The sequence below is a fragment of the Uloborus diversus genome, chromosome 3, assembly GCF_026930045.1.
Source record: "Uloborus diversus isolate 005 chromosome 3, Udiv.v.3.1, whole genome shotgun sequence".
In the NCBI taxonomy this organism is placed as follows: domain Eukaryota; kingdom Metazoa; phylum Arthropoda; class Arachnida; order Araneae; family Uloboridae; genus Uloborus; species Uloborus diversus.
Window position 1 is genome coordinate 208,625,281 of NC_072733.1, and position 72,089 is coordinate 208,697,369.

At 33.7% G+C, this 72,089-nt stretch overlaps 1 protein-coding gene across 1 annotated transcript; it reads left to right on the top strand.

Annotated features, from left to right (window-relative positions):
• Positions 1–1,374: 1,374 nt before the first annotated feature.
• LOC129219409 (transmembrane 9 superfamily member 2-like) lies at positions 1,375–56,730 on the top strand. The gene is made up of 18 exons (XM_054853798.1): positions 1,375–1,595; positions 4,425–4,492; positions 13,506–13,599; positions 14,223–14,350; positions 18,588–18,717; positions 24,100–24,245; positions 26,843–26,960; positions 29,890–29,969; positions 36,786–36,894; positions 41,204–41,336; positions 41,421–41,482; positions 46,838–46,895; positions 47,000–47,057; positions 47,143–47,302; positions 49,630–49,781; positions 51,867–51,978; positions 53,028–53,199; positions 55,029–56,730. Exons 1-18 carry the CDS (start codon positions 1,458–1,460, stop codon positions 55,094–55,096), a joined length of 1,986 nt encoding a protein of 661 aa, XP_054709773.1. The 5' UTR covers positions 1,375–1,457; the 3' UTR covers positions 55,097–56,730.
• The last annotated feature ends 15,359 nt before the right edge of the window (positions 56,731–72,089 follow it).

The following is a 72,089-nucleotide window of genomic DNA, read 5'->3' on the forward strand; positions in this document are numbered from 1 at the left end:
CGCTACACTCCTATCCCTTCGTTTCGACTCCTTCGGAACCGGTTCTATTGTAACCCTGGGATTGAATCTTGACGTGGTGCATGCTCCTCCTCTTTTAGTGTCACGTGAGCTTCGTTCTGTTTGAAGCTAATTTTAAGTTGTAATTTTGAAGAATCCAGGTCAGTTTTTAAAAAGCTGAGTTCGATTTCTGGGAGTTTTAAGTAGAAGACTATTCAATCAATAAACGTTCGGCGATTACCCGACCCATGCAGGTTCCTCATTTTCTTATTGTTGGAATTTCGTGTGTTGAGGGTGAGTGATTCATGTGGAGGATATACACCTCTTCTGAAGATTAAAATAAGAGAACCTTTGTTTTCAATAAATAACGGCAAACCACGCTATACACTCCTATCCCTTCGTTTCGACTCCTTCGGAACCGGTTCTATTGTAACCCTGGGATTGAATCTTGACGTGGTGCATGCTCCTCCTCTTTTAGGGTCACGCGTGAGCTTCGTTCCGTTTTAAGCTAATTTTAAGTTGTAATTTTGAAGAATCCAGGTCAGTTTTTTAAAAACTGAGTCGATTTCTGGGAGTTTTAAGTAGAAGACTATTCAAATCAATCAACGATTCGCGACTACCCGACCCATGCAGTTTCCTCATTCCCACATTCCCACTACTACTACGCAGCCCTGACAGAGCTGTAGGCTGGAGGGAAAATGATACATTCCAAGTTCTAGAATTTTTAAGCTCCTTTAACCTAAAGTTGGTCCGACTCTGCAACTTATAAGTGAAGCCCCACCTCCGCATAAAAAATTTCTTGTTTTGCTATGGTACCCCCCCAAAAACATCTCGGCTGCGTTCGGAAACGATCCACCGGTTACACCGCGTGGTTAGTCCGGTGTGGTTATGACGTATTTGGAATTTCTCTAGGAATACCGGTAGAACAGCTGTGTTTCCGAACGCTCGTGGTTAAACCGCGGTAGTTCTAGTTCAGCAGCAAACGATACTCCAATCAAAGCGTAACTTTCATAATAGGCAAGTCACGTGCGTTACGATCAAAACATGAAACACGACCGGATTGGCCAACACAGGCTTTGTGACGTTTGTGACCTCGCTAACCGCTTCCAGACAGCGGTGCCACAGGTTGCTACCAAGTCGACCGCCAGAAAACAACCGCAGCGTTTCCGAACGCGGTTAAGTGACGTCACCGGTTCCACCGCAAGCGTTTCCGAATGCTTACGGTTGCACCGAGGCGACCGATCCGCGTTTCCGAATGCACCCCTCTTGTAAGCTGTGACGTTTCGCGAATCGAGTCCGTATCTCGATCCGTAATAGAATCGTTGGCGGATTCTAAACGAGCATAAGAATTTAACTGTAACTGTGCTTCTCAGTGTACTCTATGTCGTGTAATAATCTGTTTCTGCTGCGTTGAGCAGTGATGTTGATATTTGTTTAGTGAAAAAGTATAAAAAAAGGACATGTTTGAATTTTATAATCAATTTTTCATCACAAATATATTCTTATATTTTCAAATATGCTGTGTATTAGGTTTTTATCTTCCTGGCTTAGCTCCTGTAAATTATTGTGAAGAAGGGAAAGCCGCCGAAAGTTGTCAAGTTAGTAGATATGTTATAAAACCTATAACATCTGTAAATTTAGAGTAATTATTTTGTTGAGTTAATGTAATTTTTTACTCACTTTAATATCATTGAAATTTGATGAATTTTTCATTTGTGAACATTTGGGTTTTAAGTGCCTTTACCTTGGATTCTAGAAAATCCGAGTAACAAAAGACCGTGATTACTCTTAATTCGAGGTATCCAAACGTTCCACTTTGCTCGTCGTTGATAAGAATGCTGTTCTTTTCGATTTTTCTTGGAGCATCATCAGTTTTTAGAACGATACATATACAGGCTCATCATTTCGAATTTGCCGGGGGCGGGGGGGGGGGGAATCAATGCAAATTTCTTCGAAAAGTAACAAAAACTACGCCCACTTCCCTGGCCCCGCCATTTCTGAAAAGAGAAAGGCAGCAAAAATGTAAGTCTCTTTGCTCTATGAAGTTCTGTGGTCATTATTTGACTAAAGAAAAAAACATCTAATGATCTGACCATATTATTTTTTTGTAAGTCTATTAAATAAAAAATTTTAATAGCTGAAGGTGATTTCTGGTAAAATACAAAAATCAAACACTATCGTTCTTATAAAACTTCCTTAACTGAAGTGATGAAGAGAAATTGCAATGACTGTGCCATCGGCACGTATCAAGTAGTGTGAAACATTCATTCAACTTGAGACAAAAAAATGTCGCAACAAAGCTCATCGAAATAAACGAAGGGATGATTCGTGGAATCGCCCACTTATTCACCGAATGGCTATAGTGCACCAAATCTAGTGATTGGTTGAAATCGAGCTATTTTGGATTATGCCGTCTGAGGCGTGTGATTGGTTGAAACAGGCCCGTGTCCAGGATTTCATAAAGGGAGGGGTTGAAACTTTTTCCCTTTGCAACTTACGTTGTTAAAGGAAAACAAACTACGCGTGTTGCTAGTTTCGTTTTTTTTTTTCTTTTGTTTTTCCATCAAATAACATTGAACAGGAATTTAATGAAAATAAAAATTTTATTAAAAAAAATTGCTGTTTCGCATAGAAACATTTTTCTAGTGTGTGAAACGACTAGTTCATGCAACACTAAAGGCGTACCATAAGAAAACAGTAAGCAAAGTAACCATTTTCCCTGAACCTAATGCTTTTTTCGGGGGGGGGGGGGGAGGGGGCTACGTCATTGTCTAATATTCTTTTAAATAATTTTCTTCTGCATGCTTACAGCGTTGCCGGACTCTCCAACCATTCCATTTTTTCAAGCACTTAGAAGCGAAGGTGCTTGGATATCCTACAATTGAGGAAAATGCTAATTGTTAAACATGGGGAAATATTAAAGAGGGTGAATACTGTATCAGAGTTTAACTCTAAAATTAATTAAAACTTAAAATACGTTTTGGAAAATCGTTTAATGATTCATTCATTATTTTTTTTTTCAATGGGAGGGGTTTAACCCCTAAAACCCTTCCCTTGGACACGGCTCTGGGTTGAAATCGCGCCAACTCGTCATGTGCAGCGTGACGATTTGGCGATTTTTGGAAATTGCGCCACGCAGGGGGTGATTTCAGACTCGCACCTAAACGAAGATTGATAAAATATACTTTTTTTGGTTTCTCTTTGTTTGCAATACATAAATATGAATTAAACATCTCGGAACACCTCACATTAGTAGAATGCAAAGTCAGAGTCGCACTGATTTTAGGGTAAAAAAATCTGGAGTTGAAGGCTCTAATTACCAAGAATCCCAGTCAATCATTTTGTCTTTAACTCTGCCTGGGCTGCCGAGTTAGAATTGCAGTCGAATTGGGATAGAGTCCGACTCGAGGGCTCTAAAATTCCAAGAGTCTGAGCCAGAGTCGATCACCCCCTTCCCCCCACCGAACATGGCCCTGGTGGAATAAGGAGGTACGTACATTTGAACAGTTGCATATTTTGGAAGTGTTTTAATACACATTACACTCAAAGCTGACCCTTGTTATTCTAGTGCTTATAGTTGTAGCTAAATAGTCCTTGAAGTCCTTCATATGTGGTGTGTATTAAAGGGGGGATGAAGTGAACAACTTTGATAGTAGCTATTTTGTGATGTGCCCCTTTCATTTTGTGTGTGTTAATAGATTCATGGGTGTTGAAAATGAAAATTTAGAATGAAAACCTTTTATTGCTAACACCTATTACCTTTATGTCGTGCATAGAAGTATGAGTTATTGTCGTCTATATGGTATAAAAATGTTAATTGTTCAAAATTATTTGGGTTATCCGAGGTCGTGTTCATTCCAGTTACCACAAATTTCCGGGATTATACTGTACTTTAAAATTGTAAAATTCAGGTTTGAATTTTACTTAGTTTGCTTATCACTTGCCAAAACCACACGTTTTATCCATGAAGTGCAGCCGACTCTTATTAGTTCGAAACTCGAGGAATCTTAGATTGATTGGAGTTTGATTTAAATAGTTTTAAATTATGAGAGAGATTAAAAAATAGAAACAAATAAGAGTGCAAGAATGTTTAAAGATAGTAAGGCATTTGAGTTTATGATCTTTTAATTATTGACTAATAGATGACTAAATTTAATTTAGTGTCTATGAAATAGCTTTGCATTAAATTTTTCTATGAAATGTGTGAAACTCAACAAATTACCTTTAACACTTTTAATGTTTATAGTGAACTTGTAGCTTCGTTTTCTGTCTTTCAGTCACTACATAGTATAAAACTAGATCTTACAAAATTCTTTCACCTTAATTTACTCTTTCATTACATTGGCTTTTTTTCTAATTCCTTGAACTGCTTTTAATTTTGAATATTCTCATGTCATTCATCTGACTCATTATTTTTTGTTTTTCAGTCTCGTGTGATTTTATATGTAAATAGACTGAATTCTGAAGAAGCTGTAATACCATATGAGTACAATCAGTAAGTAGATTAGAATTTCTTTTAAACAATCATATTTTTATGTTAACATAAAATTATTTTCTATTTAATTGATCAGTAGTTGTATTCGTATACCTAGACCGATGACTAACCGCATCGTTCTATGAGAGCTAGCGGTTAACTGGTTGTTACTGTTGTCGTTCTATAGCTTCACTGGTTGATCAATCGGTCAGTCACAAATTAAGCTGGTTGATTGAACCACGTGACATTTTTGATCAATAATAATTATTTTTCATCTGCTCGTTTTTCATCTGCCCAAGTAACTGGTGATAAACCGAAAGCTTTCGATGAAGCGTTGTTTGATGAACAACCGGTTAATAACCGCCGACGCATTAGCTGTCATGTGAACAACCGTCCGGTTGTGGTACGCAAACACAACCAGTATGAAAATTTTAACTATAAGTTGCCTGCTTGAAGTATTTGTTTTTTGAACCCTGTTAATTATTAACTTATCCATTAATAACTTTCAAAGAAAATACATGATTAAATGCAAATATTTTAATTTAATTATTTATAAAATTATTTCATAAATAATGCTGAGAAAATTATTAAAATGTTATCACTATCTGACAAACTTCGCAGTATTACCACTTCACAGTGAATGACCCTAAAATTTAAATTTATTGCAAGAAGGTCATGTCATATATCAATTAAAAGCTCTATTTTTTAACAAAATATTTTTTTAATTTTAATTGTACTATAATTAGTCATAAGAACATACTTTTCTCTTTTTTTTGCATGTTTTGAGTTTTTTTACTTGCTTATATTTTGAACAATTTTCAAAATAGAAATCTAAAAACTGGTGGAATTACTTATCTTGTCATGTCCTTCATGCAAAATTTTATAGAAATCTGAAATGGTGAGGTCAAGAAGGTGATTTTTACGACATTGAATTGCCCATAGGCAACTAGCTGCACAACGGGGTAAGATTGCGAGGGATGATTTATCCCTATAAATACTATTTTCAGAAAAGTCCTGAAGTACGTTAACTTTAGTTTGTTCAGTTTCTTCAAACTGTCGATCATTATTTAAATTTTTGTTATTAAAATTTAAAACAAGAATAATATTGTACCCTCTAATTCCCAATTGTCCAATATTGAGGTGCAAATTTCGCCCTGTTAAAGGCGTTTGTTGCTGATAAAAAAAGAAACAAATATTGATTATTTTTAGGTGTTCTATCAGTGTGCCAAGTTTTATTCCAATTGGTGATTTACACTTGAATAAGGTTACTTGTTAGCAGCAGAACCACACCGACTCAATGTTGAACTCCAGAAACCGGCTCGACCATACTCGGCTTGTTGCAACGAGGGTGTGATAAAGAGGGCTAGTCTCTGCCCATACGTAAATAGCATATGTTAATCATGACGTCATTGCTCGGATGCATCGTAACGAACGCTAGCAACTTACGCACTTACCGTACATACGGTAAATGTCGTAGTCTCTGCCCAAAAATACCAGAAGTTCGTTAATATTCACTGGGATAACGAACTTACGGTAAGCATTAAACCACGCCTTTTTTCCTGTCCCTGTAAGTCAATGGAAAATTAGGATCGTTGGCATGAGAACGCTCAGAGACGAGGCTAGCCTCGGTTGTTTTGTTTTGATTCTCCTTCGGACGTCTGCTCCGAATCACGGAAACATGGAAAAAATGTTCTTATTGTTACTTACACCACTCGGGTACCCAAATCAGAAAAAAGGGGGCACAAAAGAAGAACCTTTTGACCTAAGAGCCATAATGATAATAAAAAAAGAGCATTTTTGTTTTAGTTTTTACCATTTTTTTGGAGCATTAAGTAACAAGTTCCTAAAAATTAAAATAGGAACTAGCAAAGAAAACAAAGCAATGGAAGGTTCTAATTAAATTCATTTCTAATATTTCTTCATTGATCTGTCAACATAATGAAATTACAAAATATTCCTAATGTAGCGAAATATCATTCTTTGAAACATTATTTTGAATAGTTTTGTACATTATCAAAATAGCTTTAACAATGTAATATTTTTTAAGAATTTGGCTCAAAATACTTTTGTGCCAGATCTCAAATGAAAAACAGGCACTTCTTGCCCCATGGACATATCCACCGGGGGGGGGGGGGGCATTTGTCACGGGGGGGGGGGGGGGGAGTTTGAAAGTGTGTACATCTTCTTCCGAGTCCATTAAAAAAAAATTATTGGTGTTGAGTTAATACTGCTGTCATTTTAGAATTACATTGCTTCTAAAATCTTGGGGGGAGGGGGGGGCTTACAGACCAGTCCCCAAATTGTCCAAATTATGGCCCTGCCCAGGAGGACCCTGAACTTGCCGAATGGAATGCTACAAATATTGTCGCTGATTGAGGATAATTTTGCCTAATAGAACTCCCAATTTTTGCTGAATCGGCAGAAAAATTTGTTGAATCGGGAAAATTTTGGGGGTCACAACGACTTCGCATTGGGGCTTTCCTGGGCCTGCCCTCCCCTTCCATGCTGAGATGGTGACACCCTTGTCTGGCCCTGATCAAGGATTGGGCCAACCAGGCTCTGATCTATAAATTTTGCCCCCCCCCCCCCTGTAAAAAATTAGCAGAGTTCCTAACTGCCTACTGGAGTTCTACGCCACTGAAAGTCAGGGGCCCCTTTAGTGTAGTGAAACCCATCTCTCTTCAAATATCCAATGAATGAAATTTAATTTATATTTATTAGGTTTTACATATGCAATTACGAAAAGAAAAATAATTGCTAAAATGTTTTTTCATGTATTTCTTTTTATTAGTAGTTTGAAAATTAAAACATCATTCAGAACAGTTTGCATAACAGATTATCTGATAGTCGATAATATTAATTTCTGTGACTGCCTGTCACTAACCGCATCTCCTCTGGACTGGAAATGTTTGCCAGGTCAATACTGGTACTGTTGAATACATTATACTTTAGGATTCCCCGTACCTACCCTTTTTTTCTAAACTGTTGGATGGAGACCTGAAGACAGCTGTTTTTTGATCCAGGCCAGAAGACGAGCAATCTCTGGTCCAGCACTCCCAGAGGTATTAATTCTTTGAAGGACTTTGACTGCGACATATTTAACTTGCCCCAGTCACCATTAACAAACACGGAAGATCTTTGACCGGCTGGCATCAGACTTGGGATCCTTCGGGTAAGCAGGGGTCCTCCTTCAAGGGCAAAAGCACCCTCCCTTCCCCAAAATACCTCTCAATTCCCCCCCCCTCCCTTAGAAATTCTATTGGCGCAATCTGCGCCATGAACTCTTCCAGGTGGGCACCCTGAGTTAAGAGTCTGACACCTTACCGGTCCCTCCAGCACACCCCACCGTCGGATACAGGTTGTTAATCTGCGTATTTATTGCACCCTGTCTTACCCCTCTAAACCTTGAGGGGCCGGATATCCAGTACTGATTATGCCTTGAGGATATTTGGATATCCAAGGATGTTATGATACCCTAAAAAGCATAAAATCTTTGAGGCGGATGGCAAGCGGGTTGGCGTGCAAAGCAAGCAGGGGTGTGGGGCCCCCTAGTCTGAATTATTTATCTGTGTCTGTAACTATCTTCTCCAGATTGGCCGTGTCTACCTGTAGCATTGGATAGAGGGCAAATAGGGGAAGCCATTTCCACTCTTTAACACCCCTCTAAACCTTTAGGGGCCTCCATTCCTGAGGATATCCAGGGATGTCTCGACACCCCTAAAATCATTAATAGTCGCCTGCTACAAGTGGCTTTGAGCCCCCACAGGTGGCAACCGGGGGTTTGCGAGCTAAACGAGCAGGGGGCAGAGCCAAATTCCATTACAACTATACTGCAGTTTGTGCAGAATATGTTTTAATATTCCTTTTTATAATAAAATGACAGTTTAATTAAAGAAATTTGTTTGAATTCAGCCGAAGGAATACAAATAAAGGGCATATTGAAGAAACAACAATGAACATTGATGTAAAAGTGCATTTATTGGTTCCGCAACTGTGTAAAATGTTGATGTGTATTATGGGAATGATGATATGTATAGTGAAGAACAATGAATTCCAGATTCATCAATTGGGTGGTAAGGGAACCTTCTGAATTTTAGAAACAATCAAGTTTGGCATTATTGTATGTACGCATTTTGTTTTCTTCCTATATAATCCATTGAGCACAAATCTTTAGACCCCCCACCCACGGAAAATTGTGAAATGAGACCCTACTGTAGCTTAAGGGAGTCCTACAGAAGTATACATGTGTACCTGAGCTTACAGCTATTATGTGCAAAGTCTATGATGGCTGCTGAGTGCTGAATTTGTTGCTTTGAGTGTTCAACAAGAAGATGCATAAATATTGTAATGCACCAAAAGACAAGTATTTTGGGAGTCTTATACAATGTGTTGAATAGTTTAGATGCAAAGTTTGTCAAACTTTTTTTTCTGACCAAAATATTCAGATTAACCTCACAGCTATGAAACATTGCTTTCCGTCAGCAGTATTACCAGCTCATTTGCTGCTTCATCATTATGGGATTACCAACTAATTTACCTCATCATGCAGCAAACACAACATCATTTTTAATTCCTGGCATTCATTCATATTTACTGATGGGAGTGAAGTAAAAGGTCTTGTAGCTTGGCCCTAGAAACATTGTTGTTTATTTTATTTGTACAAATTAATATTATTCGACACGCAAATGGATCATACCAAACCTATAAATAAATAAAATTCTCAACCTGACCGTCTCAAATTTTCATGAAAGTTTTAGAAGCCCTACTCTCTGACATCTTAAATGTAACAGTAAAACCCCTCCTAACGGTCACCCATCTGATGTGGACAATATTTTATTCTCCGATTTCAAGGAAAATAGCATTATTAAATCTGTCCTGCGGACACCCCTCTATTGCCGACAAAAATTTTGTCCCATTAGTGTCCGTATTAGAGGGGTTTTACTGTATATAATTTTTAAAAAACTTTCATACTTGATTAGTAATTAATTTCTGAAAGTTGTTAAAAAGCACAGCACTTCTTTTTAACTTTCTGGCAGTGCTTAAAATTTTATAATTCATGCTTTATGAGAGGTACAGAGCTGTATTATAGCTCACTTTGAAAAGAAAGACATGCACTTCAGTTGAATGTGAACTTAAATACCTTTCGGAAAAAAATTCTCTTTCCCAAAATTTTCAAATTAAAAAAAAATTGAGAATAGTGTCATTTTATAAAAAAGAGCATGATTTTTACTGTATTTTAGTGAATAGGGCCAAAAAATTTTCAGAGTGGGACTACAACAAAATTTTAAAAAGTACACTATTTTAAAATTATTGCAATAAAAAAATGTTTAACTTACAAATCAGCGATGAAAGATAATGAAATTATCTTTAAAATGCGCTATTGTACAGCTCTGTAGCTCAAAAAAAAAAAAAAAAAAAACTTTTAAGTTACAACTAGTGATGTGCTGGATCGTTAAAAGTTCAGATCTGCGGATAGGGATCACTAGTGTCTAGATCCGTGAGAACTTCTTGTGGGTCAGTACACGCCAGAAACTGAAAGCAGATAAATTTTAAATTGTGGAGCAACAAAGAAATTGCTATTACTCGCAAGCATAAAGGTTTAACATTGTACTCAAAATTTTGAACTGATGTAATATACCCCACCCTTGGCGACTTTTTCCTGTTGGCGCCAAGAAAGCATCGCCAAGAAAACGATGTATGACGACATATGTCATACATCGTTCTTAGCGATGCTTTTTTAGCGCCAACAGGAAAAAATCAGATAAAAAAACATGATCAAAGCCCTTCAGAACACAATAGATATAAAAACAACATAAAAGCACAACAAAAAACATCACGAATATATGCTTCAAAAATGTACAGGGCCGGGGTTTTTTGTAAACATATTAAAATACAATGAAATAAATTATTGTATTAATTACAGGTCGAAATTAATGCATTAATTTTTTTTTTCATCATTTCTCCGGGATACGAGCCCTCGGTCTCATAGTACTTTCGTAATGAGACCTCGACTCGCCGGCCCTGCCTCGGTCTCATTACGAAAGTACTATGAGCCTCTGTCTCGCCAGGACCTCGGTCCGTTATCCCTCCGACTGTTAATATACATTACAGTCGGAGTATGGTTACAGTTATGTGTATTTTCATGGAGACACCCAAGGGTGGCTCCTTCCGTTCAGTGTACAATAATGACAGTTTTAAGTGTGAAATATGCACCATTATTGTGCAGATTTATTAATAAAATTCAGCATTTTTAAGAGTACAACCGAAAGAACTTTCAATTGTTAACATAAAATTCAGTACCTAAAGGAGGCACGTTAATAGAATGTCTAAATAATTCATGGCATCGATAAGAATTAACTTTTAGAACAAAATAACCGTACTATTTCTGTAAAATTAATTTACATACAGTAAAAATAAAGTTAAAAACTACAAGAACCCCTCAAGGATTTGTAAAAACAAAGAATTTTGGAAGTGAGAGGTTTTTTTTGAATTCTAAAATAAAGAACTTGCCTTTTTATATGGTATAAATATTCACACTCAGTCTAAAACAATACATCATATGACAATGGCACGTTACAGATAAACACCACGTTGGAGTTAACTTTTAATTAACCTTCAAGTTTGAAGAAACTGGCATTTTCTAATGTTTTTACTTCAAAACACAACTACTGAATTTAAACTAACACAAAATAAGCATTCCTGTAAGGTATATTGCACGAAACAACACCACATATCTCTCCTGCCCAAACAACCCAAGTAAACAAGTTTGAACAGATCTGTAAGATTGCCTTCGGGTTGCTAAACACAGGTTAGTTTGGCCAGGGATGCCATGCATAAAAAATTATCGCCTCATTGGCGATAAAAATATTTTAATTTTGTGCAAAAAAATCGAATGTCGCCAAATGGGGGGGGGGGGGTATATCACATCTGGTACCCAAAATTTTCTTTTATGTAAACAAGATTATAACTCCTACTTGGAAATTCCTAACAAATATTAAATGCAGAAAATTTCATTCTTTCAACTAGTGCCAATATATAAACGCACATATATAAGATCTCACTGTTAAAATTACAAAAAACACTAAGTTGGTTTTGAATTAATATCTTCATTAATTCATAGGTGTCCACCAAGGGAAGGTCAGACTACAGCATTGAAAATTTTAGGAGGGTTTTCAGGGGTATTTTTCTTTGTTGTATTTGGGGAAGAGGTGGACACCCCTGGGTAATTAGTGTTACAAAGACCAAGCTAAGAACACATTCGATCAAGTCACCTTTTGAGTGTAAAAAAGAATGAACAAAATCGTTTCGTCTGTTTGGAAGCTACGATTCCACAAACACACACAAATATACATGTCAAACTTATTATCTCTTTCCTAATAGAGTCGGGATTTAAAAATTAACTTTTTTACTTTCCGAAATGATACCTTATTTAACTAAATGAAAACACCTAACTTACAGAGAATTTAAGAGTGTTTTATACCTGTCTATATTTAGAATTCAAATATGTGTTGAAATTTAAGAACATAAAAGATTTGTTTAAGATCCGTAAAAAACAAATAAGGATACAAATCTTTATCTTCCCTCGGATATCCGGCATAACACTAGTCAGGATTTTTTAAAGCCAATTTTTTGCAAAAATTATCCTACAATATTTGCTGTAACTGTTCTGAGCCCAATCTGAACATTTGGGATGCATTCATTAGAATACATTACAAAAAAAAAAACCCCTGAATTTTTGAGACACAATATCAAAATTTAAAATTGTGAAAAAATATTTTTACCTGAAATATTTGTGTTGTTACATATCAAAGTAAGGCACATGCAGTTTTCTTTAAAATGAGCTATAATGCAACTCTGAAGCTCCCATAGAACTTGAGTTAGGTATAACATTTCAAAACACTGCTGGGAAAATAGTGTTTAACAAACTCAGACATTAGTTACTGATCAATTGTGTAAGATAGATTTTTTCCTAAAATTTATATACATTTGAGGTGTCAGAGAGTAGTAGGATTTCGCAAAGTTTCTTGAAAATCTGACACAATCAGCTTGAGAATTTTGTTTATTTTATTGCTTGGTTTAAAATCGAATGACCCACTTACCTGTCGGAAAATAATTAATCTGTACAAGCAAAATCAACAGCAAATTTCGTAGGGCCATGGTGCAAGATCTTTTACTTCACTCTTATCAATAAATATAAATGAATGCTAAGAATTAAAAATGATGTTGTGTTTGTAGAATGACGAAGAATGTACTCGCTAATTAGCTGGTAATCCTCTATACAGGAGGGAAAGCAATGTTTCACTTCTGTGGCGTTAATCACTTAACTTTTGATCTATTTATAAAGTTTGACAAACCTTGCATCAAAAATATCCAACGCGTGTGATGATTCTTCAATACTTTTCCTTCGATAAGTTCCAATAGTTCAGTAAGTTTCACATAACTCAATGCGCTGCGAATACAGCAGCCATCTTTGTTTTGACTCTTAAACGTACGTACGAAAGGTTTACGCCAGAAAAATCATGGCGTTAATTTACCGTACGTTCGCGTTTTGGCAACTGCCTTTTGCGTCCGGTAAGAAAGGGCAGAGACTAGCGAGTTTTGTTGCGTACGTAAAAGTGACGTCACGGGTGGGCGTTGCATGCGTTAAATTTTTACGTATTGGGCAGAGACTAGGTCTCAAAGTGTGTCAGGGCCTTAACCAGAAAATAATTTTAGGGAGTGTTTAAAAACTTTCATCCTGAAGTTTGAGGAAGAATTTGGAATTTTAAAAATATAAACGATTATTTCAATGTCAAACCGAACTTTTCAGGGGGGGGGGAACCCTAAGGACCCCCCTGTATACGACTCTAAAGTGTGTTAAATGCTGTAAGTTCAAGGTATTTGTGAACTCTATTATTTCTGAAATGTATCGAGTATGAAAAGCTATATTTTTGCATAGTAGTTCACATGTCATTTTTTTCATTCTTTTCCTTCCTTATATTCAGAATTTAGCAAAAAAAAAGGAACTTTTTCAAGAAATAATTTTAAATTTCAGTTTTGATTTCTGCACTGCTGATGAATCCGACTCTCCAGTGGAAAATTTAGGTCAAGTTGTCTTTGGTGAAAGAATAAGGCCATCCCCATATAATGTAAGATTTGGTTTGTTTTTGAGCAACATTTAAAAATATATAGTAAACAAATATGTCAACTCTTTGTCAACCTTAAAAAAAATTATATTCTCCTTTATATTACCAGGAAAGCATTTCACAGTATCAAAATAGAAACAAAATCTATGTAAGCAGCAATCAAAATAACAATATGAAAGCGCTTTTTTAACTCATAAATATTCTTTTTTTTTATTTTGCATTCTTTAGATATATCCTTAATCTAGTGTTTCAAATGGGAAAAATTGATAAAATCCATGCTTCTTTAAAATAATATATTAATATTTTGGTTACACAACATATTTCGACTTCTCATCAATCGTCAACTAATTGTAAAACTAACTTTATTGATTTTGCCTTTCACGTCACTTAGTAGTGGATAAAAGCTTTGGTCTCTATGTAAAATGACCAAAAAAATAGTAATTAGAAAAGTTTTTATTCAAAATCTGTACCAAGAAGATAGCAAAATTTTTATTTGGATTTGATACAGTATTGAAACTTTTTCTACCAATTAAAAAGTCTTGAATTTTTAAGTTTGATCCTAAATAATAAATTCAGCCAGCTATGATAATCCTTTTCATTTAGTTATTTTGTTCATTATATTTTAGATAAGTTTCTTAAAAGATGTTACTTGTGCTACTGTCTGTCAGAAGACTTATCACTTAGATAATAAGGAAGATGTTGAAAAATTGAACAACTTGAAGAAAGGAATGGTAAAGAACTATCAGCATCACTGGTAATTCCTTGAAAAATTACTTTCATATTTTTATTTTCATTATTTTTTGAATAATGATTAGATCAGAAGTCATGTATGCCTATATAAGTTTCTAATGTGTCTGAAATTAAATGAGTAAAATGATATAAATTATGTGTGATCAAGGGTGAAAGTTTCCAAACTTATTTCAGTCTTTTTTTTTTTTTTAATTTTTGAAAATGGAGTGAGACAAAACCAAATCCAAGTTAAAAAGCAATAAATAATGAGTGAAAGAATCTGAAGGAACCTAGTTAAAAAGCAATAAATAATCTGCATTGTTAAAATAATGCAGACAATTGCTTTTACTCATACCAGGTATAAAGTTATGTACTTCTTACCCAAAAGAATTTTTTTTTTCGTCAAAGTAGTCATAATAAATCAATTTTTCAGATAGTGAGTGTACTTCAAATTATTTAGGTAACAACAAGGTCATTGCAAAACTTAATTTAATCTCTAAACTTATAATGATTTTGCCTTTACTGCTTGTACCTGGTACTGGTACAAGCAGTTTACGTTCCTTTCATAATGCAAGCAGCACAGTTTAAAATAGATCATAGTACACATCATTCTTCTAATGCTTTGAAAGTACCACAACACATCGCTTTTTTAGATTAAAAAACATTACCGTAAAATCCCGAAATGAACCCCCTATCGATTATAGCCCCCCTCCTTTTTTGTGGAAAGTGGATTTAAAATCCCAAATTCCCCCCCCCCCTCACTAAAAAATCATCTTCACTTTTCATTTTTCCGATCATCTTCATTTGCCAGTCCCTCCAAAAAAAAGGTAACATTTCTGCTTTACTGAGAAAGCCTTTACAGAGGTTTAGTTTCCCCCTCCATGTGCAGGTTTTCTTATCTAAAAAAAGAAAAAAAAGGAAAAGAAAACAATGATTTAAACAAAAAAAAAAGGCTCTGGTGTATTCGTTGGAAAATATGTAGACTCCTTTTGATGCAAGGGCATATTTTTTTTAAATTTTTTTGTTCATATGTATTGCAAAAGAAACTTGTGCCATTGTACTGCTTTTTGTTTATTTTCGAAGGAGCATTTTTGTTCTGACTTTTGAAAATAAACAATCTTCAACACGACACCATTTTGAAAACGAGACGCCATTTTGGAAAAGCATTGCTTGAAAAGTCCCGCGAAACTTAAAAATAACCTGATTTTAAGGAGAAATAAAGTACTGGAACGAGTTTAGGGTTGTCAGAAATGTATATTTTACTAAATCAAGTAAGATTTGTATGTTTTTATGTTCGCAAATTTTGTAATGCGCAGTTTTCGAAATTACGATTTTCGTAACAAATTTGAGGTCGTGATTGTGATTTTTGCTTCTATTTTGAAACAAGAACATTAAGATTTTGCTTCTTTTACTGTATCCTTATTGCATTCAGCACATAATTTATTTTCAAGCGATAAATTATAGGGGTTTTGCCAACTAAGGTGCAAAATCATTCGCTCTTATTTACTTATTTCTTTTCTGTACTCTAAAATTAATACTACAAAAAACTATTATTTTGGTTAATTTTTCAAAAAATCTCGATTATAACCCCCCTTCTGAAATCAAAGAGTTTTGTTTTGAAAATAGTGGGGGGGGGGTACTTTCGGGATTTTACAGTAAATGGAAAGCATGCTTATGCTGACAGTATTTATTTTCAAGATGTACTCTATATCTTAATTCAATTAAGTTATCTTACATTTTTTCTAAACTGCAGAACAACTTAGTTTAATTAAAATCTTTGTATTTGAGCTAATGTTCAAATACAAAGCCATCTCTTTAAAAAGATGGCAGAGGAACACACTTCCTTTGTGTCAAAAACCTAATAGTCTCTTTGGAATTTAAAACTATTTTCCAAAATGCATAAAAATATTAACAGTAGCTTTAAAACTCAAAATAATCCTTCAACTACATAGTTCATCGCTTAACGCGCCAAGTAACCATGCTACTGTAATCCTGCCCTGTAGTGAGTGAAGCGTTTTTTCCCCTGCAATTTAAATTGTTTCACCAAATAAACAATACTGTAATAAAAACGTTATAAAGAACAATTACAATATAATAATACAACAAACCAAATTATATACATAGATAAGTAACTATCTTCAACTATAAGAACAAATACAAACGTTGAAGAAATAAGTAAAACAAAACCCAATAGAAAAACCTACAAAATCAAATTATGTACCTTAACATAAAAAAAATAAAAATAAATAAACATTAAAAAATCTGCTTCCTGATCACAACAGCATAGCATGGGCATGGTTTCTCGCAGCTATAGACACTGTCCACCAACGCGCTCTAAAGGGGTAACTTACCCCGCCATCTATTTGGGATTCATAGAACTAAACAATTAATTAAACATTTACTTTGCAATTACAAATAATTTTGATCTATCTAATTTTAAAAAATAGCCTATAGCCTTCCTGAATAAATGGACTATTCAACACAAAAAGAATTTTTCAATTCAAACCAGTAGTTCCTGAGATAGCGCATTCAAATGAACAAACTCTTCAGATTTATATTATTAGTTAATAATTAATAGGGCAATGATATGGAAAAAATATTTTTTTTTTTTACATTGTTTAGGATTTTCTCTGAAAAGTACCCTCGAGATTTGCCTCATGGCTAACTCTAACATACGCTCACTGGATCACGAAGGTCACACTTTCAGGTAGAGCCACTGTGGCTACGCATATTCTGCGTTCCAAGCATTTTATAATATATTATAAATTTTCTCATTTTCATAATATTTTTTATTGCTGCTCCATTCTTATTGGTCATAGCGTGATGTTATGTAGCCTAAGTGTTATTATAGCCTTCCCCAATGAATGGACTATCAACACAAAAATAATTTTTCAATTCAAACCAGTAGCTCCTGAAATTAGCACGTTCAAACAAACAAATTCTACAGCTTTATATTACTAGTATAGATGTAAGAGGAGAAGATCATTGTCGAGTGTTACACAATCCAAACAAGTTCACATTAACTTTTTAATAGTGTGTTTTTTTTTTGTCTTTTAATGTCAAATAAAAAATGCAATATTAGGCCATTAGAAATGTTTTTTTTACTATTCTCCAAATTATTATTCTTAATATTTAGTATATTTTCAATCAAAAGGTTTTTTTTTTTTGTCAAGTCTGAAGTGGATGTTTTTGCGCAATACTTTCCAGAAGTGAGCAACTTTTTAATGATTCATCATTGATAAATCAATTTTTTATTCTTTGACATTCCTGTCTTAATTGTTCTGAAATCTTTTTGGGCTCTTTTAAGCTCAAAAAAGCTTTTAAGTTATAGAAAACTTGTATCTAAAGTAAATTTTCTGCAAAAGAAAGTATTTGTTTTTCAAAAGAGCAAAAAACACCCTTCTAATGTTTTGAACATAGGATGAACATGATTTATTTAGACTAAAAAAAAAGTGGTGCAGATGCTAGATGATACTCTCTGGGGATATGACTTATTAAATCTCCCGATTGAAAAAGCATAAAAACTGACTTTAGATGAGGAGTGGCTTCTCTCTGCTGTTTACACAGAGTACTTTCTCTATTTTATACTGAAAGAGAAATTTTTTATTTTCTTGAAATTGATACCTATTTCCGTTTAATTGGTTGAAAAATAAAGTAATTAGATTTTTCTAAATTCATATAGTAAAGGCAACTTTGAAAAGTGTTAAAAAATCGAATTTTTGAAGAAATTCTTCGAAGCTTAGTTTTTATTCAAAAAAAACCTTAAAAAAAAAAGAAAAGAGCAGATCTCGCGGATATCCATTAGTAAAAAAAATAATAGACCAAATTTGAGACATGACGGTACATGACATTAGGTGTTTCGGCGTGGATTGACCTGCCTGCAAATTAATTTTAAATTCATTTGCAGGCAGGTCAATCCATCCACATAAATTATTTTGAGTAATTGCACAATCTATGTGCAAATTGTGAATAATTGCACAATTCTGCATCCTAGTGCAAACCCTGACTACAGTAATTCACCTGATAAGTGAGTCGATTGTATTTGTATGTTAGGTGTAAGACATTTGACTTTAATTATTTTATAGAAGTTTTCTCTTTTGTTACGCTTATCAATTGACTGGGTCTTTGATTCACATATGGTTGGGATCAATCTATGCAGTTAAGCATTTTATTTATTCTTAAACTGATATATATTTTTATTTCTTAACTGGGAAGTGATTCAAAATTGAGTTTTTGTTTACATCAATGTTATGTTTGATCAGGATTGTGGATAACATGCCTATAACATGGTGCTACTTAGTGGAAGGAAATCAACATTTTTGCTCAACGGGATTTCCAATGGGATGCTATGTTAATTCTGCTGGACAACCCAAGGATGCTTGTGTAATGAATGTAAGTAAGCAATAAATCCCATTTTTCCCCTAGCAAATATTTAATTCACTATTTTTATAGATAAATAATAGGGTGGGTCATTTTATTTATTTTCTTAAATTTTTGGGGGCACCGGATAAAATAGGTGCTAAATGCTATTAAACTAATGTGTGAAATTTTATCACGTTATAACAAATCTTTTTGCCTAAACAGTCAGTTTGTAATTTCGATTCTTGTACTTAGTTATGTGCCATATATAATTGCAACAACAGTAAATGTTACTTTGTTTACACCTGAACAAGTTATCAAAAATCATCATCTTTATCTTCCTACCAGTCATTTCAGCCATCAGAATTCCTTGGATAAGAGTCGAGAAATAAATGTGAGCCCATGCGTGAGTTGTATGTAGCTTTAATCAGTGAATGTTTCTTTTGCCCAACTTTTTTTTTTTTTTGAATCGTGGATCACCTTTGTTCAGGGTGGAAATGACCATTGTTTGGTGATTCATGCAATAATCAAATGAAATATTTTGCCAAATTACAAAGGTATCAAATGGTATGATTGGAACTGTCGTAAATGGAAATGTGATGGTGAGATTAAGATAGGACCAATGCACAGAGAAATAGTTTACGTGGCTGTAATTAAATAGAAGAAATATGGTTTAAAGCTTCTATTCCTTTTGTTGAACATAAACAAGTGAAAGAAGTGTTTAAAAGTTACTTTTTGAAATGTATAAAAATCTTTTCTAATCTCGCCCTAAAATACCAGATTAAAAATTAAAGTCACAGTGCCAGACAACTATCATTTAACATTTCATTTTGCAAGTGCAATGTAATTGATTACTACATTGGTCCCAAGAAGAGGAAATTAAAAGAAAAAAAAAAAACGAGTGAGAAAACTTTCAAATTTATCAAAGTACTGCTTAAGGAGTGGTTATTGGAACCATGGCGCTACAGTGAATAAACCTAACGAGGTACTTTAAGGAGACAACTGCTCAGGGAGAAATTGCAGCTGCAGCCTATAAAGAACACTGCATATTGTATTATAGTTTTGACTTCATTTTCACTAAGTAAACTGGATACTGATGGCAGTGATGATCTCAGTCTCTTTCACAAGCCTCAACTTCCAATAATGCTTCTTCAATAAGTTAACTTTAAGAAAAAATACTCTTGGCTCTTGAATTGCGTTTGATTTCACAAACCATGACAGTTAAGAAATATCAGACAGAGTTGGAGTAGCTCTTGCTTTAGCGGTTCTAAAACACTGTTAAAGCTTGATAACTTCAGAAGTTATTAACCTAAATATTCTTCGTCAGAAGTGCAAGGTAGCACGAAAATATGTTCTTGCAACATACAAAGCCCTGCTAACACAAGCTTTATATTTCAATCAAAGGAAAGATAAAACTTAGATTCTATCAGAAAGAGCAGGTATTGCTGAAGCAAGAGTATTTGACTCATTATAGACCATCAGTCAAAGTTTTTGGTTTATGTTGAATTATTTTGTATTATGGCTAAATGTACAATAGCACGAGAAATTACAGATTTCTCCCTTGAAAGAGTCTAGTTGCAAGCAAGCATGCTGCATTTCAGAGTCAGATTTAAAGCTCTGATTCGGTTTAAAAAAAAAGTTTTAAACTTTTAAAATCTAGTCTATAGGTAAGTTTAAACTTTATTGTTTTTGTATTATTAAATGTTAAGGTCCAAGATACATCCTAATAACTATACTAACACATACAAAAAGCTTAATTTTTGTGTTCCGCATGTGACACAAAAGATGAATATTTGATGTTAGCATAAAGTTATTTATTTTGTCTATTTGTTATTTCTAAAGTAAATTATTTCAGGTATGCTTATTCTATGACAGTTTTAGAACTTTAAATAAACTTCAGTTGGAGAAAATTCTGAAAATAAAACTGTCCCGCACGTGCCATCATATACAAACAGCGTAAGATAAACAGTTACAACTTGAAAATATTGAATGACACTTTTTTCCACGTATTTAAAGATTTTACAATATATTATTCTGGAGTAAGAACTAATTTTATTTTACATATGTATAACTATTTTTATGCAATCATATCAATCGTTCCTGAGAAACATATTTTTAGTCTTTAAAGTGTTTATTTTCATTACAGAATGCTCAAAGTACTTCAATAATTATTTTTAGTTTAGTTATAGATTATTTAAAACACACCTACTTATAATGCCATATGAATATAATAGTAACAAAATAGAGCAAAATCTGTAAAGTTGACCACCTGTCAAAGTTGACTGCCTTTGTCAGGAACAGAATTAGTCATTTATTATATAGATCAAACTCTATGAGTTGATCACATGTCTTAAGTTGACTTTTATTTGACAGGAACAGAATTAGTCCTTTATTATATAGATCAAACTCTGTGATTTGACCTCCTGTCTAAGTTAATCTTTACTTACTGCACCACAAGCGGTCAACTTACACAGGTTTCACTGTAAAACTATTTTTATATTTTCTATGTAAGAACTACTTGTGGGAAAAATATATTTTGTCGTTTAAATATTAAGTTTTCCTTTTTCTTTCTTTCTGTTTTTCACTACTTAATATTTGTTTCTATATAGGGCAGAGGATGATTTTATTATTTACTAGCTGCGTCGCCCGGCTTTGCATGGTCTACCTCAAAAATAAAAGTTACATCAAGTCAGGCGTGTTCAACAATCAGGCTTGAACAAAAATAAAAAAAATCTGCAAAATTTCCCCCACAGATTGTGGCAAAATAACCAAAAAGGAAAAGTTTTAAATCCCTCGATTATAGGAAAACCTTTAATGCATAGCATGTCCAAGGATTTTGAGGAATTGTTTTCATTATCCGAATGGAATTTTTTTTCAAAATATGTCTTTATTATTAACTTTGTAAAGTTAGAACTAAATATTTAATTATTAACTAAGTTTTTACTAATTTGATAGAGATACAAGGATTTAAATCTATGAGGAAAAGGAGGAGAAAGAAAGCAGCATTAGAAAAACAACAACAAAATAATATGAGCGTGACAGGAAGGGGTTGCATCGTGCAAAAAACTATGTTCTGTTCGAACTTCAGAATCTTCACAGTCAGAGCCATCTACTAGTTACTCGAATTCTTCTGACCCCCCCCCCCCCATATCGCTCAAAACAGTCTTTTAGCAAAGCTATACACAAAACATGCCCCAGTCTCCACAAGCATGGTGTTTTGTGATATAAGGCTTAAAGAAAAGAAATTGTCCTATTATGTTGTATACTACTAAATAAAAAAAAAATCCTTTCTCAAGAATAATATGAGGCATCCAGAGATTAACTAATGATGTGAACCTCGTCAGAAAAGGCTTCTTCTGCATGAAATTTAGTATAAATGCCGGACAAATTACAAGAGCAAATCTTTAGAATCTATTTCATTTCATGTTCAAAATGGTTCATTAGTAGTTCATTTAACAGCTCATTAATTTATAAATACTCTTCACTGAAATACTTTTTTTAGTGTTTAGCAAATACTTTGTTTTATGTATTGACTCAGTTTCTGACATTTAAAAAATATGTTTTTGTATAAAATTAGCAAATGTCCCGCATGTGAACTCTGTTCTGCACATAATATGCATCAGAATTTTTTTCATCAGTTTAAATTATCATTTCTTAGGAAATTATGTGTGTTTCATTTAAAACCTTTTTAAAAACCCTTAGTTTGTTTTGCCATCGCATTTTTATTAGAGCAGAAATGTTAACTAAATCCTGTAGTAAATGATAAGAGGTTGACTTCAGATGTCCTTCACATGATTCTTGCACATTAATTTTAGTTCAAGCAACAAAAATATGTAATAACTACCTCTGACCTCTCTTTGTACTGAATGTAAAGATAAGAAAATGTGATATCTCCAGGTTTTTAAAAATATTAAACTTTATAACAAATTTTTGGTAAAATAATAGTCCAATCGTCTCGCACATGACGGTGGAGGTGGATTGACCCAATCAGGTTCATTAGCACAACCTCTAGACATTTTTCAATTATTTTAAAAGAAAATAGGTTACTTCTAAACATTAATGTAAATGGATTTTAACAGGAAAGAAATAGCTGTGCCCACGCACTGAAAGAATTCATCTTGCCGTAACTTTGCATGAAACTAAATGATACAGAACACCTAACACCCTCTGCTCAAGGTTGCAAACACAAAATAAGCAAATTCTGTTTCGACTCTCTTTGTTACATGTTTTGTAGCTGTAATAAGTAAAAAAAGATGGATGGATTAAATGCATCTAAAAGAAAAATGTAATTAACTTGTAACTTCTATATAATAGCCTATATAATACAAAACGTTTCATTGAAATTTCTTACAATTAGAGGGTGATAGAAAAATTTTTGCTAGCATAATTTTTTTCAGCACCTTGAAATCTTTAAGAAACACTCAAAGTACATTGAGGAACAGAAAATTAGTGAATATTTGTTTTTCAGTGTTATTGTTTTATAGTAAGGGAATGTGGGGCAAAGTGAAATATGACTGAGTTTTTTCAAAATGAAAAAGTTGGAAATTCATTTCGAAAATTATATAATTTTTGAATTACAGTACATAAAGAAAAAACATTGTACTTTATAATAAAACTTGCGTTGAAACAGTATTTTTTATTTTTGGTAGTAAGTTTGAGCGTTAAAAAAAAAGTGGAACATTTTCCCTTTTTTTTCCCATGGGGCAAAGTGAAAAATAAAATATTTTTCTAATGAAATATTTTCTATTTGATTATAAAACATATTTTCAATCAAAAGAATCAGTAAATAAAAAATTGATTGAATAAATAAAAACATAATGAAAAAAAAATAATGAAATTCATAAATCAATATATGAAGAAAAATAAATGAGCGAGTAAAAGAACGAATAAGAAAATAATTGAATGAATGACTAAATAAGTGAGTTGCTAAATGAATTAATAAATGAAAACGGAAGTGATATATATTAAATGATTGAGAGAGTAAATGAAACAAACTATTTCACTTTGTCCCGTATGTACGTGACTAATTTTACAATTTATTTAAAATAGAAATAAGCTCAATATTAACTAAATTTTTGCTGCATTGAATATTACGAGGTCTCAATTAATATTTAAAATGTTAATAACAAGTATTTTATCATTTTATGGCAACAAAAATAAGTTTTGACTTAGAACAAACTATTACAATATGAGTATCAAATTTTAAAGTTGCCTGTATTACCAAATGCTTTAATCTTTGTTGAATTTTTTTCCTGACTGGAATAGACTACATATGGTACTATATAGTTAAAACAATACCAGACAGGTGGAGCTAAAAGCACAGTAAATATTTCACCATTTCACTTCCCCCATGTTCTCCTACTTGTATTTATTTCATTTTGCTTTTACATTTTAAATGTTTGTTTCCTTTTATAGAATGCATTTTCTAAGCCTGATACATTTTATATTTTCAATCATGTGGATATTGTCATCAAATACCATAGTGGAGAAGAAGAATCATGGGGAGTTGGCTTTAAGGATAAGCGTGGCAGAATTGTTAGGGTTAAAGTTAGTCCAAGAAGGTATACCTTTTTTTTACTTGATTTTGGGGGTTGTGTTTTGTTCTAAAAAGGTTATATCTAAAGCGTTTCCTTAGGTGGCTTTTTTTTAATCATTTTTTCTTAAAAATCAATTTAGTAAACATGTGATCAAATTTTTCAGACTTGCACTTTTGAAAAATCATTAAAAGATTCAATTAACAGAATTTTCAAACTTTGACTAAATTCTCAAATCATAAGAAACCATTTTTTAAAATTTTACTATAAAATATATTCCAATTAGAGTTTTCTTGTTTCTTGAATTGCAATTAGAATTTTTGACAATCCTTGAGTATATATAATGCTTTACTGTAGTGTATTATCAGCAAGAAAGGAACCAATTGAAAAACTTCATTTTTGACCTCAAACTAATAGATCCTGGTGTCCAAATCCTCCCTTTTCAACAACAAATGAGTAGTTATGATCATTCTCTTCTCCTGCTTCTTCTATACATTCCAGTTTTCAAATTAATCCGCGTTGCACTCTTTTGAATTGTTTCTCATGTCAAAGAGTAAAACCCTGTCACTTTAAGAACTCTTATACCTGTCTCACCATTCTTGACAAGGCATCCATCGGCACCCCAGAGGGATGCTTGCATTGGAACAACATTTGTCAGAAATTCTTACAATAAACCTTTCTAGGTGTATTTATTGTATATATACTTTGCCAAAGGAATTTTCTTTGTAAAGAAAATTTTGATCCTGTATGAAAAGCTTAAAGTATTTTGGTTACTGAAGTTTCACAATAAAACACTATCATGAAATCCAGTAGTAATCCATGGAGCCACTTAACATTAAGGTAATATATAGTTAGTTTAAAATTTCAGAAAAAAGTGACAGGACATACATAGTGTCGTGACATTCAAATGTTGTGATAATGGGACTTGATTGTTTAGTCTAAAAATTCCTTGAATTGTGCATAAAATTTTTAAAAGTTAAATCAAGGCAATTTTCTTATATGTTCTGCCTAAACACCTTCCTCTTGCCTTAGCTCTGAACCTACTGGTTGGGGAAGGAAACTAGTTTCAATTGGTTGGTGTTTTGTGCCATCAGTCCGTTTAATTTCTCCCTTTGTTGGATTTTCTCTTCTTTCATTCATGAGGAACATTCAGCAACCAAAATCACATGACTACACAATTTTCATTCAGAATTGGAAAAAGTATGATTTTGATTTCATTAGAAGCTATGAGAGGATGTGCAATAACATGTGCTTTTCCATTCGTTTGTATAAAACTGAAGTTTCTGCTGTGCAGTCATATACTTATTTTGTTGCTTTTTAAAATAATGAAGTGTGTTTTTAATAACATGTTGGTTTAGCTGTTTGCATAGGGACTAGCACAGAGGTGTCTTTTTCCCCCTCCCCTCAATACTGAAAAATTATTTTTGCCCTCCATTTTTAATGGTATGTTTTATAGTAAGAAGAAGAGGAAAACTCTACTAAATGATGTTTATTCTTTAAATTTCTATAAAAGCTGTGAAAAGTAGAGCATAAAAGGTCTTGCAATTCTTCGTTTTCTTCTCTTATATTAGACAAGGGGTTGCAAAAGAAAAGTCATGAGTGGGGGGGGGGGGACTTTAGCCACAATAGTGTAAAATGTAACATTAAAAAAATCTCAGTAATATCTTTTCAGGCTAGCTATGTAAAGCTGTGCTAAAGAATGGTGTTGTACTTTGCCATACCTTGACTGCTATCTGAGCGAGCCTTGCAGCAAATACAGGTTGCACCAACCAGATGTTTTCTAAAGAGCAAGGAAGACTAGTCAACCAAAAGCAAGATCATCAAATCGGAGATTGGTGCCCTATTTTTTAAGAATTGTGATTATGATCCATGTAGAACTGTTATATCCTGACTTTTTCGGATTCATTCTTAAATGTGTCAAGCAAAACATCAGCCAGCAATAACCTTTTGTCCAAGTTCGTTTTACTGTTAGTTAAAAGCCTTTGGATTGCCATATAGCATGGGAGATATGGTATGCTCTTCCTATGATCCAAATGCCAGGGTTCAAACCCCCATAGTCTTGGAGAAAGATTGCAGCACCAGTAATAATGCTCCCTACTTTTGTGCATGAAGCCTTAAAATTGCCATACAGAAAATATATGGTGACTTCCTTTCCATAGCCCATGCCAGGGATCAAGTTTGGATGTTTTGGGTGAGAAACATGGGTCATATTTTGCAGCCTGCATAGAACCTGCCAGCAGTGACCTGAATAGTCCACAGTCTTCAAAGCAAGAAATGAGTTTGAGAAATGTTTCTTTTCTTCAATCACTTTCCATCTAGAAAATGATTCTACAAACATGGAGTTATACCAAGCAGTTGAAGATTTTAAGTGTTCTGTATTTCTTTAGATTTAGGTATCTGAGCTATTGCAACAAGGTGGCTAATTTTTCTGTCATCACCATAAAAATATATTGATATGTTTGACATTGTACTTACACCTACAGTTTTGATGATTTATGTCTTTAACTATTTGTGTAGTATTGCTATTTTTGCTTCACTGGCTAAACTTTTCATAACTTTTCTTGTAATATTTTTATTTTTACATCATGTTTTCATCATAAATTATAAATATATTTTATTTTTAGTCTTAAAAACCAAACTGAAAAGAATTGTGCCAATGATGCTCTCCCAATGGATATTCCGAACAAATTAAATTCAAATGATGTGATCCATATTAATTACACATATTCAATCACTTTTCTGGTAAGTTTGTATATAGTTTCTTTAAGGTGGTTTTAGAAGAAAATTATATCTTTTATTTTTTAAAAGCTATCATTTTGAATAATTTTTCTCCTTTCTTTACAGTCCTCGGGGGGGGGGGGGGGAGGGGGAGAGAAACTTCAACTACCTGTTATTCAAATAACATTTTTCTAAGGCGACTATTCCTATAATATCAGACAAATTCAAAATTCTGAATATAATACCCCTTTTGGCAATAAAAATAAATGTGACTGGACTGTGTATATATACACACACACAAATATTAGGTAACAAAAAATTTAAAAACTAAAAAATTAAATATTTATTTGTTTATGTTTATTAATACTAATAACAATTGACAATAAAGTTACAAACTTACTATAGCGAAATAATAATTATAAATATTTATGCATTTTATGACACTTATAATATCCTACACTAATAATATTAAGGAGAGCAGCTATAGAAACAGTTCACTTGTACCCCTTGATGTTGTGTTTACAAGTACCCCATCGTCTACTTTAGAGCTAATTTGCAAAAATAAATGATTTTTAATTAAATAAAAAAATTTAAACATTGTCATAAATTTACTTAAATGTTCATACAATGGTTCGTAATAATTAGATTTAGATTAGCAGTTAGTTTTAAAAATGTTATCATGTGAAGAAGATAGTGATAAAATTTTTTCCACACATGCGAAAACAAAGAAGTTGCCACCATAGAAACATAAAATGACTCATCGCTCTAAATGTTTGTACAAGAGGTGCAACTGATACTGTCCTTAATTGAGATTTTTTGCAGATTTTTTGCTTGAAGCAATCTTGGTAAAACTACCATGTTCACATGTGTCCCGTATTCACATGAGCCCCCTTTTCCTCACCATACACCGAAAAATTTCATGTGGGGGGGGGGAAGCAATTTTTATCTCAGAAGAGTGATCTTCAATTTTTTAAAAGCTTTCTTTTCCAGTATTGATTTCTTTGTCATTAATCTTTCATAACAATATATTTTACATTATATTTGTGTAGTGATTTTGTTATGAGGGTTAGGATTTATGTTAGTAGTGGTTAATTTTGTAAATAAGTAAATCAATAGTTTGTGTTGTATATAACAGGGGTGTTTGTGATTCAAAATTTCCAACATTTCCACAAGTTTTGGGTTGTTGTTTCCAAAACTTTTGGTCTGGCAACATTCTAAATAGGGTTTCCGATCCCGAATCCCACAGGATTTTTAGCGGAATTGGTCCCACATTTTTTTTTTCCATTGAAGTGTTTTCCAGCTTTTGCCGCTCATAAAACAATTATTTTCACAAGCATCGTCTGAAGTTTGAATCTTCTTCCTCGTATATCTGCAAAAAAAAAAGCGAGTAAAACTGTGTGTCATATGACCAACAATGGGTTTACCATTTCAGAACACAATAAAAGTAGAGTATATGTTTCTGTGAATGAATTGGTATTCTCATTCGAAGTTTCAATTTTCATACGTTCATCAATTGAAAAAATGCAAATAACTTATAAGCATTTTAAATCCATCTCTAAAATTTAAAAACCAGTAAATTACGCTTAAAAAATAGAGAAAGTGAGAGAAATAGAGAACATATTCTAAAACCTGCTGAGTAACCTGAATGCAATTTTGGAGCCCTTCTGTAAGCTTTAGTAATGCACTCAAAACCTAAAAGTTACAAAAAGTGCACTCTAAAGAAGAAAACAAATAAAAATCTGACATTTATGTATTTGGCATGACTTTAAAAGGGGTGACAGAAATTTGTATGAAACACAGGATGACTCTCATGACAGTGCAGTAAGTTAAGCTGCTCAGGGGCTTGCACAGAAATTTTGGGGCCTGTCACAAATAACTTACGGGACCCCCTTCATATTGTTTACTCCTATATTTCACCCAACATTAAAAAAATATTGGGCCACCTTCATCCTCGGGCCCGAGCCAACAAGTGGCCCCTCTCCTCCCCCCCCCCCCGTGCACACCCCTGAAGCTGCTCTTGTTTTTGAATTCCTCTTTAAAATGAGAAGTAAAATTAGCAAAGTTATCCAAACACTTTTACTGAGTCTGCAACTTGGTAAAATGGCGAAATCAAGCAGCATTCACCCCTTGCTGTAATGAATGAAGCAACAAAGGTATTATCAATGCAAGTTAAATTGGATACAGCAAAACACATATCCTACAGACATCGTTTTTGTTGGAAATTTGCAGTTCTTGAGCAAAAACCCAGCTTAAGAAAAGAAAAAATCTGTTTCAGAAGGTGATGAAGTTAATGCAGAGCTTTTTTTCTAACTGTCCAAAATTTCTTAATTTTTGTAAAACCAATTGCAGTGGAGCCACAGCATGTGTTTTCATTAAGGGCCTTATTTTTAGAGTAAGATTCCTTTGCCATCCCATATGAGCGGCACACTTTTGCTTACCAAACGATAGTTGCTATTTGGGGTCTGACTTAGTAGTGCTTTACAATTGTTGCATGGAATTAAAGAAGACTACAAATTCAAGTAATAAAAGCTGTCCGTCCTAAAGAGCAGAACTTTTTCTCTGTCATAAAAATTTAATCTTTTGAAGAATAAAGGCAATCTCGTGGGATCCCGCGGGATTGGCATTTTACAATCCTGAAATCCTGTGGGACAAATTCGGTGCGGGATTGGAAACGCTGTTTCTAAAACTGAAAAATTATACTAAAATAAGTTTTCAAATGGTTTATTTCAATGATTTTTGTATGCATATTTGAAGAGTTTTTAGGGGGAGGGGGGTCGAGCTTTTGAAAATTTTGCTCTGTCTTCAAAAAATTTTACTTGAGTCCACTTGTGCCCCTGGTATACAGAAACTAAAGAATGATACATTTTAGTGAAATAGTGTTAATGTCTCTAATAGTAGTAAAAACGTTTTAGCTTGTATTTTTCATAAATCAATCTAATACTGTTTATTGTAGAAAGACAATTCTGTTAAGTGGTCTTCTCGTTGGGATTATATCTTGGAATCTATGCCTCATACGAATATTCAATGGTTCAGGTAGGTTTTTGATTCAGTTCATCTTTTTTGAAATTGACTGCTCACTAGAAAATATATTTTTCTTAACCAATCTGAAAACTTTTAAAACCAAACTCCAGCAAGGTTCTCACTGACCCTCAAAAGCTTGGCTGCAGAGTAGGAGTCACTGATTTTGGGGTTAAGGACTCAGAGTTAGGAGTCGAAGGTTTAAAATTCGAAGAGTCTCATTTTCCCTAAGCATGTGCAACTCTGCCAGTGCTTGTGAGTTGGAGTATGACTGATTTTGGGGTTGGAGTCAAAATCTCTATGTCAAAATCTCTCTGGAGTCTGTCATTTTCCCTCCGACTGCTCAACCGACTGCTTCCCTCTGACCCTGCTCAAAAGTTTCTTATATAAGCTCTATTTTTCAATATGGTTTATAGTGGCCCCTATAATGGCCATATGTAATAGTCAAAAGCCTTAAAGATTGCTGAAGGGCCCTATATTTCAGCATTTCATAATTCTGGAAAATAGCTACTTCATCACCCCCTCCATTTTTATTTGATTGTCATGACTCAGCTGGTGGAAGTATATAATAATGGGGATAGTGCATCCCCAGAAATATATATGTGCAATACTGCTAAAAAGCATATTCGCTTATTAATCTTAATTATATATGTGAATATAACCTGAATAAATATAAATAATTAAGTTGTAAAACAACCCCCCCCCCCCCAAAAAAAAAAGATAGTTTTCATTGATTTAAAAAATATTTTAGTATATTTAACCACATGAGAATGTTTTGCTATTTTGTGAACTTTTCTTTCAAAAGTCTGAGTCTCCAGAAGAAATTCGATAAAATGGATGAATTGGAGGAAAGGAAAATCTACTGATTTTTCATATGTTTGACATCTACTACAAATATTATGGCAATTTGATAGAATTATTATACAATATGATTGCATTATTTATTAATAAAGAAATCCTTTAAATTAATCATCTGGTAGAAACATAATGGTTATATTTTATTCAAAATCTAATAAATCTGCCAAAATATGTTATATGGTCAACTATGTTTACAGTAAAAGGAATCAAATTACTGCATAACACAAACTACTGCGTACATTTTCAAGCCTGTGAGTTAATTTTTCTGCTCTGGTAAGATTCTTGATATTTGAGAGTTTTATTCAAAATTCCTAAAATACGAGTGACACATTACAAAATAGCTACATACCTAATACGTTGCAATACTTCATATTTTTAACCACATCAACTACATCAGACCACCTCTTGAACCAGGTACATCATTTGAGGGGTTAGGGTGAAAGAGTCAATAACCCCTCTTACTTTGAAAATTCTTCATTTTTACATATAAGTGGGCGCGGTTTTCCAATAAAGTTTCATAGAGTTAATTCCCCCCCTCCCCTGGGAAAGTTCAACGCAAGCCTGTCTTGAACTAATATAGGCTCTACTTCGATGTTTATATGGCGAAAATTATAAGGATATCACGTATTTGTTACAAGTTGTGTGTTGTGTCTGATTCATATTTCAAAATATTTTCAACACTCCATATTAAAAGCTGGAATCATTTGCTAATTAAAACAAAATCTTCGCAGATCCCTCCAGTGAGATATTTGCCTTTCAAATTCTATTTAACTCTCATTGGCCTATCTTTTGGAGTTTATTGATGGTACAGTAAATTGCAGGTTTTACCCTACAATATTGAGGAAAAACCAACAATATTTATTATTAATATTGCATGCCATAAAATAAGGATCATGCTCTCCTGATCTTGCTGACTGAAAACTGGGTGAGCTAAATATGTCTCCCTGGCTGAAAACAGGCAATAGAATCTTGAGATTGCGCCCACTTCAACTAGAAAATAAACCAACTGAATTTCAAATCGTGGTCAAGCTTATTCCAGGGGTGGAAAATCTGCGCAATTGTGCCAAACTGCGCCAATTTTCAAGTCATCTTTCATTTTTAGTCATTAAAAGCTAAAAAAAGAGCAAATAGGTAATAAAAGGGGTAAAGAATTCTTTATTTTCGCCGAAAATTGTGTGCTGTGCTTTATATTTCAATCCTTTTGCATCCTATAAAATTTTCAATCATTTTGAAACATGGAAGCTATTTTCACCTATATTACTTAAAATTGACTTATTTTATTTCTTATTTTAGTAATTATTTCACGTTTTGAATAAAATTTGGGCAGAAAAAGTGTTACAAAAGTTCTTAAAAATAATAAAATCATTTTTTTTTTAATTGCATTTGAGCAATGTAATCTCTACCACACATACATGCATTTATTTCTTTTAAAATATTTTTTAAAAAGTATTTTTTTTTTGAACACATTACTTAATGGCTGGCACAATATTTAAATAATGCTTTAGCATTCAAAAGCCATAATTTTAATTTTCAAAGCATTTAGTTATCTTTTGAGCACTATTTACAGCTATATCGAGATACAATGCTGAAAGATCATGCATAAGTGATCAACCTTTTTCTGCTTGGACAGTTCCATGCAGCCTGTCATCATGTGAATATGAATGTATGGTAGACATAACCTCAGACTGCAATTTAAAAACTACTTTACAGAAAACTTACCTCCATTTTGACTTTGTCTGGAAAACAAAAAAATACTAACCATGTGTCTCTCGTCGGAAAAGGGATGCTTGTTTTTCCATTTGTCACAACACGCCTTTATGAATCCACCTTTTCAACCTATGCAGTAGAGTGTCCCAAGATATAATGGCGAAAAAAAAATTTGTGAAATCAAATACGCATACCCTCCAAATTTTTTCCATTTCACCTTAGAAACATGAGAAAAAAGTTTCATTGCAATAAAATAACGGGAACCCGTGCCGACTTGAGGTCAAAGTTGGACTTGAAACCCTGTATGGCGACCACAGTGGAAAGATTGCAAATTGTATAATTCCTTACTACACACGGCATCATAGACTACAAGAAACATTACTGCACATATTTTTTAATTCAATGTTTGCTTTTTGCAGTCAGGATAGAGCTTCCACTGCTCTTGAACGCAACATAACACAGATTGTTTTTGTTCCTCATCAGCTGTTAGCAAACCATGAAAGTCTTGCATCATTTTTACCTCTCTTTCAGCTGTATCGTTTACTGCTTTAAGCATTGAGACAGTCTTTTTCACATCAAGGAATGAAATATTATTGACCATACCATAAACACTGGATGAATTTTTGTAGAGCAGCTTTTGAGATAGTTGGGTCCACATTTTCGTACACTTTTATCAAAAAGCACAAATCTTTGTTGGGTGCTTTGACTGCCAAAATGCATTGAAGTCATGGTTTCACGTATATTGTCGCTACAAACAAGCAGACATCATACAATGCTTCATTTTCCTTCGTATCTAATTTTAGTTGTGAACTAAATAGTAATAGTTTATGGAGTAAATCGCTCGAGCTATCCATCGAGCTTCGTGCATGGCTCCCGGTGGTTTTATTTTAAATTCATTTTCTGTATCTCCACCTAAAAATATGATAGGTAGTTCTATCAACTCTTGATAGTCATTCCTGACCGTAATATTAGTAAGTTCAGCACAGTAAAAGTCAAGTAAATTTTTCAAGTTAGGGTACAGTTCGGAACAACTCCGCAGCTCCTCTTTAGCACTGTATTTTAGTGGGATAGATCAGTTCATATATCAGTTCAAGAATAGCCCAAGAACCACTTAGAGGAGCTGTAGTATCACAACAGAGAGTTTTATCTTTGTCTTCGAGATTCCAAGCTAAAACTGCCTTTCAAACAGCCTTTATTCTTTTAATGTGGAATTATCCAGTTTAGACTCAGCAATGAATTGTTCGTCAAATCCATATAAAAAAACTATATATAAGCAATATTCTTTTGATTTTTGAGCACTCAAAGCAAGCAACAGTTTCATATCCCAGGGTAAATTCACTACAGATGGTACCTCGTACTGAAAACCAATTTTTATTCTTTCCTCGTGCTCCTTCCACTTTTCAGTTCGAATTTTTTGAATTGAAGATTTACTTATGGGAAATTCATCAATGTTACACCCAAGTGCATCAATAGTAGCTTCAAGAATAAACACATAATCTAGTATACTTGGACACCTGTCCAATTCAGCAACTGACTTTGGAGTAATAAAATCGCTCCTCATTACATATTTACTTGTTCCAGGTTCTGATAATACTTGTTCCAGGTTCTGGAATGCTTGTTCCAGGTTCTGATATACTTGTTCCAGGTTCTAATATACTTGTTCCAGGTTCTGACAAACTTGTTCTAGGTACTGATTTGTATGTTTCAAGGAAATTTTCTGAATTCATATTTTCACTAGAGCTCGAAGAGGAATCTTCTTGTACAGGTTCATACAATTCCGAAGATGTTGAAGCGGAATCGTATTTAATGTGCCTGTTTTCTTCTTGGACAGCTCAAAGTCGAGCCCTTTCCTCTTTGTCGGCCAGTTTTTTATCCACTCCACCTAAAGTGACCACGTCGGTCGGGCTCTCTTTAAAGTTGCAAGAAAATCCCAACTTCCTCTATTTTGATTAAACGAAGTGCATCAGCGTGTGCAATATTGAATAAATTGTTTAAATTACTCTTAAAGTCTTTTTGGCGCTGCCTGAATACTACTTGCAGTTTCTTTGCATTTTTTTGTAAGTCTCTTCAAATTTGATTCAGGTTTTTAAGTTTATTCACACAATTTGGCAACGATTTGGTGGGAATGCGTGCCTTTTCCCAAAAGATGATGCATTCCCTAATAGCGAGATTTGCGCTTTCACTGATGGTTAAATTTACTTCTCGAATGTTATAAAACAAAACAGACAGAACTTGTCCGTTTGAGGGAAATTTCAAGCCCGTAGTTTGGTGTTATACGACTCCTATTAAAAATATCTCTTTTTTTCAAACTTTGCAATTCCACTGCCATGATTCGTTCCCTATGGAAGGACTATACTGTGCTCACTGACCAGAATGTATTCGTACTGACATGTTTGACGGTTTGAAAATTGCCACGGATAGCCCTCCCCCCCCCCAGAACATATGTTTTCTGCTTTCATTTGTTTTCTGTGCGCTATTTACAGCTGTTTTGAGCTTCTCAAAGTATCGCGTCGCCAGCGTTCGCTTGCTTATGAATACACGTGGTATTTACACGTTTAGGCCTTTAGGCGCAAGTCGGCATGGGTTACCGTGCTTCAAATTGCATGAAACTTTTTTTACAACGGTTTTGATATAAAAGGAAAAAAATAAGAGGGTATGCGTTTAAAAAAAATGACTTTCATTTTTTTGGGACACCCTACTATGCAGCCATCAAAATTCATATCGAAGCTGTATAGATTCTGATCCTGATATTCAGATACCAGATATCAAAATTAAAACCCAATTGTGCCACATAAAACAACCTCATTGTCACTCATTCTGTTAATTCGATACTTAATTCTAAATTTTAATAATTTTGTTACTAATTGATTCCTATCTGATAAATTTGATTTTTGAACTCTAAGCGTATTAAACTACTGACCAAGTGGGTTTTTTAAATAGTGATGCTCCCCTTTAATTAGTAATGGTTAATTTAATTAAGTTCAATTAATTGCAAACTACAAGTATCTAGACACTCTAATGAAGGGGTCTCCCTGAATATTGGTCTACAAAAGGGGTCAGCTGGCTATAAAGTTCGGGAAGCTCTGCTCTAACTAATATTGTTTGATCTAAAGTTATTTTAATAAATTTTAAAGCAGGGTGACCACAGACCTGGAAAAGAGAAAAACCTGGAAAAACCAGGGATTTTGTAGGTTTTGGAAAAATCAAAGACTTATTAGGGAACTTGGGAAACAATCTGAAAATTAAATCCATGCTGTTGTAAACATTAGTGGGCAATTATTCCTGTGCTTATGACCTGTTCCTGTTAAATTTACTCAGAGCTTGATGAATCAGCAAAATCCAACATCTTTCAATCCTTCATCTATTAAGACGATGAAATGGGGACATAGGGGGAGGGGAGGGGTGGAGGGAGAATTTACTTTGTAATTTTTTATATTTTAAAACAAATGTAAGGTTTTAAAACTTAATGTTCTGTTTAATAAACGTGCTACCCTGAAAAATAAGTTTTGAAATTAACTAAATATTGGGATTAATTTTGTGTACATACAATATGCATTTGTGATAACTTGATGTGAACATGTTCTTTCAATGAGAAGAATCAATGTATTTATTTATTATTTTTACGTTGTTCATTTTTAATCTAGAATTTTTTGTTTTTAAAAATAAGTGAATGAAATGGACAAAATGATATTTTGTCTGGAGCGATTTTTTTCTTTGATTCTGTCCCTAGTTTTTCCGGGATGGGGGAAAAAAACAAGATAAACCTGCCTGTGAGTTTACTAACTTGCTGCAAGTGTTCATGCTTTTGAACTTTTCAACCTCTCTAACCCCCTCAGAAGAGTATTTAGGTTACTATAATGCTCCTTTCTGCTCTAAATAAAAGTTATATCTGTAAAATTTGGAAACTGAAAAAAATTGGGAGCCATCATTTCTAAAGAGGGGGGGGGGGGGTGATGGGGAAGTTGTATTTGGTTCCGGGGTTCATTTCATGTAATAATCAGCAAGAATGCTGTCAAAAGAATTTTTTTGCCACACAGTGTAATTTGCTGTACAAGTTTCACTCAAAATTTAAAAGTAGTTTAAACAGAGGTAATTTTTTTCTGCTCTCTCTTCTTCAAACTTTGTGCAAGGAAAGATAGTATTACAGTTTGGGTCATGTTCTCATAAAATTGTTGAATTTTGAGGCATTTCTGCAGCTTCAGAGATAAACATATTAGAAAGTGATGTTTTCATGTGCAGCTGTTTAATTTTATTGTTTTTTTACAGCATTGTTAACTCCCTAGTGATTGTATTATTCTTGACTGGAATGGTTGCTATGATTTTGTTACGCACGTTACACAAAGATATTGCCCGTTATAATCAAATTGATTCAGCAGTAAGTTATTTTTTTTTTAAGTTTTTAAATTTGTGTTAATGTTATTTTTAACTATGTTATTTCTCTAGTATCGTATTGCTTTAAAATAAATAATGAAAGTTCATGTTTTACATCCATTTACTTAAAAGCAGTTTGAGCATTATGAAGTATTTTGCTATTTTGCTTTCATTAGTATGTTAATTTAACATGTATATTAATGTAGTTCATGAGTAATAGTCTTTTACTTTGGTCAATAGCAATGCTTTTCAATTACTTATCTGCTCCTAGTATGCAGCATTTGTCTTGAATAGAGATATGTTTATTGATTTAACTTTGGTGTCGAGTAGCAAAGAATAAACAAATTTGTTTAAGAGAGATTGTATGTTTTTTCCCTTGCTGTATTATCTAAATTAGGAGTCGGCAATCTTTTAGCAAGAGTGAGCCATACTGATAAAAATAGTTATTTTCATCTGTACTAGATGGGACCAGATGGGGTTTTAGACCCTCGTCTAGACTAGATGGAGACCCAATTAAGATGGGTTTGTAGAAGATTAATAGCAATCAAATGCACGAACAGTAACTTATGACCCTCTTTATTATAAATTTATTGTAAATTAAAGAGGGAAGAAATCAGGTCATTAAAAAAAAAGCAATTGAATCAAGAAATACGGGGTTTATACGCCCTTGAAAAACCTTGAAAAGTGCTTGAAAAAGGTTTGAAACCATGGAAAAGTTTTTTAGTGCTTGAATTCTTTCCTAAATCATCTGGTTGTGCTTAAAATTTTTGTAAAAGTATTTCACCAATGCAATTTTCTGAACTTGTGTTCGATATGGAACATCGGGAAAAAAAACTTCCGTGTTTAGACTTCAATCCTTTTGCATCTTGTAAATATGTTGATTTTTTTTTTGCAATCAGAAGTTATTTTGACCTATGTTACCTTAGACTTTTTTTTTTAATTTCAACAATTAACCAAGGAATTGTTTTGGAAACCATGACAACATTGAACTTACTCAGATTTCGCAGAAAATTGCTCTTGTGTTTGAAATTTCAATGTTTTTGCATCCTGCAAATATTTAAATATTTTGGCTAATCAAATGTTATTTTCACATATGCTATCTTTTATTAGCATATTTTATGTTTAATTTTAGTGAAGAATAAATACATTTTTTTATGGGAAACATGTCATTGTTAAACTTAGTTCGTGAATTTTGGGATTTCAATCCTTTTACATCTTGTAAATATTTTTATATTTCTGGCAGTTGGAAATTATTTTGACAAATGCTACATCAGATTAGCTTGTATTATGTATTTTTTTAAATGAGTAAAAAATTAATTACTTTTGTCTTTTTTCAATCACATACTTATTAAATTTTGCAATTTTGATTTTAATTATCCTTGACTAATTTTTGGTTATTACAGATTTTTTGAAAACATTTAAGTTTAAACAATTGAGCACCTAAAGTTTTAAATATATAGTTAAATTATATAATTTTATCAAGTTGAATTTATAAGTACATCATTTTCTTTATGTATGCTAAATAAAGAGGTTTATTACAGGGGCGATTGTGTTTTGGTTATATTCACTGGAAATCTAGTAGTGTTCGTTATGCTTTTGCCTCGCTACCTCCGGTTTTCCTCCTTTTCCTCAAATGTTCAAAATTCATACTTTTGTTAGGTTGTGGGCACTTGAAACAGCTTACTGGAAGCGACTGTTATCAGCAAAGTAGATAGGTTAAGGAGGGTCATTAATCATCATTGGAGTCTAACAAATTGAATAGGACCAACTTAGCTCGGGATGTTGGCTGAATGCAGCAATCTTCAAATCCAAGTTAGGTATTGGGTTATTTTCCCCTAACAGAAATAAAGGCAAGTAAGTTTAGTCTAATTTACACTTCAAATTAATCGGTCCGAGAAAACTTAACTGAAGCTCATTTGACCCAACAGCCACATGGCTAGTGGCAATTGGAAGTCTTACTGCTAAACAGTAGAATATATTATTTGTTCTGAGGTTTTTTTTTCTGTTGATAGTTTCCCCCCTTTTTTATCAGTGGGCAAGATTGATCTGCAATGTATGCTGTATACTGCCTGCAAGCCTTAGTTTGCCTACCCCTGATCTAAATGAAGCCATATGAACTACCATTAATATATTGCATTTTCCTTTGTTTGCTCTAATGTTAAGGAGGGAAGACCGCATATGTAATTAAACATTTGCTAACATTTAAGCCAGTGACACTTGTTCATGAAATTCTAGTGACCAGTCAGAGTTGGAGCCTCAGGACTAAATTAAATATAAAGGAATCCAGTTAAATGAAGAATCAATTGCAAAACAATACAAGAAACCCAGAAGAATTTGGAGGCTATTTTCATTATTTAAATGTACATAATCATAAGGAGTGAATTCATAAATTCTAGAGTACCAGAATTAATGAAAAGTAATAGATTCTGGAGTCAATATTTTTAAATATGTATATACACTCAAGAGCCAAAACATTATGACCACCCCTATATTTTGGAATGAACTCGCCTGGATGACGTAGAAGGCACGTGATCAGGTGGAAGTGGTATTTAACTGCTGATGGAGAGTATGAAGAATCCTTCTTTCACTTATTTCTGTGTGTGATGGGAAAGGCTGTGAATCTAAGCGACTTTGATTGAAGGCAGATTGTAATGGCTCGAAGGCTTGGAACAAGTATTTCAGAAACTGCACGACTCTTGGGTTGTTCTCGACCTACAGTTGTTAGTACTTAAGCAAAGTGGATGAATGACGGTGAAACCTGCTGTAGACGACATGGTATTGGACGTCCACACACTATCGAAGAAAAAGGATGGCGGAGAGTGTCTCGCATGGTGCAGCAAAACCGGAGCCTGACAGTGGCTCAGCTGACAGCCCAATACAATGCAGGGCCAAGTTGAATAGAATCAGAGCACACTGTTTAGCGGACACTGTTGGATTTGGGTCGACGCAGCAAACGTCCCACTCATGTGCCTTTGCTGACCAAGCGTCACCGCCAACTGTGCCTGCGCTGGGCCCAGGAACATCACGCCTTGTCCATGGATCAGTAGGAGAGAGTTGCCTGGTCAAATGAATCACGTTTTGTCATGCACCACGGCGATGGCCGTGTCAGGATACACCGTCTTCCGGGCAAACAGTTGCTTTCTTAATGTACAGTAGGTCATACACAGGCCGGTTGTGGCGGGGTATTATGCTTTGGGGGACATTCTCTTGGGCGCCTCTGGTACCCATAGTTGTGGTACAGCAGACCCTGAATGCCACAGTGTATCTGAAAACCATTGCGGGCCAGTTGCACCCTTACATGGTCTCTGTTTTTCCAGATGGAAATGGAATGTTCCAACAGGACAACGTCCCGTGTCGCAAGGTAACAATTGTGTTGGAGTGGTTCAAGGAACATGATGCTGAATTCCAGTTAATGTCCTGGCCGCCTAACTCACCGGATCTCAATCCGATAAAACACATTTGGGATGTCATGGGACAGCAGCTCAGAGTTCAAAGACCACCAATTCGTAATATCTCTGATTTGTGTGACAATTGTTTAAGCATTTGGTACAATCTGTCTCTGGCTATCTACCAAGGACTTGTGGCATCCATGCCAAGGTGGATTGAAGCTGTGTTGCACGCCAAAGGTGGGCCAACTCGTTATTGACAGGTGGTCATAATGTTTTGGCACTTGAGTGTATATATATATATATATATATATATATATATATATATATATATATATATATATATATATATATATATATATAATGGTAATAAACAATTAAAAAGCAAAGAAAGGTTTGGGGGGGGGGAATAAAAAATTTTGTTTAAAATCCAAAGACAAAGAAAGACTGCTTTGAGATCGATCTCATCAGCATTGGAAATTTCAAAGTAACAAGCACCAGAATTACAAAGCAGCACCAGATGGAGGGCTAGGCTAATGCAGTAGAAAATCCAAAAAATGCATACTTTGAAGTGGCAGCTAAATTTTGAAAAGAAAAAAAAATGGGGAGAGAATATAAAGAATGTATACAAATGTCGTGTGGATAAAATTATTAACCACTAAGAAAGAAAAATTCATGAAAATAAACAAATTTTTTTGAACAAAGCATTATGTATATTCCTTACAAATGAAAAAATTGAATATATATATATAATCTCTATATATATATATATATATATATATATATATATATATATATATATATATATGTATATATATATATATGTATATATATATATATGTATATATATATATATGTATAATGTGTGTGTATACACACACACATATTTAAGTGTGTAATTGAACCTTTTGTATGCAATTCATATAGGATGAAGCTCAGGAAGAATTTGGTTGGAAATTGGTGCATGGAGACGTTTTTCGTCCTCCACGCAAAGGAATGCTTCTTGCTGTTCTACTTGGAAGTGGTGTACAAGTATTTTTCATGGCTTTAATTACATTATGTAAGTAACTATTTCATTGTACCTTCTAATGTTTCATGAACCTTAAAATAATTTTGTATCCTAATTTTTCCTGAACTCTTTTAGTTTTCGCTTGTCTTGGCTTCTTGTCTCCTGCTAACAGAGGAGCTCTAATGACTTGCTCTATGGTAGGTTTTCATGTGAACTGTATGTCAGATTCTATTCCTCAGTTTTTAAGTCCTATGATGTAAGCGAATGAGGCCTTATAGTTGGTGTCTTCAATTTTTGTAAAATTATCTGGATGTGTTAGAGATATTGAGATAAAAAAAAAACATGAAGCTCCTTTCCTCTCAAATCTGAATTGTTTGCCCTTCAGTAGAGCTTCTACTTATCACAGCCACTATGTAGCTTTGCCATTGTACTTGCTTTTATGTAGGAATCATGATTTTTTAAATTTAAGTTTATTTTTTTAAGCTTTTAAACCAGCTACAAGGATTTTATATATTAGTTATGTTCCATTTATAATTAGTTATGTTCCAGTTATTTTGATTTTGCCTTGCCCACTTAAAAAGTAATTCAATTGCATCTGAGTAAATTTCAACCACTCATAAGAAAAAACATTATTAAATTTATGAGTTTATATTGATTTGTTGAAGGCTTTAGAAAATCAGTACTTTTGTCTAGGGATAGAACATTGAAATAGGGGAATTCTAATGCTCTAAAACAGTGGTACCCAACATAAGTCTCGCAAAACTGATTCATTTGGCGAGCTGAAATATCCGTTTAGATAAATGAACTTATAGAAAAAATTGGCTTTACTTTAAAGAACGAAAATATTGTCAAGTTACAAGGATGGTTAGATGCACTGTTGACACCTAAAGGCAATATTTTAATAAAGTAAATTTATCATTTAAAACTTTAATGACTCATGCAAACTTTGTCCCTTTCATTGCTATTCTGCTCTATTTATTGGACATTTAATCATCAGTATTGCATTCTCTATATTTTTACTTCACTGAAATTTATGTGTTGAAAACAAATAAGAAAAGTTTATAATTAGTTTCTATAATGTGCACTAAGGTGGGTCATTGTCCTATGGTAAAAAAAAAAGTTTTCGATTTCGATCGGGCAGGGCAAGAAAAAGATGCCAAATGATGTTTTAAGGTTATATATAAAATTTCATTCGATTAGGAGTTCATTTTTTGCTTCTGGATTGAGTTTGAAAAACCTTTATTTAAGGAAAAAAGTCTATTTTCACAAAACTGAAAAAGAAAATGACAAACATATATATAACAACTTAAGGTTGTCCAAGTATTAATCTTTTATTTACAAAAAGTTTCTGATATTCATTTATTTTCAAAATTAAAAATATTCATCTTAAAATATCTTGAAAGTGTTATTATCAAGTTATGGCATAAGTTTTCGGGACTCCAGTTGGTTCTTTATTAATGCTTCTCTTTTTGCCCAATGTAGTTGAAACTTAGGTAAACTTTAACTGCCCTTCCACAGGGGTGCCCATTCCCATAAGGTGATGCCCTCCCCCCATATGCTGGGAAGTACCCCCCCCCCCCCAGAGCGAGAGTCTCCCTCTCCAAAAAAAAAAGAAATAAATTCAAAAATCTGTAAAATCAACCCTTTTAAAAAAATTTAATGACGCAGTCTGCGCAATGAGCCCCCCTGCCTTTCAATAACTTATGTGTATGGTGTGACAGGCTTAGTAAACAGTTCTTTTTTGCCTGAAACAAACAGTTGAATATCTTCTTCAGGGATTGATTTCAGTATTGATGGATCAGACACATTTTTCCAGTCATTGAGATCAATGTAAGATTCTGTATTAAACTTAATAATAAGAATGAAAAATTTGTCTTTTGGGAGTCTATTTTGCTGAACACTACAAGCTTCTAAAATCCACCAGACTGTCAATTCACGGATGTGCTGTTCGAAGTCGGTCAGCATTGTAATAAATTAATTTATAGGACTGTTTCTTTGGATTGCGGGATCTATTTTGCACTTCAACTCAGTGAATAAATATCTAGTTGCAGTGATTTTGAACAACTGCTGAGCCAATCTGCACATAAAGGGTAACTTTTGATAGCAAACCAGATTGGAGCATAAAGGTTGATGACTTATATTGCAAGAATTATGAAATTTTCTGAAGGAGATTCCACTGAAACACAACAGTAGAATTTGATTAGCACAAGTTAACCATAGAACATGAGATAGGCCAGGGCAGATTTTAGTGCTATTTTACGCTTCCCATGAAGCATGTTTTTCTCAATTTCTGAAGTGGTAGGGTAAAGTATTGCTGAAGCAATAGCTGCTCCAGCCCTGTCAGATACTTCATATCTATCACATCTCTGTGAAAGCAAATTAAAGTCCACTATATTGCTTGTAGTAGTAAATTTATTGATATAAGCGTTTGTAGTTTGAAGCTTGTAAAGGTCCCTTGAATTCATCTTCACTGTCCATATCCGACAGAAGAGATGCGATGAAGTAATGATACTAAAACTATCTTCACTTTCTTCTTGAGGTTGAAGCTACAATTTATCTCCCTCTCCCAAGTTTTTTTTTTTTTTTTTTAAAGAAGTAAAAACTTCTTTAGTTTTTTTCTTTTGGACAAACATAGTTATTAATATCTTAGCATTTTCAAGATGAAGTGTCAAATAGCAATTTACTAGCTTGGTAAAATGACTCTAATTACTTTCTTAGTTATGTTCGGATAAAATTTCAAATAATTGCTGCTGCATTTCAAGAGGCAGATTTTTAGCGTTTCTTACTCATTTACGTTGCACAGTAGGCAGGGAGTGTTTGACCTAATTCACACATTTTAGCCAATTCTAACACTTAAAATGGCAACTGTGAATTTAAACCAGTTGCAAATTGAAAGTTTCATCACTTGTTTCTGTTAACGAAGTAACATTTATTCTTATTGCAATCTTACAATGAACGTATCCTATTTGGGTAAGGAAATCCAATCTTCAAACTCAATCCGGAGGCAAAAAGACTTATCAGAATAGAATAAAATTTCACACATGTTAGTTTGAGACCCTTTAGCACCTTTTTAATCCTATGCCCCTTAACATTTTGGAAAAAAAAAATTTGACCCACCCTAATGTATGTGCACTGACATTTTTTCAAGCACAAGTAAGTGCTTCAGTGAGATAGGGACATTCATGTAAAAGGTTTGCTTAATGCCTATTTCCAAAAATTGGAGACATTAAATAGTACTATTGATATTGGTATTATTAAAAAACATTGACATTAAATAGTACTATTCTCTTCATGCAACAAGGTCATGAAAATTTTTATGAAGTCATAAAAAAGTCATGGAAATTTTTATCCGAAGTGAATGTGAACCCTGTTCATAGTCTCTGAAAATTTGGGATGTATTGATTAAAATACATTGAAAATCATACAGAATTATTAAAAGGGACTATCTTTAAAATTTGAAAGCACAAAGCAATGACAAGTAGTATAGTTGGAAGCGGGGAGCAGGGTTATAGGTAAATCCCGCCGCCCACCACAATACACAGCAACAATTGTATACTTAAATGTGTGTCTATTTATGTGTTTAAAAGAGAAACTCTTTCCTCCATGAACATTTTTTTGCTACGCCAATGGCGTGAAATAGTTAGAATATATAGTTAGAAATATGCCTGAAACAGGCCATATAACAACCCTATTTTTTAATCTGTTGGGAGGGTGTAAACTGTGGCCTGTTAACAGTTTTTGGGATTTTATAGTTTTCATGATTAATTTATTTTGTAACTTTAGTGGCCTTAATTCATCTTTTTGCTGAAAGCTTTTGTGTTTCTAGCAGTATCTAATTTTCACAGAAATGCATAGCACACATTCATGTTTTTGAAAACTGAAAAAAAAATGTAGGGGCGGAGGCAGAAATTTTAAATGTTAATACAGTGACCAGTTTTGTTACAGATTGAAAATAACCTTTTTTTTTAAACATAAAGTATTTGAGCAGTGCACCTGTTAAATTAGCTTATTTGTACTTTTTATGCAAGACTTTTCAATTCTAATATTTTGTAACTGAAATTTGAAAAAAATTATAACAAAAGTCGCAAAAGGTGCCCGTATAACCGGTCATTGATGCTAGGCTTAAATAGAGTGGTTCTAAAAGCATGGAGATGTGTCTGGGACCATAAAAAGATGTCTTTAAATAGAAAAGTCGTTAAACAGAACTAACTGTACTTTTCTCCCTGTGCACCTTAGGTTTTACTGTCTGGAGTGGGGGGGGGGGCATGACGGCCAACCACACGGCTGGGATCTGCAGTTAGAGAACCAACTGTACTAATGGTGATATCACATCAGACAAACTTTTTACCTCCAGATGAAATGCCTTCTTATGGAAGTATTTTGAGAATCATACCCCCCCCCCCCCTCTTGTCGAAACTTTTTCTCAGGATAGGTTAAAACAGCACTCACTGTGACAAAAAAGACATTTCTCCTCTTCATTGGTTCTCTGATGGACATGCTTCCTGCTCACTTAGTAGTAAAAGTTTCAGAATTTCAGAAGTTTCATTCAGTGGTTGTACACCAAAATTTTAATGCTAAAGAATAATAAAATTAATTTTTTCTTTCTTTTTTTTTCAATGTTTAGTATTAAAACTTTGATCCACAACTGTTGGATGAAACTTCCACTGCTGAGAAATACCTGCTTCATCTCTTCTTTGTTGAAATTTCCAAATTTATGTTTGTTTGTTACTTGCTTACTTGGCTTAAAAGTTTTGCTGCCAGTTGTGCAACTTTAATCTGTTGCTCTCCTAGTTTTGTATTTAATTTGGTTTATACTTTTAATTTTAAATATACTCACAGTTCTACAGTGTATGAAGTCTATTCAAGTCAAGTTAATTTGAAGCTGTCATGCCAGTTCATAAGCAAAAATGTAGGAGAAAAAAGTTTCATTTTTCTTTCTATTTTTCCTGGCTGCCAATTTTAATTCTCTCCTCATTTTCACTCTTTATTTTTCATGAAATTCTATGTCCTGAAATTCATACTGTGTGATGCTTTGACAATTTCTAAAAGTTCTGTTTGTGTTCAGTAACTTCTAGAAGAGTGAGTAATTCTCAACAGAAAATATTTTCATTCTGTATTGCCATCATAGATCAAAAACATTGTTTTTTTTTTTTAACCTATTCCAGTAAATGCTCTGACAGATTGTTTTTGCGTGCTATTGCTCACTTTTTATTTTCAATGTTACAGACGAAATTTGCATCTGTCCATATATTTTGTGGTGGGGAGGGGGGGATACTTTAAAGTATTTCTTAATTTTACTAAATTTTTTTTTCATTTTTTTTTTAATAGGAAACTTTTAATATTCTTTAATTTTTTTTGAAGTAGTGTATGTCTACAGCTTAAATTGTTTAACCATTATATTAGATTTTTTATAATTTAGTTTTTAGAAACCCCCTTCCCCCTCAAATTTTAAATGAAAAAAAAAATCTTTGTAAAAAATCTGATGCAAAATTATCACATAAAAAGTTTAGGTCATTAAAGTAACTTATGTTTAATGCTATTTAAAATTTCAGGTGTTATATGTCTGTCTTGGGACTCCTGCAGGCTATGTTTCTGCCCGAATGTATAAAGGTATCATACATTTCTAAATCTTTTTTTTTTTTTTTTTGAAGGATCTAATTTTTACTGTATTAAGAATTACCTTAGTGGAAAATTTCATTGCATTTATTTTTCAGCTTTTGGTGGTATTAAATGGAAATCAAATGTTCTTTTAACATCTGTCCTTTGTCCTGGGTGAGTCAAATGAGTTTCAACTGTTAACTGTCAATTTGAATTTTATGATTGGTATAAATTTTAAAATTATTTTCAATGATTTTAGATGTGTATTTATTTTGTTCTTCATAATGAATTTGATGTTGTGGGCGAAAGGAAGCAGTGCTGCTACACCCTTCACAACCCTTATAGCTTTACTTTCTTTGTGGTTTGGAATATCACTTCCCCTAACATTTGTTGGTGCTTACTTTGGCTTTAAGAAAAGAGTAAGTTTTTACTTTTTCCCCCCTCCTTAAGAAGATTGCTTGTAGAAATTATGGTATGTAGAAAGACTGAATGTGATACTGGACTAATTTCTCCTTAAACAGTTTTTAGATATTTAATCTAATAATGGAATATTGTGTTTGGTTAATATTTTTAAAAATAAATAGTTACATGTTTGAATTCTTCAATAGAGGTAGAAATCCGTCTTGTGAAACATTGGATTTTTCTCGCATGTTTTGAAACTGAGTTCCCCTTCCTATTCTTTTAAGCAGAGTAATTTCAGCTTAAACCACAAGAATGCATTATGCAAATTCCAAGCATAAGTAATTTCATGAACTGTAGAACCTCTATTTACGGAAGTGATTGGTAGTGGATATCCCTCAGTAATTAGGTAAATTCTGGATAAATGGGAGTACTCAACTGTCTTGCGATCCTTGATGAGAAATGTCATCTATTCAACCATGTATCTCTGCCAGGGTTCCTGAAAGAGTGTGAGACAGCAAGAATTGTGCGTTTTTAAATTGATAAATTGAATTGCTAATATCAAGTAAATGGGAAAAAAGGAAAGAGAAAAAAAGCATCCTCTGAATGAAAAGTGCTGAAAAGGTTAGAACAGTGATTTTCAAAGCCCTGATTTCTTAGAAGTTGAGTAAACTCATTTCTGTTGTATTTTTCTTTGATGATTCTTTTCAACACTTTGATTTATCCTACACTTACCTCCATCAATCTATCAACAGTTGCCCAAACCAATAAATTAGAACATTCATTAAATAACATTTTGTGTTCATTCTTTCAAATGGTTTGACCGAAGAATCTTTTGAATTTACTAGTTCAAGCAAAAATGGCCAATTAAAAAGGAATTAATTGTAAAAAAAAAAAGATTAAAACTTGTGTTGTATATTCAAAAAATTTATGTGAAATTTAGAGCGCATATTAATAATGCATAGTAAAATATATAAATAACACTTTACTTGGTTTTAAATATGTTAGAAAAAAAAATTTAAAGTTAAAATTGTTAATTATTGCATTAATTAAACATAAGTATTAAACACTGGTAAAAAACACAGAAGAAACATTCAGGATTCTTGGTGTTTTTACAAAGATTCATGATTTCACAATGTTCTCAATCATCATTTATTTTCTAATGCTCCCTGCTTTAAGTTATATGAATGAAAACATGTGCATGACTTCTAAGATAGTAAATTTAGTAATTTCTTTTTGGTAGAATTGTATAAAAATTTCTTTATTTAAAATTCTGTAAAAGAAACTTTCATTCTAATAATGATTCCCAGATCCAGTGTCTGAAACTTCATAATGAATTCAACTGGTAAAACTTAAACGACCAAATTAGTAAGCCGAAAATTATTTGTAGGATGCGTGATTGCCTAAATATCCTATGCAATGGACGATGTAATGCAGAAATTTTCTTTTTGCATCTTTGAATAAAAATTTTATAAGTTGAGAAAATTGCAAAGTTTTGCCTGCACTTTTTGTTATTCACAAATATTTTTGGTGTTGTTCTTAACCCTGGTTTCTTTGATTCCTAAAATCATGGTAGGAAATTTGAAATTCATCAAATTTTTTTGGAAAACAAAATGGCCGATTGTTTCCTCTAGGGCTTTTTTTTTTTGAACTTATATGTTAAGAAAATCATCATTAAAAAATATGGCTGTCATCTTTTTTGGAATTTTTCTGTGACCAAGCACCCAAGATCACAAAAACTGCCTTTAACCCTCTGACGATCCGTGGTCATGAGTAAGATACATGAAATTCTTCCTCATATTTTTTTGGGGGGAGTAACTTGCCATGCAAATCAAGTGCCCTATCTTCTATCAATGCCTGGCAACCTCCCTGTGTTTCCAACTGTTTGACAACAAACATTTGGCATCAGAAAAATAAGTGTAAAATGCTTTTGAAACATGCTCACTAGGGCATGATACGACATTCAAAACCATCAGAGAGTTAAATGAAGATTATCATTAAAGTAATATGTCCTGTAATAGAGAACCACCTTTTTTGTTTTAAACTTAACTGACAGCATTTTACAGTTAGCAGCATAAAGTTTAATCGCATAATTGAACATTCGGAAGAAAGTTGCAAAAAAACTTGGGTGCTATTCAGCCTTCTACTCATTAAATACCACAGAAGTTTTTTCACTGACCTGTTGAAATCGAGGCTGATATGTATGCTCTGTGGTTGTGTTATCCTACTCGTTTGTGATCTTCTTGTTTTATTTATTTGTTTGTTATGCCTTTCAGTTTTGCAATACAAAACTTTGTCGTTACTGTAGTTATTAATTTTCGTTTCATAGCAGTTAATTCTTTTTAAGGTCATTGAACATCCAGTTCGCACAAATCAAATTCCCAGGCAGATTCCAGAGCAGTCAATATATACCCAGCCTATTCCTGGAATAATAATGGGTGGCATACTTCCATTTGGTTGTATTTTCATTCAGCTGTTTTTTATTCTAAACAGTATTTGGTAAGACATTTTTTTTTTGTTTCTTCTGCTTCGTATCATAATACAGTCAAACTCCATTTTATTGAACCCTAGATATAATTATTCCCCAGTTGTTATAATCTTTCTAAATGGTCCAAATTGAACAAACGTTTCTCACCAATGAAATTTCATATACTTATAATGATCCACAAACACTAGGTAATTGGCTATAGGGGGAAAGTGGGGCACCTTCGGACACTTTATAGATAATGATTTTAGAAATTTTATTTTCAAACCAATTTTCACCAAACTTAGCTGCACATGCAATGTAGACATTTTTGCTTCGATGAAAATTAATTTTGCTCGATCATTTTATCAAATTAAATTTTCATTAAAAAAATGTTAAAAAGTCATTACAATGTCCCAACCTTGGGGTACCAGCAATAATCCTAATAACTGTCAACTTAAATAATTGAAATCTTATTATTAAGAATATTTTCTGCTGCTGTTTCTAGAGCAGATGCAACAACAACAAGGAACTTCCTATTTTCTTTCTAGATCTCACCATTTCTGTTGCTTTAATATTTTAAAACTTTACGAGAAAGAAAAATCAGTTTTCGCTATAACAGTAGTAATTTCTTAATTTTAGTTCATTTAAGCTCATCAAATTTATTCGGTATAATGAAATAGCCATTTTCTGTACTTTACACTGGTTATAGCAGCTTGAAACAGTGTCTCAACCTGCCCCACTCGGATTGTTGTTATATGTTAACTTTTTCAAAGTTAGAGTTAGCAGTACAATACATTTCTTAACCTTAAAAATATGACAAAAGGACATACAGTTGACTCTCTATTTAACGACGTGTTTTCTCGGTCCCAGATGGTTCACTGTAGTGTTAAAAGCATTCTATTTAAGGACGCTTTCTACTTAAGGACAGTTTTTTGTGGTCCCTTGAAAGTTGTTAAGCAGAGAGCCAACTGTATTTTAATTCTCACATGCTCTGATTGAAATTCTTTCATTTCCTACTGAAAAAATTTAATAATGAAACCACCACCTGTCAATGCAACTCCGAACCTCTCAAAACAAAGAAAATTAGATCAGTTTTAACGATTCATGTGAGAAATTCCGAAGTACACTGAAGAGTAGATCCTGCTGCCATCGATGCCCTAAGAGAACTTATTTCTGTTTACAAAATTAAAGCTTAAAGTTATGGTGTCACAAGGTGGGCCATGTCCCAAGTGATCGAAAAATTTTAAGTTTTTCTTTGTACTTGTCCGAGCGACATTCCTTATCAATTGTTCTCTCACCAAACACTATCCTCTGCCATTCTTACACCTTTTTATGGGAATACCCCAATTCAAACCATTCCTCACCTATTGTACCTTTGATAAAACAGCTGTTTGTCCAAAGAGAGAACGAGCCCCTTTTCAAGCCCCTTCAATTTTCAACTGGTTATGATAAAATGTCAAGGTCATTCATGTATTTTCAACAGATTTTTAATTTTATTGCTGGTAATCCTGTGAACTTCCTAGTAACCATGGATAGCCCAGTTAAGCGAAAAGCTTTTTGTATAGAGAAATAAGTTTAATTTATTCGAAATTAGAAACTTATGTAAACTAATTCTCAATTTGTTAGAAATTTTCTCTTTCTATGTCTACTGTAACCACTATCTGGAAGAATCGCTATTCTATTATATGTGCATACAAAATATATATGAATGTACATATTTTATAGTTTGCTTATTATTAAGTCTAGTATACTTAGCTCTAATATTTCACTGTATTACTCTAAATACTAATGGAAATATTGTGTGATTAAGATGTCCATTATGAAGTCTCTTAAGGATGTAGCAAACCTTCTTCTATAGTAGTCTCTCAAGTCAATCCATTGAGAGTTTGTTACAGTGGTGTTTGACTATACATTTCACATTCAAATATTTCTAGAATGTAAAAGTATTTTCCATTGATTGTATTTTAATTGCTTAAATGTCAGTATATGAAATGTCTGAACATTTCTACTGCATTTTAAGGTTGATATATACCTTCATAATAATTTTTACTGTAACTGTTATAGTAAAATTTCTTTGTACTTTAATCAGTTTTTAATGAAAATTTTATTTTTTTTAGGTCAAGTCAAGTGTATTATATGTTTGGTTTCTTGTTTTTGGTGTTTATTATTTTGATCATTACCTGTTCTGAGACAACTGTACTGCTTTGCTATTTCCATCTCTGTGCAGAAGTGAGTTTTTCAATTTTTGTACTGTGAAACTTCAATCAGTTGAAGTTGCAGGGAAAGCAGATCGAGTTACCAAAAAATTGGCTCATTGAAAACAAGAACAAAACTATAGAATAAAATACTACCACTGAAACTCATTGAATTTATGATTATGTGCAAAATTGATAGAATAATATATCAAGGAGATTATATATCTACTTGACATGAATAGCGTCAAGAGTTTGTATAAGTTGGAAAACAAATTAAATTTTTATGCTGAAATAAGAGTTTTTATTTACCAAAAAAATTTTTTAAAAAAATCTGTAAACGAGCAGTGGGGAATATTCAGATGGGGTTCTTTGATGATGGGTAATATATTTGTTGTTCTTCTAGTATCTTTAATAGAAGGTAATTTTACTAATGGCTCAAGTTCTTACTTCTCTTTAATACCAGAAACGTTTTTGCTATTTCCATTTATACATGATAAAATTTCTTCATCAATTTGGTACTCTGGGTCTTAAATTCCATCATCAACTGCAACAAAATCCATAAAATCTGTTTGATTGAATCTTTGTGAAAAAGCTCTTCTCAATTTGTAAATTTAAGTCAGATTCATTAGATTCACTTCGGTCCAGATAGTGTTTAATGCCTTTCTCTTTCTTCATACTATGTGGGGAAAAAACAACTTTGACATTTAGAGTAACGTTAGCAATGAAAATCTAATGCTAGTCGTAAAATAAAATTTGGCTTATCAAAAATAACATTAATTTCCTATTAAGTTAGACGATGATAAAGATTCACTTCGGCTTATTGCAGTTCGACTAACTGAAGTTTCACTGCATATAATTATGTAAAAAATTTTTGTACTTTATATGCATCTGCATCTTGTACATTTCACATATGCTGACTTCTAAGATGCTCAGGGCACATGCCTCTATTAAATGTAACAAGTACTGATTTTCATGCATCGTAAAGTAAATACATCTTTTGAACGATAGTTTAAATCATTTAAACTTTTCTATATGCTTCAACAAAATGTCACTGACCCTGTTAAATTGTTTCTTTTAACATAGGACTATCATTGGTGGTGGCGATCATTTCTTACTAGTGGATTTACCGGATTCTATTTATTTGTGTATTGTATCCATTTCTTCTTAACCAAGCTGAATATTACTGGTACAGCATCAACATTTTTGTACTTTGGTTACACGTTGATTATGGTGTTTTTATTTTTCCTTTTAACAGGTAAGTACTATTAATTAAATGTCTACATACAAACTTATGTCCTCATAAATAAATCTATTTTCTGAATTACATGGAGACAGATGGTATTATCATACCTACATATGCTGTATTTTGTTCACTTTAAGTGATTAGCATGAAAAAAGGCACAAAATGTGATGCTCCACTGTAAGAAAGTCTCATTTATTTTGAGATTAAAATGGGTGTAAATCGTTGTAAAAAATTAAAAAATAGAAAATTTCCACAATTGAAACTTGTGGTTGAAGTTGACATACTAAACGTGGAAGTAATTGGTTATTAAAACAAATTGAAGCTAATAAAACATTGGTGCACAAATTTTGGATTCTGCCATGAGTAAAACATTTGACATGTGGAGTGTTGAATTCCTTTTAATTTTCGAAGTGGAAAATAGCTGAAAAGAAAATTTTATTTACCAACTGAAGATGTCAGGCTGTTTTGAGCAAATGAAAGACAATTTTTTCAAGATAGGTATTTAAGAAAACTTGTTGATTCAAAATAATTTACATAAATTATTTGCACTCCATGAAGATAAAGTCCTAATATAAGTTTATATTAGGACTTTATATGTTTATAATCCTCCACTATAAACAACTAAAATATAGTTGAATTTGGCACAAATCATAGCAGAACAGCAGCTAGAACAGTTCAATTCAAAAGTTAAAAAAAAAAAAGGCTATGGCCTCTATTCTAATGTTGCTCAGCATTAGTTACTAATTTATAGGAAAGTACAACTTAATCTATTTTAGATTAAAATACTTATCACTGGTTCACCAAATTACTGGTGGAAATTTGTTCAGAATTTGTTGTCTCACTGCTGAAAATATCTATGGTATTTTGAATCATAAGACAGGAAAACCTTGGAGAAGTAATGGCATTAAATGACAATTCAGATACACCAACTAGTCTTGAACTGTGTAAAGTGTATCATGGCAATCATTTTGCCAGGTAGTGTCCACAACAACCAATATGAAAAGTAAGTGTGCAAGAACGTCCATGCATCAAGAAATCAAACCATGCAGGTGAATTCCCATCTAGTCAATTCACTTAACCACTGAATGCAAACTCAGATTTTTATAATATGACTAGATTGGTACCTTATGTATGAAGCTCTTGACCAACTTAATTTTTCATGTGTTAATCTTTGTTTAAAAATCTCAACTCAGTTTCTGATCAATGATGATAGTCTTGGATTGAATTAAATTGACTTGGATTGAATTAAATTTTAACTAATCTTCAATAACTCACTGGAGTTCAACATCTCTACTCATACACACGTTTTAAGCATTGTCATTTTTTGGCAAGCGTAAGCATGTTAGACTGGAATTCGCATGAGAGTTTTGAAAGGAGTTTATGTTCACATTCACCTGACACGAACAATCTAGCATTAGAAAGGTAGAAATAATTTGTATTATTTCCATACATGATGTATTATTATATACTTATGAATTATAATAAACGTTTCAACCATAATAATACATATTGAAACCAAACAATTTTTTCCCCTCACTTGTAACTGCATAAGGTTTGAATTTTAAACTTTGTAAAACTGCTGATCCATTATTAAATGTGAAAAGCTCATACACTTGTAAATAATAAACAGAAGGATGGAATAAATTTGAATTATTTAATGTATTCAAAAAACGCTTATATAATAAATTAAAATTTCAACAGACCTAAATTGGAACAGATTCCCTATAAATTCAAAAATGTTAATCTTAAGTTTAAATACTTATTTCCATTCTATAAAATAGTACTTTAAATGTTCTCATTGTCATGCATACTCATATCATGAATTTTTCTTCAATTTTTAGGTAGTGTTGGCTTTTTCGCTTGTTTTTGGTTTGTCAGAAAAATATATGGAGTTGTCAAAGTTGATTGAGCACCATATTGCATTAAGAATGAAACTTGCATGATTTCTACACTAATGCAATTTCTGCATAAACAGTTTGAGTGTGATAATTTTAGATTGATATATTTTAGACTTTAATGTTTTAATTTAAAACTGTTTTCTTACCTTTATCTGAGATGTTACTCAGTGTAATCATATTCATAATCATTTGAACTTCCATGAACATTTTTCCTTTCAATTAGTGCACATGGTTGAGATTGGGATAAATTAAATTGTTTAATGAATTTGTTGTTTATAATTTCAATCATTTCTTTAAAAAAATAATGAGCTATCTCTATTTATTTCTAATAGATTATATTTGGTTGTTAATTATAAAAACGTTATATTATGTTAATATGATAGTTTGTCTTTACTGTATATGAGTGCCGTATATACCATGTGATGTCTGTACCACAGAATGCATCTTATCACTGGAATGTAGTCAAGATGATACCTCTGTATTTTGCCTTATTTATAGTTATATGTATGTTAATATTTATGTACATTACCATGAGTTTAATGCAACATCTTATACTTTTGCTATAAATAAAGAACATTTAATTGATATATCTGTTGCTCCTTTTAATGTTTGTAGTTTGCTTTTTTGGAGAGAAAAACTACAGAATAGTTTTCATTTGCTGGGATAAAAGCCATCCTATAAATCCTATTTTCAAAAGTAAAATATAATATTTTTGGAATCCCACGAACTGTTTTCCAAATTAGGATAATCCTGCACTTCAATTGGTCGCTTCTGTGTCTTGTGATATGCTGTTTTGACCAATGCACACATGTCTCAATGAATTGCATAAATATATGAACAATGTAGAATGTTCTTGAGAATATAATGCATAACTCAATCTATAGATATTGGGATTGGAGAGCAAGTCTACAGTCTATGTGACAAAAATCCATCCATCCTTTTGAAAATATAAAGATATAGAATTAGGAATGAGAACATTACTTCCATGAAATCAATTGATGTTCAGGCTGGACAAACTGTTAATAACTTTTTATTTAGTATAGTAGTTTAATATAAAGATTATTTTCTCCAAAATGCATGATGGTGTCATAGGTTGGGGTACATTAAAGATATTTCCAGCCTTGAACTTATCTCACAACTTGCAATTATAATTGAGACCTAATTTCACTCAAAAATGGAAATGAAAAGCTCGTGAGCATTTGATGAAACTTTTAAAGGTTGTTCTGACGTTTTTCTATTGACCAACCTTCATGGAAAAAGATCTTTTTATGAACAAGATAATTAGCTAACGACAACCAAATGTGAGTTTGGACATTATTCTTTAGATATATATAAAGAAAGATTTCCTTTTTACAAAGCAACACAGTAGAAAAAAGAGAAAACATGGGACCTAAACCTAATTATGTTCCCAAAAGAGAGCTAAACGTAAGCTGAAAGACTTTAGGAAAGCATTTCTTTGGCTGAGGCCATGGTAGATGAGGGGAAAATCTGATCCAAATTAGGATTAAAACATAACTGCAGGACATATTGAAGCAGGTTAATCATTAATAGATGTCAGAAATAAGGTTAGAAACTGCTGAGAATGAGATGAACAAGTTTTGTGTAATTTGTTTCTGTATCATTTTAAATTGAAATAAAGTTTCTTTTAAAGTATATTTTATTTATTTGTACTACTGCCCACACAAAATGAAACACCAAGAAAAAGTAGTCAGATTGAAACAAAATTTTACTCTTGATTGCGGCATTGAAAGGGGTTGCAAAATGAAAGCAAGGTGATTATAGTTGGGAAAAATCCCAAGTGAATCTGTGGGTGTGGTGACGCTATTTTGATTTAGAACTATTCTTTCAATCATTTGCCCTTTTTTTAATGAAATGAAACTAAATTATGACTAAAACAAAATTTTAAAACTTTAGATCATGTTATGTAGCATATCTACATATTTTAAAATGTCTTGCCAAACAATTTAGATTTTTTTTTTCTTTTTTTTTTTGCATTTGGCACTAGCAAGTCATTCAGTTCGGCAGTTTTAAGGTTTGGTTATTGTCAGACATTCAACTATGGGAGGGATTTTAGGGTTAGAATCTTTCTACCAGGGCGGACCATTTACTTGGTTTTTTTTAACCATTATACTCAAAAAATACATAATTAGCTAATTTACATTTCTACGTACAGTAGCCCCTCGTTATATCGTGCCTCGTTATATCGCTCATTCGGATGTATCACTCTTTTCTTCTGTCTCCCGAAATATTAAAGCCTAAAATAAGAAAAAAACTTTGCTTTAAGTTTGAAACCATTTCTGAAAACATATGGTATTGCACAGAGAAGGTATCTTTCTTCTCTATTTTGTCAATGAACAAAAGGAAGCAATTCTTCTGAATTCGCTGGAAAAGCAGCAGCAATTCCTGTCATCCAAATGTACATACCCGCACAGTATATTTCAGTTTAAGATGGTCTGTAAACTACTTGGCATCTTCTTTTGTATTGATACATTGCCTTTACAAGGAGTGAGAGACATCAAGCAAGTGTCATAGTAGCCCATGTAGAAGAGAACATACGCCCTTCTTTTAGAACAGAAACGATTTGTACTTGGTTGCACAAACCAGGATTTGCATCAAAGAAGGGAATAATGATCTGGACGGGTTAAATAGTTTCCTGGAAACAATCTGGTTTCTTTTACTTTTCGCATCCTTTCTACAGCAAGTAAAATGGATTAGAAAACCTACTCGGAATAAGAGGGTATTGGAATGCTCATTCTTATCTCGCGGTAGCTCAGAAAGATCGTCTTCATTCGCCATTTGATGATTTTAACTTTCTGACGGTGAAAATTTACTTAAATTTCAATCTTGTTTAAAATTCAATAGGTGTGATAGTACCCACATCGAGACCATTAGAAGCTAATGTCAAAAAGAACGAATGCCAATTTACTTGTGTATTAGACATAACTACTTTTAATGCCCTCCGTTATATCGCGCTTTCGGATATATTGCTCTTTTTCTTTGTCCCGCGAAAAGCACGATATAACGAGGGGTTACTGTATTTCTTAAACTCAACCAACTAAACAATGTATCGAAAACATATTTTAACTATGTAACATTCAGTTAAAAGCTAGTAAGCTTATTTCAATTCAACGAGAGTTTTGTAATATGAATGTAAAGAATATGATTTTTAGCTAAATATTTACCAAAAAATCTTAGTTAAACCATTATAGTAATGATATAGTAGCGAACATACAACTCAACTCTCTTTTCGTTGTGTCAACATACAAAGCATTACTTCAAACGTATTTTGATTGTATAGTATACTTTTCAATGGCAGCAACAGCAAGATTAGTCTTTACTTGAATTTTATAATATAATTGCGACCAATATGGGATTTTATCTTTAAATAATTTTCCATAAAATTCTAGGTTAAAGCTTCAAAAAAAAGAAATAGTGACATAAATCCAAACTCTTGACCTTGTATTTTGTTGCTTTAGTAGACAAAACAGTTTGTAATTTTATTTTTATTTTTTTCGAATTACATGACTCCTCACTCTTACAAATACAAATGTGACGACCAGCAACAGGCTCTTGGCCCAGCTAGGCTGGTCCTAGTCAATTAGTCCCCAGTGAAGATCAATGACCCTCTTAAAACTATCCACCCCCTCACTCATTACCACCTCTTCCGGTAAGCTGTTCCAAGTGCCCACAACCCTACTAAAGTAGTAGTTTTTTCCTTATTTCCAGGTAAGCCTGAGATTTGAATAGCTTAAAACAATGACCCCTTGTCCTGCTTTCGGTGCAACAATTTAATCCATTAACATCATTCATTTTGATAAATTTAAACAACTGAATCATGTCCCCTCTGATCCTCCTTTGCTCCAGGCTATACATGTTAAGCCTGGTATTATAATCTAAATTTGAAAGTCCCCTTACTAGTCTAGTTACCCTTTGAACCCTTTCCAATACACAATTATCTTTCCTCAGATAAGGCGACCAAAACTGCACAGCATACTCCATATGGGGTCTTATTAAATTCCTATATAAAGGCAGAAGAACCTTCTTAGATTTGTTTGAAATAGATCTATTGATAAACCCAAGTCCTGATTTAATAAGATACCCAGACCAATAACATTTTCTGCCTGACTAATGATTGAACCCTATAAACGATAACTCCTACGCTTATTTCCATGACCTAAGTGTATCACTTGACATTTCCCTACATTAACTGCCATACCCCACTTTGTTATATAATCTAAATCCTCATGAAGCTGTTTTACCTGTTCTTCATTTTCTACAATCTTACAACTTTTACATCATCAGCAAAACAATTCGTGCTTCCAGAAATATTCTCATTGATGTCATTCATAAAAATAATAAACAAGAGAGGCCCTAAATTTAAACCCTGAGGAACCCCAATTAAAACATCACTCCATTTAGAATGATTTCCCCTCACAACTACTCTTTGTTTCCTTCCAGTCAGCCAATTTCTAACCCAAAGTATAGTTTTTCCTCCTATTCCTATATCAGCTAATTTGCTGAGAAGAGCAACATATGGTACTTTATCAAAAGCTTTTGAAAATCAATATAGACAACATCCACACTTTTTGTTATCTAAAGCCAAGGTAACCTTGTCTTAGAAATGCAATAAATTAGTAGCACACGATTTACTTTTCCTGAACCCCTATTGCAAACTAGTCAACAGACTATTAGTCTCTAAGAAATTCATAATATTAATTTTGATCAAAGTTTCGAAAATCTTATAAACCACTGAAGTCCGACTTACAGGTCTATAAATCCCAGCATTACCTTTAGACCCTTTTTTGAAGAGCGGTGTTATGTTAGCCAGTTTCCAGTCCTCTGGCACTGTCCCTGAGTTATAAGAAGCATTGAAAATATTTAGAATAACATCCACTAATTCCTCTGCACATTTTACTAAAGTTTTTGGATAAATATTATCTGGTCCCGGAGCTTTAGTTGCTTTAATTTTTTTCAAATGAAACAGAACCTCCTCCCTGGAAAACACAAAATCCTCAAGCTGCATAATGTCTTGTGTCTTGCTAGTGTCAACTGTTGAGAGACAGTTATCGTTAAACACACTGGAAAAAAAAGTTATTCAGAATATTTGCAATATCCCTATCGTTTTGGATTAAATGTCCATGCTCATCAACCAATGGCCCAATTTGACTATTTCTTAAAGTAACCAACCTTACTTTACTCTTGCTTGAATTTTGTAACTTTCAGAAAACTTGACAGCGTACAAGCGAAGTACAATACTAAAATCTGAAATTAAAATATTGAAAATTTCGTGAAATATGAACATTTAAAACACTTAATTTTCACTGCTCATGAGCGAAAGATGGCAGTTAAATTAAAACTGGCAATTAAATTAAATTTGGCCTTCATAATTTAAAACTCAGGTAGATCCCCCAACTCATAAAAAATTCCAGTTCAACACCTTAACAATTTAGAAAAATATCAGTAATCTAATGAGCTGAATTTCAGTAATTCTTCGACGTGCAACAAATTGAGAGGGATCGTTTGCAAATAATAGCTTTTTATCATGAATCACACTGAATGATGGCAGACAAGTAATACAAATTTGTGAACAATCCCTTGCGATTCGTCACCTATCCAAGAATTATTGAAATTCGGCTCTTGGATCGCCGATATCTTTCTAAATTTTTAAGATACTGAACTGGAATTTGTGATTATGAGTTGGGAGATCTACTTGGATTTTAAATTATGAAGGTTATAAATTGCAATCTTTCACGCATGCGCAGTGAATTGCTTTAAACATTCATATTTCCTCAACTTTTCAATATTTTAATTTCAAATTTTAGTATTATGTTTCTCTTGTATGCTGTCTGTAAGGGTTGGCGGAAAACTGAGCGTGTGATGAGCCAAAAACATTCAAACAAATTGTAATTATTAATAATTGTAACAATTTAATTTGAATTTTTGAAGAAAAGCTTACATCTTCGTGAATATAGATAATACTTTCACGAAAATATAAAATAAATTTTACATAGAAAGTAAACTTATTTCTTAAATTTATAGCTTATTCCCATAGCTATTTACGGTTGAAGGATGATCAAGAACCTTTCTTGTTTTCTCAATTTGCTGTATGTCCCCTAAATGCATTGGTGATTTAATTTATTTAAAAACTATTTCTTAACTTACATTATCTGTCATAATCCTGCTTTTGCTTCCGGATTTAATTGTTTCTAGAAGCAATGAAAAATCATAGTAATTATAAATTTAAAATACTTCAGCTTTTTAATTGTTGCCATAAACAATGAAAAAATTTATAAATGAACTGTCAATCAATTTAACAAATCAGTGACCAGGCTAAACCTAAGCAAGCATATATTTGTGGGAGTTTTAAAAAGCTTTCTTTTTCACTATATTTTAACATATTTGCTTTGAAATTCGAGCATTCAAACCAGCTATACTTGTTGTTGACATATTCCTCTTGTCTAGCCGCAAGCTAGATCAGGTCCGTGAGCCCAAGAGTCTTCAAGAAATCGTTTACCAGGAGGAGACTGGAATAGATGTCCTCTCTGTCAAATCCTGCACAATGTAAAAGATAATCGGGAGATGCCTGCACTAATTTACATTTAGTACAAGTCTCATAAATTTTCTGACCTAAATGAAAGGAAAGGCACTTGATGTGCCTGTTTGCAAGCCTACTGATTGTTGTTTGGACGACTCTATCCGTCTTGATGGAAAGGGCACCACCTGGGGACTGCCTATTGTACCAGGGGTGAGTTAGAGGAGTCTTCCGTAGTTCTTGGTTCAAAGTTTTCATTTGAGAACAACTTTCTGCGAAGGTCAAAGTTCATCTCGACACCAAATTTTCAGTGACACCTTCCTGGGCTAGGAGTTCCGCTGTGTCATTGCCAAAAGAGAGACCAATGTGGGATGGAATCTATTGGAAGAATATCTCATGTTGCTGGGTGAGTTCTTTAAGATTTTTCAGGATTGAGGCATGTTTTGTCTCCAACGTTTGTCCGGTTGCTAAGAAGTTGGAAAGCACTATGGCTGTCAGATAAAATCCTGTTTGCTTCTCAAAAAACAAAATATTTTTTTTATCTAAAAATCATTGTTTCTTTTAATTAGTCGAATATTTTGTTTACATGTTTGTATAGTTATAATTATACAATATAAGTTATTGTATATGAAATATAATCTAACTGCTTTTGATGCTGTAATGTTTGGGTACATGTAGACTTCCTAATAACCTAAAATGGCGACGTGTAATCCACAATAAAAAGTTAGGGGGGATTGTACTTATCACCCAGATAATCGGGAGAGATGGACCACGGTCTAGGAAGATTGGGCGCCGAGCACATTGGGCTCAGTGTTCCCGGCTCCTTAAATGCTCGGCGCCCAATGTTCCCGGAACCCAAAATGCTCGGCGCCCAATCTTCCCATTTCGGTAGGACCACTTCAAGACGGGAGAGATGGATCACGTCTATGCACAGAAGAGATAAACCCTAAACAAGCTTGATTTTTTTTTAAATATTGATTTTTCAAAGAACTGAATTTAAAATACTAAAAAATGGTATTTTTCTATTTTAGAATCTGCCATTTACCTATATTGGAAAAGGTTCGTAAACACGCGGGAACGGACTGTAGTTAATTTTTAATGGTGTTAAAGTCGTTGAAGAAAAAAATACGGGTGTTGCAAAGATCTACTTTGGAATATTATCTTTTTGAAAACTCCCTTTTTATCTTTAATATGGTTGACACTGCTTTACAGTTGAATAATAAACTCTGTGAAGTAGTGGTTAATAAATAATCTTAGCAGGGCCGTCGACAAGATTTATGGGCCCTATGCAATTTTCTTCAGGGCCCCTAACTTTTTACTTTAATCTTCTTTCTTCGCTCTCCTTTTACATAAATATCCTAAATATTGTCAGTGGGTCTAATTAGGGATGCACCGGTAGGCAAATTATACGATTACAGATTAACCGGCTGTTGGTAATCGGCCGATTAAAAAGAGATTCTTATATACAGGACCGGATTTCGATTTAATGGAGCCCTAAGCTATTTTAAATATGGGGGGACTCTTTTTGTAGCTCGGACAACAATGTTAATTTCAAAACAGGCAATTTTTTAAGTTCTTTTTTTTTTTTTCTCAACTATGTGTTTTTCCCTCTGGCACATTGTAGCGATATAGCCATGTTTGTGTTTTTAAAACTTTTTCTTTCTTTTTTTTTTAAAAACCTTGGACGATGAGTTTTTAGGAGAGTTATACAGGGACCTCCTTTGAGTTGAGGGTAGAATGTCTCAAATTTTAGGGGGTTCGGGGGATTTCCCCACGGAATTTTTTTTGAAAAATGCATTAAAAAATTTTGCATTTTGAGGCTTTATAAGGTGTAATTCGAACTGCAAAAGCATTAGCAAAAAAAGGAGAACCAAAAAATATTTTTTAAAAACTTGTGCACTCTTTTGCAAATTAAGGCAATACAAAAGAAAAATATCCTGTCATATCAATACGTATGCAATATTACAAAAGCAGCCTACCTTAATATTTTCCTGATATTATGCTGCATACACCTTGTCAGTCAAAATTGTGGCACCCTGCTGACAGCATAAATGAAGTAACATAACAATATTGAGGCAGCATTAATGCAAGATGATTTTTCTTGCATGTCAACATTTATGCAATACTGAGGCAAGATATTTTGCTTACTGGGGCTCTTGATTCAATAAATCGTTGATATTTATTGATAGAGAGGAAAAGCGGGAGAGAAGAAACGATGACACACAGTCTATCACTTGTTCACATCGACTTTCGGTTATATATTTTATTTTCCGACTCCCGTTAGTTTTGATTATCTCTTCAACCCACCGACAAACACAACGCTGAATCAATTGAAAAATTATTTAGATTAAACAATGCATAAAGTTCTTTAAAAGAAATGATGGAAATATTTAGAAAATAGGTACTAATGAGAAAGCAACACTCTAACCATTCAGACAGTAGTTCACCTAAAGCTCTAGCTTTTGTTTAGCTTATAGGTAAATGCAACACTCTGATTCTAATTAATACTTTAACACGGGGGAGCCCATCTCACTCCTCCCCACAAATTTAATGACCCTGACCCCCCCCCCTAGGTGGGCAACCCCTGAGTGACATAACAGTGCCCCTTTTAGACATTTGATAAGGGGTGCTTCGTCCAAAATGTTTCCCCAAATTAGGCAACCGTTTTTACTCTAGAAATAACACTTAGTTTGATTTTGTATCACTGTAAAACTCAAATCAATGCATATTTTAAAATATTTCAACAAACTGCCGTTTGCCTATGTTTTAAGTTTCGAACGCTAAAAATGCAAGCGTTTTTTTTTTTTTTTTTTTTTTTTTTTTTTCTCCCCTTGTCCATTTTGCTAAAGTTCCGGTAATCTTTCCAAAATAAGCGAATTTTTTTAGCTTTGCAATTTAAGCAAAAAAAAAAAAAAAAAACATATTTTTGGTTGATGGAGTCGATAGAGGGCTAGAGGGCGATGAATTGCAAATAGAATTTCTCACTTCGAACTTGCGTGATTGAAAAATTGTAAACTCTAGGAGGAAGAGTTCTTCCAAACTAAAAAGCTTAAAAAAAAAAAAAAAGGTTGGGAGGGATTTTTTCTTTTTCTTAGGCCCGCTTCGCGGGCCCTCCAATCTCTCACGGTCCCCTTATGCAATGCATAGGCTTTGCCCCCCCCCCCTTCTTGACAGCCCTGAATCTTAGATGTGGCATCAATTTATTTGGAGTTAAAGGAGAAACTAGTTCACTTTTAGCATGCTGTAATGGCGAGGGAACATTTCTCCCCCCTAATTTTAGTTTAAAAGGAAATAACATAAATTGTGCCCAATGTTCTGGGCACCCAATGTTCCAGGCCCCCAAAGTTCCCGGCGCCCAATGTTCCCGGTGCCCAATCTCCCCATTTCGGGGTTTATGGGTGTGGCTTTGCTCCCCCTGGTTTAGGGGGGAAGGGGAGAGATTTTACTTTAATACATTTTTGTTTGAAACTTTTCAATACATTTAAAAAAATTTAAAATAATGTTTTAAGAAAATAAGAAAGAAATCAATTTTTGTTAAGCAAAGGACAAATTGCAATCACGTAAGAACGTACACCACGATCAATGGCGGATTGGCCCTGCGCGCCACTGGCCCTCCCTGTTCGGCCTGATCACCGTCCCTCCTTTGCGCCCTCGAACATGTACCCCTTCAAACTTGTGCTTCTTCGTTTTTTACTTTCTTCTATATCTAATATATAGAAGAAAGTATTGAATAAGTGCAAATTTCGGAATTTCGTATTTTGACCGGATTCGAACGTTTTGAGGTGTGTGAGTACATTTCGACCATTTTTGGAAAATGTGTGTGTGTGTGTGTGTGTGTGTGTGCGTGTCACGTATGATGTGATGTGTGTGACCAGTTTTTGTGGCCGCTCTACAGCAACCGCGTGAAATCGAACGAAATTTCGTACACTTATGTGCCCCTATGTGAACTTGTGCGGTTGTGCCCTTTTTTTTTGGCATGAATTCCTCCAAAGGGGGGGAGGGGGGAGCAATGGGACGGTTTTTTGAGTTATGCTTGAAAGCTTTTTCCCAGGAAGTAACTGGCGGAATCAAACAAAACTTGGTCCATATGTTGCCCCTAACAGGTACAGGTGCTGATTCAATTTTGGTGTCAATAGCTCAAATGGGGGTTGAGCTATAGAAATTTTTTTTTTGCCGTCAATTGTGACTGCTGTATCTCAAGAAATAATGAACGGAATCAAACAGAAATTTATCGACAAGTAGCCCTTAGAGGGTATAAGAGCTGATTCTATTTTGGTGTCAAAAGCTGAAAAGGGGGTGGCGCAATCGAACGTTCCTTTTTTTTTTCCATTGTGAGTGCCATATCTAAAGAAGTAATGCTACGTTCTGGATGAAATTTGGAATAAATGTGAAACAGGCGTTGGTTCAACTTTGGCGCCCACCGCTCCATGGGGGGGGGGGGGGGGGGGGGCTGATTTTTTTTGTGTGAATAAAAATAGCTTTATAAATGCAACAAATAAGAAAGATAAATCGTAATAGACTCTCGTCTGCGTATTTCGCGTGATTTTACCTGTTGGAAAATAAAATGACCAGATAATCGCGATGATTTAATTTTTTTAACTGTTGCCACCTTGTGTTTGTTAACAAATAAATGTTTGTAATTATTTTAAGCAAGGCTTTTAAAATAATTTTCAATTTTTATTTTTTGCTTTGCTTTTCAGATAAATCGGGAATGGGGATGATCGTGAAGTTTTGGCGTATGTAATTTTTTTGTTGGGAATATTGCTTCCTCGTCAAGCATGGGGAAGGATCAGAATCATAACTACAAAACTACAAAATACATCACAAAAATTACTAAACTCATTTTCATGTCTATGAGCGCCAGCAACGGGTGCATTCTCACTCCCGTTGACTTTTAACAATAAAATAAAATTAATTAAACAAGGTCTACAAATACTTAGGAAAAACTACAAAATATATCAAGGGAAATATGGTTCACTTTCATGTCCATGAGCACCGGTAATGGGCTGTTTCAAGAGAGTGTACTTTCAACCCTTGGCTTTTAAAAATAAAATTAGTTGATTTTAAAAAGTAATATTACTTTTAAACTTTTTTAATATTAAATTCCTTTTATTTATTTTTTACTTATTGCAAAACATTCCTTTACTTAACTTAACTTTCTCACCAGTGGCTCTAACGCTTAGCGCTTTCACGCCACGGGTCCGGGTTCGATTTCAGGTTGGGCTTGGTCGACTAAGCCATTCATCTCTTCAGTTGGTCGATAAAATGAGTACCAAGCGTGCTTGGGAACTAAACACTGGGGGGGGGGGGGGGTCCCACGTTATAGGGTGACCGCCTAACCGGAACATCTGCTCTTGCAGTGGCAGATTCACTAAGGGGGGCGGTGGGAGCGACCGCCCCTTCCGTGACCGTCATTTTCTGAAACCAATGATACAGAATTGAAAGAATTACTAGCAATCGCTATTAATTTTAATCAAGTACATTCCACGAATTTGCTTTAAATTAATTTTACAAAATTAGTGTAGTCGAGGATGGGCAGCGTTACCCACTTTTTAATTTGAACCTAAGCTCGCCTCTTCCCCTTTTTTCGAATTTTGATAATTTTTATATTTCTATATGTGTTTTTCAACCTTTTTCTTCCAGGACTACACTATACTGGTATGATTTAGAACAGTTGTTTCCAACCCTGGTGGGGATCACCCCCAAAGGGGCGATTTGACACTACAAGGGGGTGAAAATTCGTTAGAGGCGATTAATATTTAAAAGACAGGATAAGGGGGGAGGGAATTTGACTCCTTGCCCCTCTACATGACGGGTCGGGGGGGGGATGGCTTTCACGGTTTTCAACCGCCACCCCCTTGAATAGACTGTAAATCTGCCCCTGTGCTCTTGCACCCCCCACAGCCCTTAGTCAGGAAAACTGAGATGGGCACATTAGTCCTGGGCCCTCATGGGCTGTCGTTCCACTGGGTTTGGTTTATTCGCTTTAAAGTAAATAAATTAATCTATATAAATAAAACAAAGAATATGTGTGTATATAGTATATGTTTATGTATATATGTGTGTATGTTCTCTATATAAATCCATAGTTTACGTCGGATCTCGACCAAATTTGGCAGGAAAGTACTTGGGCATCCGAGAAAGAACGTAGGGGGGTTTTCGAACGCCAAAAAGGGACTAAACCGTTCGAATTTTAATTTTAAAGTCCGAAAATGGCATTAAATTGGCCTTTCCACCCAAAATAATTATCTGATTTCTTTGATTCAGGTTCCATTCTAAAGTCCGCGAAAAACACCCATAGAGTTCCTTCATTTCCTTCGAGTTTCAAAAAAAAAAAAAAAAAGCTGTAAAATCACCAGAAAAAAAATAAAAAGCACTGCCATGCGTAATGGAACAGAAATTTTTAAGCGGAAAATTATCGTTTGCGTGATCTCATTTTAGATTAGCGTTTAGAAGGTTGCCACTTTTTTTTCTCGGTTGTGGCTTGATAAAATTTTGTTTTTGTTTTGAGGTAAAATTTTCCCCTTTTGATTATTATTTAGCGACTTATCTTCTTTTTTTTTTTTTTTAGGATTTTAATTGTATTTCTGGGGGGGGGGGGGTTGCGTTTACTTTTTTTCGGGAACTTTTGATTTGCCGTTTTCTTTCTTTGACAATGTATTTTGCCGGGAAATTTTGTAATATTTTTTTTCTCTAATTGATTTTTCTGTAATGATTGTTAAACACGCGTCACTTGACAAAACTTATTTTTTCGAGGTAGACCGTGCAAAAAAGCAGGGCAAAGCAGCTATAGTTAAAAATAAACGAGAAAAAAAAAAGATGATAAAAAAAAGTTTTTTTTTCGCGATTTGCATGCAAGTGAATCCCACCACTTCCCCCGTATTTGGTTTTGTCGGCGTACATGGGTCTGGTTTACCTCTAATTCTGTCTGATAATAATATTTTTAGAAAAAACATGCTTATAATACTTTCCTGAAAGTACAAAAAAACAATTCCTTTTTATTTAACCATTCATTTACTAAAATCAATTACTTCAGTGGTGTTACTGTCAATTGGCGTGGGAAATAGGGGGCTAAACGCCACCTAAAGAACTTTTAACCCCCCCCCCCCCCCACCTTGGATCTTTCTAAAAAGATCGTAAAAATTTCGAAGAATATCTTCATTCCTGTCCCCTATCTACCCCCTTTCCCAGTCTTGCCAAATAAAGCTTGAAATTGAGCCTCTAAGACTTCAATTTTGAAAAATCCCAAAAGAGCCCCCCCCCCCAGCCCCACCCTTTTGTTTAAACACCAGAAATAAATTAAAACTGGTCTCTTAGGACATCATCAATTTCGCAAAATTTACGATGGATAAATCTCGAATCCCCTATTCTCGGTCTAGGAAGATTGGGCGCCGATCCTTTTGGACGCCGGGAACATTGGGCGCCGAGCGCATTGTGCCAAATGTTCCCGGCGCCCAAAGTTCCCGGCGCCCAAAATTCTCGGCGCTCAAAGTTCCCGGCGCCCAATCTTCCCATTTCGAATCCTGAATGATTCACGAGATATGTGAATCACGAGACCATCTGGTAATGAAGAACATGTGGAACAAAATTTGAAATGTCTGAACATGGACATCGACTTTGTTTATATAGTAGCCAGGGAGATAGTAGCATAAGATCCCATGCTGTTTCGTTACCGAGACAACGACTATAATTAATTAGCAGCGCTCCGGGCCCTACAACGTAAGTAACGTTCCATTCTGGTGACGACGTTTTCTCCCTCACGAAAAGCGAGAACAACCGAGAAAATAGTCGGTTCCTCCCATTTGCTCTTACCACCATTGTATCGAGTGAGTATTTTGTCTCTTTTTCCAGCGTTCCGAGAACTACTCGTGACGCGGGAGAGGAATGTCTTCAGTCGGACTGGAGTTCTTTTTTCCTACGGCAAAAGAGGCTTGGAACTCCGTTTCCCACGGCATTTGCGGTTTCCCGTACTTATTGAGTTTTTCCGTCCACAGCAACGGGGATCCGCAACTTCTAATTCCACGGCGTTTCGGGATCCGAGGAGTTATCTCATGGCCAAACAAATTAGCAGATACATTTCTTGATATGCCATAACCAACTTTTTCTTTTCTTTTGTGTTTACGCATTTTATTAATTTTATTTTTGGCTTATTTTTTTCTTTTAAAAATATTCTTTCGAAAGACTACTTTAAAATGCAAAGTGCCTTTTTGTTATGTTTCGTAAAATTAGAAATGCAGATTTGCGAAGCACGGTTGCTTTAGTTTGAAACTAGTGACTGTTAATCTTCGTTTACACCAAAGAATTCTCTTTTGGTATGAACTTTCATGCGCCACATATTTAGGTGGAATCTGTTTAATAATAAAAAAAAATAATAATAAGCAATTGTTATATTTTTGAAAAAATAATCGATGGACTCGCTCTTGATTATCTTTGAAAAGCAAAACAAAGGGCTTTTAAGAACCATTTGACAGAATTGTTTTGGTTCATAATTACCCCAGTAGAAACTGAAAATATTATACCTATTAACACAAAAACAAATCTATTGTTCAATGGCATTAACTTTTACGGACCAAGATTGTGGACAACTTACTCAATTTTTTAAAAGCCATTAATAATCTAAATTTGTTTAAGAAAAGGCTAAAAAATTTTACACTCAATTCTACTACAGTCAATTTAGGATAAAGTAGCATATTTGTAATAGTATACCTGGGTTCCGTTATAAAATTAGACGTACTTTATTGCATTGCTTGTGTTGTGTCTATGTGTTCTTTGTATGATTATGCATTTATTTTCTTTTAATTCTATCTTATGTTATAAACTGGCTCTAAATTAAGTTCTTTTCTGAGTGGTGGGAGCTATTCAGGCTACTGTTGTAGCCTTTACTCCCATCTACTCAATCAGGGATTTTCAAATAGACAGAGTGAAATACATAAAAAAAAAAAAAAACTTTTTTTTATTTAAAGCAAATTTGAAGAATAATGGATAAATAATAAAGCTGTGGAATTCAAAAACGATCGTTTTGTATTGACTACAATGCCCTTTCTCATTACTTCTAATGAAAAAACAGTGGTCCAGAAAATCAATTTTGCTAGAATAGTGTATATCTTATAACTTAACATGAAAAGTGCTGTGGGTTTTAAACTTTATTTCTTTTAATTAATTACATGGAAAGTGTTTCGCGTTGATTTTGTACTGAGGTTACAACAAAACAATGTCTAAACATACTGCAAAAAAAAAAAAAAAAAAAAAAACTAAATGCAATTTGATTCGAAAAATAAAGCTTGATATTTTATGAAATGTAAAATTAAAAGATATTTGATTGGTGAAAAATTTCTAAGGATCTAGTGGTTCTATTAAAATGACCAAATATCATACCCTACTATTTATTAAGACAAAATTATATGTACAAAAATAAAGGGGGGGGGGGGGGACTGTAAAAATATTCTCAGTTATTAGAAAACGTCTATCTATAGAGCAACGTTGCTTAACGTCGCAAAATTGAATCCAGAAACATGCATGTTAAAACTATCAAAACATGTAATTTAAAGGCAGAAACACCAATATAAACCAAGATAAGAGTCATTTCTCGCGATCGAAATTGTTAAAAAGTTTATCTATTTACCCTCATTATAATTGATGTTCATTTAAAAACATCCATATTCGGGGAATGAGCCTAAGAAAAATATGTTCGTACCACTTTATAACGAAAAACATATTCATAATATTTTGAAACCGAAGATATTTCATTTAAATTATTAACCGATTTAAACAATGCGTCAGTGTTTAATGAAAACCATGTTCCTATAATAGGATTACTATTATTAAAAGTAACTTGGCTGCATTATTTCCTAAACTCCTCCTCTTGCAAGATTACGAGCATTAGAAATCCCACAATTGCAAAATTTCCATCACTACGCAAGTGCTAACAGCCACCGCTTCTCTGACCACCGCCATCTTGACTAGGAAGCACTTCTCACCTCCCGAGAAAGCCATCTCACCATCTGCCACCCGGGTGAAAACGAGAATGGTCCTTCTCGGCAGCTAAAGTCGGCAGCAAGACGTTTAGGATAGCTTCATGGTAGGGAGAAATGGTGCGTCACGGAAAGTGACGTCACGCACGACGACAAACTCGATTTCTGACCGGTTTCTCGTTAACGACTCCGTTCTAGAGACAATCATTGTAAGGCCCCGAGAAAGTGAAATTTTTGAGCCGTTTTCAGGTTCGCGTAAGTCGAATCGTGTTGTAGCAAAGAGTTCTATAATAGAACTCTTTGTGTTGCAGCTGTAGCGGGGGTCGAATGTATGTGTAAATGAACAGCTTTTAGAGAACGAAGAAAAACATTGGTCCATTTCTTCCGGAATTACCATATACATTGAGGAACATTGAAAGCAGCGCTCCAAGAAAGAAGCATTGGATTGAAGTGAAATTTAATATTCAGAATAATACAAGTGAGATACACTTGATCCAAAAA

Excerpts from the sequence above, each read along its gene's own strand:
- LOC129219409 (XM_054853798.1), top strand. The coding sequence starts at position 1,458 with ATGTTTGAATTTTATAATCAATTTTTCATCACAAATATATTCTTATAT. Across the intron at positions 1,596-4,424 it reads AAGCCGCCGAAAGTTGTCAA|TCTCGTGTGATTTTATATGT; the intron begins GTTAGTAGATAT and ends TTTGTTTTTCAG. Across the intron at positions 26,961-29,889 it reads CATATTCAATCACTTTTCTG|AAAGACAATTCTGTTAAGTG; the intron begins GTAAGTTTGTAT and ends TGTTTATTGTAG.